Below are 72,089 nucleotides of genomic sequence, written 5' to 3' on the forward strand. Positions count from 1 at the left end.
CCCATGCGCGACTGGCATCACTATCAGCGCTGTATTTCAGTTAGATTGCCACTGTGGATGATTAACAGGTTACATAATCTATCGTGACTAGCACTGCCCTAAAAGATGTTTTAGCAATCCAAAGTTGCAACAGTAAGTACCTCTCAGCCAATGAAAACAGTTGCATAATTCATTCCGTGGCTCTGGAGGAGCTTTGGCAAGAAATAACCCTGATGATGTCTAATGATGTCATCAGGGTTATCTGGGCTTTATTAATTAGATTTTAGCCCGTGTAACAAACTGGAGTTTCCATGGAGTTTCAAACATGTGGGCAGCTACCAGGCAGAGAGGATGTAAGAAGAATTTGTGTTGCGAGTTGCATCATGGGAAATGTAGGATCAATAGTTTTGTTAGCTTGACGGGCACTATGGGATAAAAGTCATGGTAGCTTGGACTCTGCTACTTTGATTATTTCATTCTTTTTCAGATCTGTCTTTTAAAAGTCTTCAGAATTTATGAAAGTACAAACCTAAATCCCTGTATCGAGTATCCCTGAGTATTCTTTAATGTTTGCTGTACCAATATCCTTATCAAGACCAGCAGTTGCAGAAGCATCAAAATAAAATGTCCATTCAGCCAGTCACCTGTGATTACTTGAAATAGCAACTGTGTGATGTGCGCAAGTGTTAGCATGCCCGCTAGAGATGAGTTTGATGCCAGTCCTTTTGTGATGTCTTACCATCCAAAAAATGCAAAAATATGTGCGCTCTGTGATTTAATAATTTAGAAAAATGAAAAAAAGCTTCATTGTCCAGAATGCTGAGTAAATGTCTCTAACTCTAAGCTTTTTAATAAACTGTCTTACAACAGAATACTGTGTGTCACTAACAGCGTCTGTGACTGCTGAAGAGATTAAACCTCCCTGTATTTCTGACTTTGTAATCATAAAAACTGCCCACCGCTCTGGAAAACATGGCGGGCTTTGGGGACACAACACAAGGCCTGCCGACCCAGAGCACACATGAACAGCCACACACAGGCTCACGCTCCCTCCCGGGCTAATCTCCTAAACTGGGCCCCCTCCCCAAGGGCCAGAGCTTGCCTTTGATCAACATACATTGTCAAGGCACACTAGGTGACCTGTGTGTGTGTCAGGCTGAGACACAGAAGTTTGGTGGGGGTGGGAGGTCCTAACCTGAAGTGCCGGATATTGTTGCGCTACTTCCTGCCCTCTAAGCCCTGACCCGGGGAACCACGGCCAAAGAGCCTTTTGTTTAGCTGACCCTCAACCTCTCCTCTGCCCCTCCCCGTCTCCCTTTCCTCCCCTTTCGTTCTTCTTGACCTTTTTTCCCTCTCTCCTTGAACCTCAAACGTGCACTAATGCCAAACTCTTGGAATTGATCATCAAAGAGACCACCAGAGCACATGCTCACACAAACACACACACTCATGCATTCCTGTTATGTTGCCATAGCAGCAGAGATCCCTGATAGCACGCTTTGAACCTGAGTGCGAGTAGGTCATTCTCACCTTTATGGTCCACACAGAGAGATCGAATACGACACTGAGATGGTTCCTTCTAAAGGTTAATGTATGAGTAGAAGCTTAAAGGTATTAATCAAAGTTAACACACATTATACACAGTGACATATTAAATAGACGGTGAATAGACTAGCTGATGATGACTGTGAGAAAACCACATTGATGTGTTTTTATCCACAGTAGTGGCGTGGCTTCAGGGATGGCCATTTCCCTGTCTGTCTGTTGGCTGGTCCACCACTGTGGTCCACAACCGTCACCAGCAGGTCAAAGTTTTCAGTCATCCAGTGACATATCTCAACATCCACCAGATGGATTGGCACAAAATTGCCTTGGCTCCCCTGACAGCCAAACTTGATACTTTAAAACCGTAGAAGTCTGCAAACCAACGAGTGACACCACAGGGGATTTACATTTGCAAAACAGTTTAACACGCTAAACTGAGATGGAGAACATGATAAACAATATATCTGCTACACATCAGCATGTTAGCATTGTCACTGTGAGCATGTTCGTGTGTATTAGCCTTTAGCTCAAAGCTTTGCTGTGCTTTAGTGCAGCCCCGCGGAGCTGCAAGCACCTGCTTAACCTGATAGTTACAGCTCAGTCAGAGTAACTTAAAATTCATATATTTCAAACTGAGGCTGTGTTAATGCAGCTTACACACTTTAAGCTCTTTACTGTAATGCTTCATATGAAATCGGAAATTATTACACCAAGCTGGCAGGAAAGAACACAAAATCAATGCTACAAATACAAAGATGAGACTGAGTGTGATTTCACCCTCCACCACATCCCTGGTTTCAGCCCACGTCTCAACAGTACGAAGCCCTAACACACATGCTACTACACGTGACTCAGCTGTAAAAAATTGTATGAGGGCACATGGCTCACTGTGTAAGAAAGTTAATGTCTGCAATCTGATGCACTGGCATGTGTGCAGACAACACATGCAGCAATGCAAGACCGAGCTCACGCACTCACATACAAACACAACTAGTCTTCAGATTCAGCTATTCTGGTTATTTCACATTACATGCTGCTGGCAGAGAGAGGGAGAGGAATTTATACGTAACCTGACTGGTTAGATCACAAAGAACTTGGTGTCTGTGTGTTTTGTGTTTCAGAGCGAGTGAATAACGATAGCATGTATAAAAAAAGAAAACGAGAGTAGTGTGCAGAGTGATCCCAAGCTGTGTTGAAGGAAGATTCAATAGAGAAATTCCTGGTGCCATTTAATACTGCAGCATGGAAGGGAGCATCATAATGGGTTAGCACCACCTCCACAGATCCTTCCTCCAGCACCTCCACCCATTAATATCCCAACCGCTTTAGTTACCTGGATACATCATCTCACTGCCTCTTTTTTTTTTTTAAAGAATTTGCCCTTTTTTTTGACAAATGGCAGCGTCTCCCAGAAGCAGGTTTTTCTACTCAGTAAAATGCACAAAATGTCTTTCTCCCTGTGTTTCCTGTTTTCTTATATAACAATACACGAAGAGAATACATGAAACCATTTCAACTATTTTAGCTCACCTCAAAAACCTCTTGGTGTGCTCACATTTCAGAGAGAGATTTTTTTTTCCCAGTGTACAGGTCTATCTGGGTACATGCAGTCTGCAGGTAGCTCACCACTGATATTAGTAAAAAAACTGTGTTTAAATGTTATTAATTCAAGCTGTTTGACCGTTTGTCGACTGTGTAGCTGCCGATTCGGTTCATGCTGCATGCAACACAAACCAGGTGTTTGGATTTCATTGAACCAAAGAGCTAAAAATGTATGCTTTAGATCCGAAGCAGCCACTGTAAGACGGGTATATGCCGGCATGTTTTAATGTTTTGTTTAGCCGAGCTGTTTTTTATCTTACTGCTACTTCCACTTATGTGTATCCCTTCTATTCTTAATGGTACTCCATGCAATTTTCCATGTGCCGTGTTCTATCTTTGGCCGGATTAAAAGAGTGTTAAAATTGAATCATAAAAAAAAAAGTTTAAAAATCCATAACCGCCCCTTATTTAGCATTATTACGAGGATTTTCCCTGTACTCGTGTGGCAATTTGACACAGCCCACGAACCCCTTCATTTCCATGGTGTTTCATCTCACACTAAACAATTAGTCATAAAAAAAAAAGGTTTTGGCACAGATCAGAGGTGGTACAAGGCAAACAGAACCAGTTTCTATCTGAACGAATGGTACAAGCTGTGTTGCTGACTCATCAAATAAGGCACCTGCTATGGGCGTTGGAAGTCACACATATCTGGAAGTCTAGTCATATATAGCCAAACGCTGCTTTCATATCAGTGAAGCTTGATATGAGGAAGTATTCAGATCCTTTATTTAGTTACAGCGATGTATAAATACTCCTTTACAAGTCCTGTATTCTAAATTTTACTTGAGTAAAAGTAAAGAACCAGTAATGGCAATATATTCTTAAAGTACATGCAGAAGGGTGTAATATATGAGAAAATGTGTTATTTTCCACCTATAAAACCACTTTCTCTATAGTTGTGTAAAATACAGAAATTTGCCCATTGTGATTCACATGAAAGCGACAAAATTACTGGCCATAATGACAATAATTATACAGCAAGACTTTCATCACTGTTTATGGCACCCATGGGTTCCACTTCCAGTCCAACACCACTTACCTCAATAAAATGTTTTTTTATGTTTCCACGCCATAGAGCTGTTTTGTGTGTAAAACAGGCGTGTCAAGGCTGAAGGCCCGTCACCAGTGGTAACTGATCTGCCTCCAGTAATTGTGTTGTGTGCAGGCATGTGAACAGATGAGATTCAGAGGGTGGGGGCTGAAACACGGCACCTTAACTCTGCCACTTACAAACACCCACCTCATGCCCTTTCATGTGGTTTTGGTTTGTAGAATTAGTTTACTGTCCGTTTTATTCGGGACTGAGCACAGCCGCCGTGGCTTTAAAAACATGCCTGGATTTATGTTCCTGCTCCTGCAAGCATCCACCCTGCTGTTCTGACCTTTGACCTCCTTTTCATGGAGGCAAGTGGATAGAAAGTTAACCATAGGGACCAATGACACATCAGGACATGTACATTTTCACTGCGAGTCTGAGTATGATCCTGTATTTCAATCGCCAAAGACACGACGGCAGTTTCTTTAGGTTATTCCACTTCATGACAGCGGTCCTTCCCAGATGTATTAAAGGATCATTGCAGTGCTTGTTCTTTCATGTGTTAAGATAGCTCACTGACTTTTGTAAGACAACAAGCGAGCAGGAGTTGGCAGGCAGGTATCTCTTTTATAGGGCGTCCTCTGAGACAAGTCAAAACTTGAACAATAGTACGTCGTTATGCATGTCAGCCGAGGAGGAATGCTCGAGGTCCGCCGGTATGCAACCAGGCAATTACTCTCATATACGTCAGCTCTCCCATGTCTTCAACAGCAAGCCTGTAATTTCCCAATTACTAGCCCTCATTGGAACTCCTTTGACGGCATCAGTGTTTGTCTGGAAGCCGTTTGTACACATTTCTGTTAATCTCTGACCTCTCGAACGGTAGTCTGCGGCCTGCATACGGAAAAATAAATCATTTAAAAAAGTGCTCAGGGATCTGTTGGTGGTTTGTGGGTGCTGTGGGGTAAGATGGTTTGCATGTGGCACGGTATCAGGAGGTCTGGCCTTTTGACCTTTGTCATCAAAGTTCAGGGGGTTAATGGTGGGTGATGCTAAAAGATACACATGCTTAAACGCTGTTGATGGGCTCATTAATAGGCAGGTAATCTCATGAATAACATATTCAATTTAGTGTTTCCGCCATAGTGGCTCCCACAGGGATCCTGAGAGGGAAATGAGGGCTACTTTAATTTCCTGTTATTTCACTTTCTAGAACAATAGTGCAAGACTGAACGTTTCATCCTACTGTTGCCTCGCCTCCTCACGGAGACAAACCCTGCACTAAACACAGATGGGTTAAAAGCTTGATTTAGTATTTAGGTGTAGGGCCCTTTATAGAAATCAGTCTCTAATTCCTGTTGAAAGGGAATAATAGAGCACAGCTTGTGACTGTGACAGCAGACTTATCTTTAAAGCCACTAATCTGATGTCACATAGGTAGTGTTATTTGGAGAGCGATTGCCCAAAATGATAACTCTTGCCACACACAGCATGTTACGCAAAATCCAAGAATCCCTGAATTGCTGCCGTTATAATCTGACGTAAACAACTAGGTGCTAAGTTTGCATTATGTGCTTAGAGACCAGCCCTTTTGAGAAATCCTCTCAAGAAGCGAGAAAATGTTTGGCTGAGCAGGATGGTCTATAAACAACGAAACTTAGGGCGGAAGGCGGTGCAGCACAGCAGGTTCCTAAAACACTACTTCTGGTAAAACAGGGAGGAGAGAGAAGCTGAGTCAACGCACAGCCAGTAAACACTACACTCCTTTATGGAAATGTGACAGATCAGCTGCACGGGACAGAGTGAGGCTTCCTAATTACTGTCAGAAAGCAATAAACACCAGATAGGTATCAGAAAATGACTAATTCTCCTCACATCTGCTTTTGGAAGAATTTTCATTATGTCTCAATATGTTTCATGTTTAGTCTTGTGAAATGATCCGGTGTGCTTCAACATACAAATGCTTGAAAATGGAGTTTCGCCTCTTTACAAGAACTGATGCGACAGTTCTGATAATCATCTTCAAACAAGATTTAATTAATACGATATTTCAATTAACACATTTCTTGTATGCACAAATGATCTCATGTTTGAGATACATAGATACAATACTTGAGCATTTGCTCTAGTATTGTATTTATGTACATTTTTAAGGCACTTATTGAGTATTTCATGCTACTTTATTTTCTACCTCACTGCATTTCTCATGTAAATGTCGCACTTTTCGCTGCACCCCATTTATCTGACTGCTATAGTTACTAATTAGCTTGACCAGCTACAACAATAAAATTCTGATAACCACTTTCTTGTGAGACATACTTTGGGTTTCTAACTGCTACATAATTTCTTTATTCATATTCATAAAAGTCCTTTATTATGATCATTATAGATGAATCATAGGCCAATATTTTTGTGTTGCCAGGTTGTAAAACAATGGTAAAAAAGCAATCCTCATACTATGTCTACTAACCCAGTCTAGATTACCAACCAGGCAAAAGATGCAACTGCCCCAGGGCCCTAGACCCATAGGGCCCCCAAAAAACCCATTTCACTGCATGTTAATTTGTTTGGGATTGTGCACCAGTAAAGTATACGAAGAAGGATCATGTGATGCATTTTTCTGAACAGACATGTGTTTAAAGTGCCTGAGGATAATTCACAAAGGGAAATCCTGTGGGCAACTAGTATTGGTCCAGTTTGGGTTACGCTTGGGTACTAACTTGGTGATTGGGTACATACACACTTCGGGGGTGGGTCAGTAGGGGACTCAACTCTTATAAATCTTAGTTTTGGGGGGACCTTAACATGTCAATCTGACGATATCCAGTGTTTCAGTAATAATATGATGATGCATGTACTTCACTGACCTGTGTTTTAAAGCAGGTGTTTTACTTGTAGTGGATCATTTACATGTTTGCTTATTACTGTTTTTACTTAATGGATGAATGATGTATTCACATTTTTTGCATTCAGTTGGCTTTTTACTACTTCCGGGGCCCGGCACAACGGCCCCTAAGGGTCCCCACACCCCCGTGCAGCTTCATCCGCTCGCCACCAGACGACTCTCTCCCTCCTCCTCCTCTTCCTCTCTCTGAAGCGAAGCGCCGCCTCTGACCAGGTTACGGGGCGGGGCCTGGCTGTGCGGAGCCGGGAGGCAGGCAGAGAGGCTGTCGCCACAGCTGTGCTCCGCTCTTTGTCGGTCCCAGCTTCGCGGCGCTGCTCTATCCGGCAGAAGGATACAAAGAGAGGGACGGACGACGTGAGATAGAGGCAGAGCATGAGAGCGACGGGGGCAGCGGAGGGACACGAGAAACCTAACCGGACTGCGGCGTAGTCCGGACACGGATACTATCATCCCCGGACTGGACACGGAGCTCCGCCGATGTACGCACTGGATTTTACCCACCAAAGAGTGTCGAGACTGGGGGGAGAGGGGCGGACTTTATCGCGCAGGTAGGGTTTTGTTGTCTCGGTGTCAGAGAAATGCAGACAGGGTGTCCGTCTTCTCTTTAAAATCGGCTCCGGGGAAGCTGCGCTAGGACAAAATCACTGTCCCCGCTGGCTGCAGTGTTTCGCTCTTTGGGGCTTTAAAAACTCGCGCAGCCCGCAGCTCCGGGTCTGCGGGAGAAGTCTCTCTGAACCGGGGGGCTGCCGGAGCGCCGCGGTGAAATAAAGCTCCGGGGTGCCCCGTTTGTCTTTTGTCGCTGCTGCGCCGCAGTGCCTTGTGTGTGTGTGTGTGTGTGTGTGTGTGTGTGTGTGTGTGTGTGTGTGTGTCGGCCGTAGCCTACGTGCAAACTTGCTCGGGCAGCGATGTGTAAGCGGCACGTAGACGGCAGCGGCCGCGTATCGGACTCCTGTGATCAAAATATATCGTCCCGAGAGAGAGAGGTTTTGTTACAGCGATGATTTTATCGCTGCTGCGCGGAGTCGCAGCTGCAATTGCAGGCATGACGTTAGCGAAGAGACCGAAGACACCGGAATAAAAAGCAAACATACACACATCCCCGTTTTTACACCATTAATCTGAGGCTGGTGACTCTGCGCACAAGTTCCCTTCAGCAGGATTAGGTCATATTTTTCCGCTTCAGTTAGCGGCTGCAAGGAGCGGCGTGAAGCCGTGTCTCCCCCCCTGACGAGAATCGGTGTAACAGGCTACTCCTGCAATATGGGCTTATCTTCTAATGTGCCTGTGTCAGCAGATCATTATGGTGGCTGTTGCTGCGTTATTCCTGTTGTATCCGCGGGGTCATTACGGGATCAGGCCAGCCTGTAGCTGTCGTCGGAGAGGTTAAACAGGTTTCGTTTCAGCACCGAGAGCGAGGGGTTTCTTTCCAGGAAAGGAAAGATGACTTTTCACAGTTATTTTTATGGCGTAATTGCTCGTTCACGCAACCTATTAATATGCGCTTATATGCGCCAGGATGACTTCACCGTGGAAACTAAGATTATAGGATTATAGGTGTTGACTTTGATGACTACCTCTTTCTTTCTCTCTTTCTCTTTCTCTCAGGACTGTCGGGGTTTAGGAGGGGATCATGGATAAAACTTTGCACATTCTCCAGAAATCCGCAGACGGTGTGCCGACTGGGATCTCGCTGGATGTGAGCTTAAACATGGACGAAGGGGAAGATTTCACGGAGCAGCAGATCGTGGGGCTTCCGGACAAAATACCTCTGGTGAAACCTTATTTCAAAAAGAAGCAGAGGAAACTGGACGCCAAATGCCTCCACCGCGCCTTGGAGGATCCCATCCTGACCACTTTACTAAGCACAGACGCGCTGGTGTCCGGGGATGGGGTGTTTGTTCCCCGGAACCAGCCGGGCCGGACTCCGGGCACCCTGTGCGCAGCGGCCGTGGTGAAACAGAACTGTATGGGCCAGGTGTGTCTCAAAGACTCGGGAGCTGCTGACAATGCCGCTGCTGGGGCTGGAGTACCGGGGCTGATGGCCCGGGACGGTGATGTGGAAATAGCCGATACTACTGCGGAGCTGGAGGAGACCGAGCGGCGAGGGGAGCGACCCAAGATCACAGATCCTACCCCCGACAGCCGCTGCTTTCAGCCGAAACCTGGCCTCAGGGCGGCCGGGAGCACAGTGACAATAACGCCCCCCAGCAGGGATATACCTCCCATTGTTGCACCACAGGCTCCTCACCAGGAGGGGCGCATCAAAAGCAATGACCTCTTACCCTCTGGGTCTAAAAACCTCCCAGTCAAAGACTGCACCGGCGTCCAGGACCCCCATCCCCTCATCCTGCAGCCCGACAAAGGAGTGCTGTTTCAGGATAAAAGCGAAGAGGCCTCTCTGGACCTGGTTTTTGAGCTGCTCACCCAGCTCCAGTATCACACGCACCAGTCAGACTCAGTGGACATCTGTGTGGATTTCCTCCAAGGACAGTGTGTTTATGGCAACGACTGTGCCCACCACCACACCGTCCTGCCCTTCCACTGGCAGATCCGCAGGAGCAGCAGTCAGACGTGGCAGAGCATTGCAGACGACTCCCAGGAACAGCTGGAGAGACTGTACTGCAACCCGGACAATGAGCAAGTCAGGCTCAAGTTTCAGTGAGTATCTCTTTGACTGCAGCCTGCAGGTTGTTATCCTGTAATGTGTCCACTGTATGTCCTGTTAGATACGGGGTCCTGCTGGAAGGGGGAAGTGGCAACAGAGAGTTCCTGTGTTTCTGTTTTGTATCTATGAACTCTTTTCAGTTCAATCAATTCAGAATAGGAACTGAAACTGTAATTTGTGCACTTGTGGAGAACTCGTTGGTTTCCAGCACGTCTGCTTGTTCTGCACAACGACACTTAAATGATATTTATACCAGTGTCTTGAAATGAAAATTGCAGAACAATTTGAAAATCCTCTCCCTGGATTGATAGAGTTGCAAAGTACAGTACGTTGCACCCACACCAGTACATTGTGAGTCCTGTAAAAGGCCACCGTGTGGTAAATTGATAGGTGCATTGTTGCCATGTCACAAGTACCTATGAATTAACAAATATTTGACACTGTGACATGGCAACAATGGTGCAGTAAGCTGATAGGCTGCTCGTCGCTGGTAAGCGCGTCTGCTTCGGTGTGTTGGAAACAGTCGAGATCAGCCCTAGCTTCCTCTTTGGTTTCACTACCGGTGACAAACCGAAGGCTCTGACTCCACAGCTGTTCTGTGCGTGTGTGACTGATGGACTGCAGCCAAGTGAATGTGCGTGCATGAGTCTTACTGTCACAGTTCTTAATACAGTGAATGTGACTTATTAATGCACATGAATGCAAAAGTGTGTGTTAGTGCTTTTTATCTCCAGTGTGTGTGTGTTTGTTTTGGCCTTCACGTGCCTTCAAGTTAGCGTGTATCATATCAACTATTGGCCCTTGTGTAGACATGGCACTCCACCTCCCAGCCCTGATAATGGTTATCTATTTCCTGCATTTACCTGCTCCCAAACTCACCCTGTGATTGGCTGGAGCTCCAAACCAGACTTTACAGCACTCATGGCAGAAAGCTGTGAACTTCTATGACCCTCAGTTGCCGTGTGCGGTCACTGACACAGACGCACTTGGCAGCTTCTCTCCTTCCCTCGGTCATAGACATGCACACCACTGTGTACACACACACACACACACACACACACACACACTGCTTGGCACGCAGGCGCTCACACGAATCGGCTGCACATAGAAGCTCAGTGGCTTGCAGTGCTCACACGCACGCCTTTCAGCAGACAGAGATAAACCTCTCTTTCACTCTCTCACACACCCACGTAGATACACACACACACATGCAAGCACTTGGCAAGCCCCAGTGGGGTGACATAAAGGAGCATGCACCACTTCCTGTGAAACTGTACGGTATGCAGGCATAGTCACACACACACTCGCGCTCGCACACAATGAGCACGTCGAGTCCACTGACCTCATTCGGAACACAGCTTGCTTGTCGTTGATTCTGTTTATATTCCTGTTGACTATATTTACTTCAGCCTTGAACTCCAGTCTTATCCCTTGATAAACCCAGTATCCCGTGTTTTTGTGTTTGTGGAAATCTCTTAGAAATATTGCCATCAAACCCTTTTCTGATGTCTGGCATATTTTTCTGACTAACGGTCATTTTCATTAAAGATTTAGCTGCCAGTGTTTTCTCAATTGTTCGATCTGTAACATTCTTTTCAATCCCATTGTGGCGTCTTTAAAAGTCTTGTTTTGCACAACAGTCCAGACCGCAAATATATTCAGTTTACCATCATATAAGTTAGAAAAGAGCAGCGAATCCTCACACTCGTGAAGCTGGAAGTAGACAACGTTTGGCATCTGTGGATCAATCGTTTTATCAAAATATGTACAGGTTAAGTTTCTGTTAATCAATTAAGGGACTCACTCTTGTGACGTTTGCAGGTGCAGAAAGCAAACATTGTCGAGCAGTTAAACTGTCACGTTTGTCCCAAAATCAGCAAACACGCTGCCAGGCTTTGTTCAGTGAGCGTGTAGACACATCTTCAATCGATCGATCGATCGAGTCGAAGAGTTGTATGATCTCATAATGTGTTAATCAGCAACTGTGGACACCGTCTTATCCATGTAAACATGGTCAATGACAAGCTTTATGCCAACCTACCGCAGAACTATCAACCACATCCACAACCCCCTTCAGTCACATCACCAGATCGCTCATGATTAGCTGAACTCTTTCAGTGACCATATGTGTTTGTCTTTGTTTATGTCTGTGTGGATAGTACACACACACACACACACACACACACACACACACACACTCACACAGAGGCAGGCTTTGTATGTGTGCGTGTGTGTGTACAGGGATTTGTACGTGTCCGTGTGTTTGCCCTGTTGACTCATGTTTTCAACTGAAACTCTATGCAAAGTGCATATTGCTCCACAAACAGGATATGCACCTGGTGGTGTCAACCCAAATTCTTCAGAGGCCTTGTGAGTGTGTGAACGCTCTCATACAGTCAGACAAGACCATCTGGCTCACTTGACTGAAACTCCAGTAGAAACTTGAAACTCCACAATAATTGCACCAGTAATTTTGACACATATTTGCTGTCATTGTAATAATAATGATGATGTTATTTCCTTTTATATTGAGCAAGTGGTTTAGTTTGTATGGGCACTTAAGATTTTGCACAGCACAAATGCTTGTATTTGTTCATGGGTTGATTAGCACACAAGCTGTTTAAGACATTTCTTTTGGATTTCTGTGTGATGTTCTGTAAGTTCAGTCTGACTGACACATATTATCTGATAATTAAAAAAGTATTTGAGTTTTGTTACAAGCCAGATAATCACCGAGTTCACACTTGTTTTCACTTAATTTTACCATCCCAGACACCATCAGCCCATTTTAAAAGTCTGTGGCTGTGAAATACATTCCCACTGTAGACATTCTTCACCATAATCCTCCCTGTTGCTTCTTCTGGAGCTACGTTTTTGTCATCTCTCAACACAAGAATGTGCGTTTGAAGTTTTTCTTACCCTGATCCTGAAAACAGGTTTGGCTGTATGGGAATGGCAGCGTGAAAACGTAACATAAAACATTTCACATGACGTAAAATATTTTCATTCCTGAAACACATGACATCTCTGACAGGTTTGCAGTTTTTTTTTGTTTTTTTTGCATGTTTAGCCATTCGTGTACAGGCTAATCACAGGCTAATTCCTGGTTTAAATAGGTGGGGGTTTTTTTGTATTGTTGCAGTCTTCTGATCCATTGCTTTTTCGCACCACAGGCTAGAGCTGAAAGAGGAGGCTGACCTGCCTCTCCTGGACGTGAATGTTATTAAACTGTTATATCTTGACGCTGGGTATGCTCAGTGTTGGTTCTGGGCCTCTTAAGAGCCGAGCAGCCGATCGGGTGATGAGAGGCAAACATGAAAGTCAGTAAACGGTGGAGCGTTCACACTGTTCTGGCTATTCAGCGCTCAGTTCACTCATTTACTCGAAGCTTTGTGTTGCATTGGGTGTGTGTGAGAGAGCTCTTTTGATACTTTTCTTTAGAGACGCAATCCAGCCTGCCTTTTCATGCACGCAAGTACACACACACACACACATAGACTGGGCAAAGGCATCACCGTGGTTACCAGAGCCAAATGATAACATCGTTAGTGATGTAAAGAGCAGCAGATGACTTAAGAAGCTCTACTGTCGGTATGGCAACGCAGGCCTGTTTTGCCTTCTGCTCTGTGTGTGTGTGTGTTCGTGTGTGTGTGTGTGTGTGCGGAAGAGAGGGAGTGGACAGCATTTTTGTGTGCCCATATCTGATTATGTCCTGTGCAGCCTTTTGTAATACGTATGTATGTGTGAGTGTGTGTTCTGTGCTGAGCTGTTCCCATGTGTGTAGGATCCATAGCACAGGTTAATCCCATCCATATGATAAGCAGGAATGGAAGTCGGGCTAATCCGCCTTAGTCATGAACTCAGCAGTAAGGAGGAATGTCGCAGTCATCGCTTCTAAAAGTTAGACTGTGATAATCTTCAGCTGTACAGTTGCTCGCTAACAGATTTATGTTGTGTGTGTGTGTGTGTGTCAGAGAGAGAGAGAAAATACCCCCACATTTATTTTCCCCCTTGACTGATTTGAGTATTACATGATGTTTGTTATGTACAGTAAAACACAAATTCTGCTCCCATAATCAGGCCAATTTCCAGTAATATATGTGTAAGGGGCGACTTTCGGACTTGACAAACATCTTCCAGATTTTTGCGTAACCATGACTAGGCACACATTTTTCATGTGTGTGTGTGTGTGTGAGAGAGAGAGAGAGAGAGAGAGTCTCTTTGTCAGCCAGGTGATAAAAGCCTTGCTTGTCATTAACTGACATAAAGAGTCAACGGGCACACAGGGCAGAGCGACCTGACACCAAGGTGTGTGTGTGTGTGTGTGTGTGTGTCACGGGGGATTCCACGTTACCTTATTGTGTCATGAATGAAAAATCAAAGATGGTTGGGTCTACGAGAGCTTGTTTGCGTGTGATTGTGTGTGTGCGTGTGTATGAAAGGAGGTGGTGTCAAGATAATTGGTGAGTGTGTCAGCCACTGTGCGTGTGTGTGTGGCTATAACGTGTCAGACAGCTCACGCCATGAATCAGTGGGATGAGGTCTGGGTATCCTTATTACTCAGAGTCTGCCTTTATCTCTCCATCTTTTTTCCACCTCTTCCTCCTTTATCTCTGCAATCGCTCCTCTGTCTCCAGTCCTCTACGCTTCCTTTTCTTACCCGTCTTTTACCATACTCCTCTCTCTCTTTGTATCACTTTTTCATTCCTCAATTGTCCCTCGAGGGCCGAAAGAGGTGTGAGAGATGTGGAAATGTGTGTGTGTTTTGCGCTCAACCAGTATCACTCTCTTCTTTGTGTTTTTCTTATCTTTTTTCCTATTAGCTATTCTCTTTTTCAAGCGTCACTACGTGTTATTTTTAATCTCCAACTCATTTATCCCCTGCTTTTTTTCTTTGCACTCTTTGTATGCTGGGAAGAGTTTTAAAATTTCACAGCCAGGTTGAAAGGACTCAGTGAGAGGGCACCCTGAACTATGAGCTTGATGATCTGCTGTAGAGGAGGACAGAGACACATTCTAACAGGAACGATCCAGGACATGCAGCAGACAACAGAGCACATTTCTAACTGTTCTCTCCCTGCGCGTGTGTGCTTGACTTAATGTTATTCACCAGCCTTAAAAACTAAGAAACAGAAATCAAATGAGGCACATTTGTACAGATAACTGGAAAGTGAATCGCCTTAGGAAATAACGCAAACCCATGACATCGAGGCAGTGTGTGTGTGTTTGTGTGTGTGTCTGTGTGTAAGAAGCCTTTGTCAGCAGATTTGGTTGACTGACTGACTTATCAAGGCGTGACTGGATGAAGATGTGCGTGTGTGCACAAACCTGTCCAAAGTATGTGTGTGCTCATGTTATTTTTTTTCCTAGCCTGTGACGTTCACAATAGCATGACTGATGCTGGTATGCGGGTCCTTGTGTGTGCAGCCGTGAGAAAGTTCAAAGTTGTGTGTGTGTGTGTGTGATTGGTAAAGGCAGTGTAAGGGATTAAGAGCCATTTTGACTGTGCAGTGAGTTTTCTTAACCTTTATTCATCCAGGGAAAGGTTCCGCTGAACACGCTCACTCTTTTTTTCCTGCTCCCACATTCAACACTGATCCACACATTCACACCTGGGAGCTGCTCGGTACAAGAACAGAGACGCTTTGGTACATTTTTTGCCACACGTGCTTTGCTTAAGGGCCTTCTTCTTTCACCTTTAGCATACAAACACCCCTCCCTGATCAGCAGTTGGAAGTCTTTTTCCTGGCAAACTAAAATGCGGCGCTCCAAATCTGCTCTTCAGATTTGCGTTTTCAGTTGCCATTCGCGTGCGCACCTTTGCACAAGCTTGGGGCGGCCCGACATTTCAAGCGTGGTCTTGAAAGCGTCGACCTTGCCAGGGTGGGCGTGCCCCGCGCCTCTTTCCAGTTTTTGATTGGCCTACGCGTCGAAAGCACAGAATCTCAGTGCACTTAATTTAACCGCCGGAATTTTATTTTTAGAACAGCACAAACTAGTCTGGGAGCGAGGGAGGGGAAAGGACTGTGTGAAATCACTGACTGACCTCTCTGGAGACCTGTCTTCATCTGACTGTGTGTGAGAGAGAGGCCGATGTAATCGGTGAGGTGGGGAGCCAGCCTGTAAATGCAACAAAGATTGCTCAACTTCCTCATAATAAAACCTGATTATACGTGCGCGTGTGCGCCATAGTCACACTCGAGTTCACACGCAGATATCCAGAAGCTCTCGTCATCATAACATGCAGCTGCAGGCAGAAAGTGTTCTGTACTTAGAGACGGTAAAAGGAAGAAAGAAGGCCATGCAGGTGCATCCACAGTACCTTCTTTTTCAGACAGAAAGTACAGAGAACAGAGGTGCGTGGAGAAACATAAAGAAGCAGTGAAACCAGGAACAGAGCAGAGAGATGACAGAACAAAGTGAGAAGGAATTAACAAAACAAAGTGAGCAGAAGAGAACAGGCTGAACTAAAGGATGCACTGTTTTCACAGTTAATTTGTTTTCTGCTACCATCATCCTTTCTCCTCTGTTGCTCTGTTCTGTCTCTGCCTTTAATATTCAAATTGAACTCTCTGTTTGTCTTTAATGAAATGGGAACGCGCTTTTTTTAGTCACAGCGCTTGAATGTCTGAGTACAGTTCAGATTACAGTAACCCGTGGACATCTGCGTTATCTGTCCACCTTGTCTTTCTGGTCGTCTGGTGATCTGATAGCGAGTGACTCATTCTGAGTTGCTGTTTTGTTTCTGCATGTGCTCAGTGAATGAATTCCATTTTCACTTCCTCTTACAGAGATGCAGTCACCCCATGACTTAGCAGAAACACTGACTGTAACTGTAGTGTATCAAATTAGCATTTGTATCTATGTGCATACAATATGTTTTCAAGAAACAACTCAGCAGAACCTTCCTGACTGAAACTAATGATGTGTGTCTTTTTGTGTGTGTGTGCACACCCAGAGACCTGTAATTGCACTGATAGTAATGAAACTGAATACTTGATGTGAGGTTTTCACTTCTCTAGGCTGTTCAACTAATAACTCATCAAGTCCACGCACTCCTCTCAGAGTTTTAAATGGGAAGCTTCTAAAGGCTGTAATTCATGTGCTTAATTTAGAACAAACCTGAGGCAGAACACAACCCCTGCTTGCACACACACACACACACACACACACATTTCCAGACAGACACACACTCACCGATGTCTAACCTTTGACATTACATCCAATTAGTTTCCCGGCAAAAATCAGTGAGCCCATTAACACTGTCAGGCCGTGTGCATGTTTTTGTGTGTTCTGCGTGTGTGACTGTCCCGCAAAGTTTGTATGTCTCTCTGTGTGTATGTGTTGTATATATATATGTGTGTGTGTGTGTGTGTGTGTGTGTGTGTGTGTGTGTGTGTCTGTCTGCTGTCCATGGCATAGCGTGCCAGTGTATGATGTATGATGGTATGTCTGACCCAGAAAGGATTTGCCAGAGGCCCTATGGAGAACTAATGTAGACAGACTGATGCACACACACACACACACACACAATGGGGTTTTGACCCACACTTGTCGAGACAGAGAGGGTTAAAGGTTGTATGCACACGATAAGGTTATGCTTTTCCACCATTAATCATTTATTTGCTTAGCAGATGCTAACACTTAGCACTTTAGCATATTACAAAATCATTGTTCTGCAGCTGAACGTGACTGATGAGAGTGTAAAAAAGAATATGAGGCAAAGTTTTGATGCAATAGCTCGACACTTTTGGAGATTTGCTTGTTCACTTTCTCTCTGACAGTTACTGTCGTGTGTATGCTAAATATGAAGCTACAACCACCAGCTGTTTAGCTTAGCTGTGACTGGACACGTGGGCAAACAGCTAGCCTCGCCCTGTCCGGAGGTAACAGCATCCCCCTAAGCTCACTCACTAACACGTTATATTGTTAACACAGTCTAAGCTAAGATAGCCGGCTAAGCTAGCAGCTGCTAGCAGTAGCTTCATATTTCCTCATCAGATGTGAGAGTTGTTTCAATTTTCTCATCTAACTCTGCAAGAGAGCGCAAATATCCTATAACAATGCTGCCATGCCACACATTGATATAGCAGAAATAGCGTATTCCTTATGCCATTTAACTCTTGACAGAATCAGGTCTGCTTTAGCTTCTGAGGAGCTGTTGTTAAAATAAGGTTAACGTGAATCATTACAGTGACGTTCATGTTTTCAGCATATAATGTTTTGATCACGTACGCCTTGTTTGTTTCTATTCTCTGCATGTTTGCATGTGGCATGTAAGTTGTGTCGTCGCCGTCATCCTGTGTGACTCATTCTGAGTGAACAATTAGAGGTTTGTCGTCTTGCTCCTGGGCACTCGGGTTAAATTAAGGTTTCATCAGCAACCGCATGACCAGACGAGGCTGTAGCCATTTACCAAGGTCACCGTGCCACAGCCACATGCTAGCCAACCGTCTGAATGTGTAATATCTTTCTTCATGCTGACTGCAGCGGTCGCTTGCTCTTTTTACAATGATTTTTAACTTTGCGTTTCAGGGGCCGAGTGTTTTCCTTAGACTTTGGGGCGATGCGAGTGTGCGACCTGGAGTTCGACCGCGTCCGACGACTGACCACCCCCGCCAGCCCGCTGCCCATGCCCACAACGAACCCAAACCCCAACCCCAGCTGTCACACGGTGTGGAAGTACTACTGCAGAGACAACTTTGGCTGGAGGGAATACTCTGAGGTGAGCCGCCCAGTGTATTTATGTGTGTGTGTGTTTGTTTGCGTGCACACTCAGTGAACACGAGGCCAGACGCATTAAGTCTGCCCACACCGATCGATTGTCTAGCCACTGTGATGGGATCAATTTAGACACACATACATACACATATGCACACCTAAACACCCCTTGTGACGCCGCTGTCCCCAGCCAATTGCAATTTATTTCACCAAATCAGTAAAGATTGACGTTTTTCTACCCGTGTGAGTTTGCGTCTCGTGATGAGACTCGTTATCAGATTAGCGTTTTGTTATCTGAACATTGCGCCACACTTCACTGACATTTCCCAACTCTCCCTTCCTCCTTTGTTGAATGAAAATGCAGAATGGTCAACCGCATAAAACGATCGAATCTAAACCCTTCCACTTCTTCTTCTCCACAGCCGGTGGTGAAGCTCATAGAGGAGGCGAGTTTGAGGGGCCTCAAGGAGGTGCGGTTCATTACGCTCCAGAACCAGTACATCCTCAACATCAGGGAGGGTTTCCAGCAGAACGCCGTCTTCGGTTTCAGGCGTCAGATCAAGAAGCGACCCATGTTCATGTCCTCTGTGATGCTTACACCCCACCTACAGTAAGTAAAGGCATACCCTCTTAGAATAAGGAGGCAAATGAATATAGAGGCCAAGCCTAGTTGTTTTTGTTGTTTTAGCCATGCTGCCAGCTTGGCTCTAGGGATGTCGCTTGGTTCACCATTGGTCAATTATTAAATGGATTGCAATGAAATTTTATAGAGAAATTCATCGTAAGCATGGCGTGTGTCGGGAACAGTCAGTCCCCAGTTTAGAGGTCAATCACTTGATTGATAGTCTCTTTGTCTCTATTCTCTATCTGTCACTCCCCCCTCTAGTTAACATTGTGCTCTCTGGCAGAGCTCACAGATCGTTTAGCACTCACATCTCAACCTTGTTAGAGAACATTTTGTATTTTGGATATGAAGCCACATTGACTATTGGAAGTTCACGATTTTACATAAAGTGCCCAGCAACACACGCACAGGAATACACACACGCAGAGTTGGCTCTTCGGTATGTGATACACTGTCTCCCTTTGGCTGTCTGTGTTCTGTGAGCGTCCTCGTCCCTTTTTGGAGACTGGCAGGCACACAGAGGTCAGTACACAATGCTAATGTCACAGTCAGGGCTGAATACTCAAAAGCCCCAGAACACCACATCACCTTTAATCAGTTCCAGTGCTGTTGCACATTGGCAGCCTGAGCCGAACTTGAAACCCGTATTAAAACTTCAGATTTTCGGCAAATCAGGCAGGATTACCGGGACGCAGGAGCCGTCCTGGGCAGGATGAAGCAGGCCTGAACCAGACAGACGGAAAATGAGATAATGAGGCAAATGAGAACAGACGAGACATGAGAGATGAAAAAAATCAATCCAGCGAGCCCCCACCATTTAAGAAATATCCACCAAAGTGATTTAAATTGCACTTTTCTCATGACTAGTGAGAAAATCTGTGAACGAGATGAAATCTGTCCACTTCTTTCGAGAGGATATAAGCCGATTTCAGGAATTTTCATCCCTCAGCTGCCATTTTCTTTCAAGCAGTGAAGTGATCCGACCTGCTGCACTTGCCTCAGTGATATTCCTGAAACAAGCGATACCAGATTGGAAACAAGTGGAGTCATCTCACCCCATTTGCAGAACGTTTCACTTCCTCTGCCGAGCAGGCTTCTGTCGCGGTGTCCTGCCAGTGTCCCACACAGAGCGTACGCAAGCACGAGCTGTTCCCAGGCGGGGGCTTGACAGCAACAAGAGGACAAAATGGAGAGCGGGAGCCGGAGGAAAGAGAGAGAAAATTAGATGGAGGGAGCAGGAGACAGAGAAGGAGCGAGGGAGAAAGAGCCAGCAAGTCAGAGAGTGAGACAGCGAGCACAGCGAGGGGAAGTGAGAGAGGTCTAAATGGTTTCCAGACTGGGTGCGCAGCAGAGTGGAGCTGCTGAGTGAAGGAGTGTGAAATGTGACTGCGGGGAGCTGGAATTTGGATCTAGGGATTTGTTCCCAGGACTTTTTCATCTGTTTGTTGTGTGTGCCTCAATTAATCGCTTTGCGTGGACAAAAATATGATCGTACCCTTACAGTATGAGGAGAAAGGGCAGGCAAACTGCCAAAATCTAAGCTGTAACACTTGTTTTTTTAGTTAAAGTTTGTTTTTGTTGTTATTCTCCCCTCAGAGCAATGAATGCAAGTCAATGCAGTGTCCTCCCAAGTGACCAAAACAAGTGTGTGTGTGAGTGTGTGTCAGGAACAATCTGTGCTAGGCTTAGAGGTTGAGGTCATTAGCTTGATTGGCACTCCCCCCCCGCCTCGCTCCCTCTCCCTCTGTCATCCCGCTCTCCCAATGATGTTATTTTCAGCCATCCCCTCCCTCCCTTATTATCTGTCCCAATCTTTCTCTTTTTTCGCTCTTTCTCTCCTCAACTCCATCACTCTCTTGTTATCTGTCCCTTTTCATTTCGCACTTGTTTTCTGCAGCAGGCTGCCTGTGATCTCTTCAAAGCGCACGGGGAATAGAGACATCGATTGCGGGAAGAGATCGAGACCGGAGTGACAAGATAAGAGAGAGAGAGAGAGAGAGAGAGAGAGAGAGAGAGAGAGAAACGAGATGAGGGGAAAAAAAAACCCAAAAACGTCGCTCTGACTCAGAGTCACACTGATCACAGTCTCTTGACAACACACACACACATGCACATGCACACTCTCTCATGGCTGATAGGGCTAACAGCATTTACACTTAGAGAGCGATAACTTGACAGCCAAACCACTGTTATTGACTCAAATGCCAGACACAATAGTTTTTTTGTCACTTTCATGACAGCTTCGCAATTGGCATTTTCACTCTCCCTTCTCCCTTGCTGTCATTGCCGTCTCTCCTTTGCTCTGCCCCCCCCCCGTTGTCTTGTTTGGTGTCTGGGTTTAATTTTCGCGCGGCCCTGCTGTTTTGTTTGGTCGCCTACGGCTGGCGGCTGCTGTGGAGCCGCTCCACTCCGCAGCGCTCTGATGTCATTGTTGACAGTTGGTGGGATGTGATTTTGGAAGCGCAGGCGCTTCGGTTCATCGCGGCGGTTTTGTTTTGCGTTCGGATGCAGCTTTGAGTGGAAACACATGGGAGCGAAAGCTGTAGGAAGGAAGAGAGATAGGTAGCATGCTGCGATGTATGGCTTGTGGTCGGTGCTTTCGTTCGCTTTGTTATAAAGCTCCTACTATAACTGTGCTGTGCGGCAGATCTCAGCCCTTCAGCTGAGGCCCTGGTTTAAGCTCCGAGTTGGCTGATGCTCAGACATTCATGCATGTTTTACTGTATGTGAAGGATTTGGTTATAAACTACAAAAATCCTTTTTTCTAAGCTGCATGTGGTCACAGTTTCCATTTATTATTTATTGTATTGTAGGTAGTGTCTAATTTTCTGGGATTTCCTAATAATTTCCTGAAAGGTTGCCTGGAAAGAACTATGTAATGTTACAAATTAGAGGGAAAATAAAAACAAACTTGTAAGACAGTTATTTGTTAGTTGTGTTGAGTTTCACAGAGAGCTTGTTGATTGCCAGTGGAATGTCTGATGAAAATCAACGCTCCATCTCAACCTGAATAAACACTGATTCATTATTATGATATTATTTGACATGTATGCATGTTAGGCTGTTGAGCAGCATCCTCTGGACTCTAGTCATTTACACTAGCAAGTAAGTGTTAGTGTATGTGACACTTCCAATTAATTAAGACATCCAGACAATTATCTGTCTCCATTTTAATTAGCACTTCATTAAATAGTTCCTTCCAGGAACCATCCTTTGAATTTACAGTTGCGTCTCATTTCCTGTCTGGGAAATTATAGGAAACTATGGGACCAATAAAATAAAACGTTACCACATTTAGGTAAAAGAAACTACACAAATACAGCTGCCAGGAACAGGTTGCGAGTGTGCATATATACTGTACTTTTTATATACAGTATGTGTGCTCTGTGTATGTCTTTGACTGACTGGCAATGTTGCAAACTCAACCATTTAGTGCGGAAGTTACAAACTATAATTGTGCCATTTTTTCTTTCTCTCTAGGACTTTGGGCGGCCTCTCATCATCTCCCCTCCCCTGTTCCGCCACCTCTTCCTCCTCTTCCTCATCCATGGATCTCTCGGCGTCGCATCCCCTCTCGCCGACGACCACCAACCCACCCAGCCTTTTTCCTGAAACGTGGTTGCCCATGACAATGAGCCAGGACTTCCTGCAGGTGCCGGTCTCACGTGAAGACCGCAGCTACCGGACGGTGTACAGCCTTTTCCACAAGACGGTGTCGGAGACCAAGTTCAGGATCATCAAGATCCAGCGTGTGCAGAACCCCTTCCTGTGGGAGAAGTACAAGAGGTGAGCCAAGGAGATTTTACTTTTTCTTTTTCTTTTTTTACAGCACTTCCTCATTGCTGGAGATATCATCTGTCAGTCCAACCTCAAATACACGACCCACTTCCAGTAATCGTGACCAGCACCCATGACAGCCATGACGCTATGTTTAAAAAAACCAGAGGAAATATTCCTCTCATGGTCAGAAAGTTTGCAGTGGACAGGTCTCAATGTCTTCAACTCTATCGCATGTATTATTTCCGTAACTCGATGTGTGCTGCAGCTGCAGCATATGACTTTGACGCACTTGTGGTTGTTTTATTGAACATAACTCTGCTGAACCGCTCACATGATCACAAGCTACTGTGTCATGAGAACGGTACGATTTTAACTTTGATCGTAATTTGTTTTCTCAGTCGAGAGATTTGACCACACTTGGAGACCTAGAACCGAAATAAGTCTTTCATATCTATGCTTATATAACCCAAAGTTGTACCAAAATATTAGTGCAGTGTGGTTTCTGTTGTCTTAAATTATTTGGTTCCTCTTTTGTCCTAGTTTCTCATATTTTGCTGTTGTGGCACAAAATGTACCGTTAACCTTCTTACCGCATCTACATTTCTGTCGTTGAACTCGAGAATATTTCAGAAGACACAGCTGCGCCTTCATTTGCAGACAGAAACACGAACGAGAGCGTGTCTTAACAAAAACACAGAGCGGTGAGAAGAGGAAAGAAGAAAAAAAAAAGAAAAAGGGCAAATGGGAGCAGCTGTGTGGGTAGGCAGTAGTGTGTGAACTCATAGGCTAGAGAGATGTTTGGTGACGAGGATGTTCCTTTCACCGACACAATGGGCTAACCGCTGCGGTTAGAGCAAAGCAGGTCCTGTCAGCTGTCAGTTAAACTCTCCCACACTGACTGGTACCACACGGTTTCACAATGACTGACAGTGTGTGTGTGTGTGTGTGTGTGTGTGTGTGTGTGTGTGTTTGCGTGTGTGTTTGCGTGTGTCCCTGAAAGTGATGCCCCCTCTGAATGTCAGTTGATTTCCTTTTCCCACACTCGGGTCGTGACAGGGAAACCTTAACTGCTTGTTTGCGTGGCTGCATGTGGGGCAGGAAGTTGAGCAGCTTCATCTTCAACATTTGGATGTAATTGTTTGCAAGGAAATTGATACGTGCCTGCTGCGTGCGTGCACATGCTCAGATGCGTGCGGTGAACGGTGTGTGTCAGGTCACAAGCTCCCGGGTCGTGGGAGGTCATGCCCGGGTCACAGCCTCTCTGTCTCTGAAACGCTTTCACCTCTGCATGCTCGATTGATCCGCTCAGTCCATCAAACGAGCTGTGTGTGTGTGTGCGTGTGTGTGTGTGTGTGTGTGTGTGTGTGTGTGTGTGTGTGTGTGTGTGTGTGTGTGTGTGTGTGTGTGTCTCAAGAAAACGGATTAGGCCCGATGTTCTTAGCCGGCTTTAGAGCAAACAAGGCTGCGATCACAACTTTAGAGGTAGCTGGATTGCTCCCAGCTGTTTACTAATTTACCACCAGAGAGATGATCTGAATGACGAGGGTTTTTTGTTTGTTTTGTCTCTAGTTATTGTTTTATTATATTTTGTCCAGTTAGAATTAAGAAATAATAAACTCTTTACACAGTCGTCAACAAATCCCGTCTCACCCTCTGCCTTTCTCTGCTCCAACAGGAAGAAGGAGTACATGTCGCGACGTATGTCAGAGATGGACCGGCTGCTGAGCGAACGCCACCTCTTCCACGGCACCTCGGCCGACGTGGTGGAGGGCATCTGCAAGCACAACTTCGACCCCCGGGTCTGCGGCAAGCACGCCACCATGTTCGGCCAGGGCTCCTACTTTGCCCGCAAGGCCGTCTACTCCCACAACTTCTCCAAGCGCTCGCCCAAAGGAGTCCACTGCATGTTCCTGGCCAAAGTCCTCACTGGCAGGTGTGTGTGGGTGCTGCAGCTAACAAGTTGATAGTTGGAAATTTTTCATGTCTTTGGTAGTGAAAGGGATTTTTCTCGCCTGTCTCTTCTTTAACACTGCAAAAAAAGGGCTTTATTAGGCGTTGGTGATTAAATGTTTGATGTGTTAGCTGGATGCGACATAGTTCGGTAAATTCTTAACTGAGGCTCTTTGTACCCAGTTTTTACTGGGGTTCCACATTTAGTGTCCTTAAATGAGCTGATGGTGTGTTCCCTCCAGCACGAACATGAAACAACATCCCACTCTGACTCTGTCTCGCTCGTTTAAATGCAGTTTCCAGAACACGCGAGCACTCGTTTGGATCATGGAAATCGCGAGGTTCTTTTCCATAAACAATCAAGCAGTCATGCTGTGCATCATGCTCCTCCCATTCCTTAAAATCTCAAGTCAAATCTAGAGCCACGCATGTAAAACAGCTGATTTGGCTGAACCCATCATGCATTATTCTGCTGCACCAGATACTCCACTGGTGTGCCCAGTGGATGGTGTGGTGGTTTGGAAAGACACCACATATTATCCTCCCCCCAGACACCAAACCTGGGTTCAATCTGTTCCATAGCACAGAGGGAGACATTGCCTCCAGACCTGAGCAAGAATATGGACCAATTAAGAAGTTATCTGTGTCTGTGTGGTTACCTCGCCTGGCTGAAACCATATGTGACACACTGATTCTTCAGCGCCTCTGCCCACTGCCTTTGTCTGTAGCTGAAGATGTTCTTATTTTAATATGTTTTATTGATTACCCAGAGGAAAGTGAACAAAGACTGATGGATCACAGGTCTTTTGGGCTTAACATGAATATTTAAGAGAGGAAAAACAAACTGGTTACAATGCGCTGGCTCATTTCATATACATACAGCACATTCATTTCATGTGCTTACAGCATATGCTTATATTATTTAAGGTGCCCTAAACCCACCCAGGAGCAGCATGCTTGTAATCATTAAATTTAGAAGAGTCTATGTTTCGATGGTAAATTATTCCTCTGTAACTCCAGACTTGCCGAGCGGAATGGGAAGCTATTAGCAGCTTTTTCCTACTGTAAATAGTCCCAACCGCACAACTAACCATGTCTCTGTCCTCTTTGTTTACACAGGTTTACTGTGGGAAATCCCTCCATGCGGCGGCCTCCACCCATCAACCCTCGTGACCCCTCCAGTGACCTTTTTGACTCCTGTGTGGACAACTGGGTGGACCCCCAGATCTATGTCATCTTCAACGACGACCAGAGCTACCCTTACTTTATCATTCACTACGAGGAGGTACCCAGCACTGTCGCTGTCTAAGCCCTGGATCAGACCTGGATCCGTCTGTATTTGCACATACTTTGTTATAGTCTGTTGAGGTGTGAGATGGGTGGAGTTTTCCACTTAGGATGGAAAGGCACAGAAATTTCTATGATGACTGTTGCTTTAACCAGCTCTACTGGAATCACTTTGTTAGACTAAACTTCACCCATCTGCTGCTCTAAACAGGTTAAAACAGTCTAAGACATGTTTGCAAATGCTCAGTGGTTTAGTTCTGCAGTCGACTGGGTCCGACCGGACTGGACTGCAGCGAGGAACAACAGAACGCAAAGGACGACACCTGTTTCATCCAGTGTTCAGAGGTGGATGATAACCGACAACAGCTCAGCCACAACAGACTTGACTGGACTCAAACCATTCTTTTTATCCTGTGAAAACAGGAGCCTGGTGGTGATCACAGGACACAAGAGGATTTTATCGACCTTATTGATCTGGAGCAGACGCAGAAAAAACCAAACCCAGCCCTCTTCTCATTTTGACGTAGTCGTCGGCTGTACATGAACTCAGTTCCACATCAGGAGGAACGCTGTAGTGGACAGTTAGCGACCTGCCAGTACTGTGAATGACCAACTGGCCGTATTATTCTGAGGAAGCAGCAGCCAACCAACCAAACGCTTCTATAGAGAAACCATGGCGACACTGACCCCCGTCATTCTCTTACAAAAATCATAGTGAGTGTTTACCCCGCCTCCGGCCCATGCATTTTTTTTTTCCAAGTCTATGTGCTGCGTGTTTGAATCTTTTCATTTAGTGGACATGAATCTTGTGGCCTCTTCAAACAGACAATGGACATGAGTTTCAGTGGGACTTCTACAAACGGACATCCACATATTGTAAACCTCCAGGCAGAGGTTTCCCATGAAGCCGGTGTTGTTCCCGGTTGGCGTTTTTGCCTTCGCGCCCACCGCTCTAGTTCCTCGCAGGGGATTGAAGAGTGTACAGTTTCACGCTGAGACTCTGTGCTGCAGCTGCAGCGGCGGCGGCGGCGCTGTAGCGTTTTGACAACAAACCCCCTGAAACTCATCTCTCTTGGACCGCTCTCTCGCTTGGAGACAGTAGACTTGTTTTATCGAGACAAACTGTACAGACGTTCTCTTTGTTTATATTTGAACTGTGTGCCTTTGTTCATAAAAATTTTATTTATGTTAGTTTAATGTAACATTGATTAAATAAAGAATCTAAAAGGAAAAATGACCAATTGGTGAACTTGTGCTTTATTCAAATCATGTGGATTAGTAATGTTGTGGTGATGGAGTTTTGCTAACCTCCCATTTAGACGTTCCTGTAAACATTCGGCCAATCAATACTCACCAAAGGCTCCCAAAGTGGGAGCTTTAAGTGGGTCACAGCAGTGGAGACTTCAGTCATTAGAAACTGATTTAGAGAGTGCACAAAAGCAGCTATTGTAATCTCAGTTGTGTATCTAAACTCTACTAAAGTTTGGGAAATATTCTCATTTGCTTGCTTGCCTAGAGTTAGATGAGAGTTAGACGCTACACGTTTACAACACAGATTTGAGAGTGGTATCAATCTTCTCACCTAAATCTTGGAAAAGAAAGCAAAGAAAGCAAGTATTTACTGAAATGTCAGGCAATTGGCATTAGGAACTTCTGGCCAGTATGATCCGCAGTGAGAGGGGTAGTTGCATTGAGCCACATGCTGTTGGTCTGAATAAGCTGGTCTCAATAAGAGCTACGTGATATTTCACAGTCAGCGGTTTTGAGGCGGGTTTTCTTCTTCTGATTATTTGTTCTTGTCTTGGTCCAGGACCAGTGGTATTAAAATCAGAAAGGAATTCTCCCATGCTCACCCCTCACTCGCCTGCCACCCCCCATCCCCAGCAGTGTATTCTCTGAGTGCCATGTCTAATGCGGTCCAGAGGGAGGCTGGCGGAGGTAGCCGTCTGTCCCAGCCCAGAGACGGCTCATATGGGGCACAGCAGAGGAACTCCGGCCCTCCTCTTCTGCAGCTCATTCACTTCTCAGACAAACTTCTCCCTGCTGTCATATCTTTCCCCTCATCTCTTATCTTTCTCTGCCCAATCCTTTTATCTAACCTTCCTTTCTCTCAGTCTGGCATGTTCTTGTTGGAGGTTTTATTTGTTTCCAGAGCCATAGCCACTGCTGAGGACAGGGAGGTCATGTCCTCACTATTTATTTATTGTATTCTCTTTTTGTGAATTTGGAGGTTAATGGAATCGTTTGACATTTTGGGTGAGAGTTAGATTAGAAGAGCGATGCCACTCTCATGTCTGTACACTTAATATGAAGCTACAGCCACAGCCGGTTAGCTTAGCTTAGCACAATGACCGGAAGCAGGTGGAAACAGCTATCCTGGCTGTGGCCAAAGGTACCTACCAGCACATCTAAAGCTCACAACTTACATATTATATGTAATTTATTTAATTTGTCCAAAAAGTTGTGGTTTTTCAGGGGACTATTTTTTGGCCAGACTCAGTGACTTCCTAGGATGATGACTAGGAGACTAGGAGAATCCTGGAAAAAGTAGTTCCAGCTCATGACCTGAACTATTGTCGACCTATTCCTTTAACACATGGTGATCATTTCATACACTGATTCAAGTATTTGCAGAGTCTAAATGTTTAAGTTGGACTTCTTTCAGACCAACAAGACGATAAATAAATAAATAAAGTCTTTTCAGAATTTTACTTTAAAACAACATTAGATGCTGCCTTGTGTTTGGGAATAACATTAACAGAAGGCATAATTTAACAGTCAACTAAACAAAAACAAAATAAAATACGGATAAAACCAAATACATAAAAAAGATCTTCGTGCTGGTTTTCTGTTGTGTGTGAGTGACTCATGACCTCACAATCTACATTCCTGCCTTGTTTCTTTCCAAACCATACACTCGGTTTGAAGCAGTGGTTCCAACCCTTTTTGGCTTGTGGACCCTTAAAATACAGCAGTAAAACTGAAATTGATTTCAAAGGTAGATTGTTTTAAAAATAATTTCATAAGAAAACTGCTTGGAAGTCTGATTGAAACAAAATAGAGTGAGTGTATATGTATCTATGTATGTGTTATCTGTCTGATGTGGGGGGGTCCTGATCCATCACCATGCCGTTCTGCGCGCCCCTCCGTCTCCGCCCCCCTCGGCCTCGCTCTCTGCTCGGCCTCGGGTCACCGTGTCGTGTGAGACTGTTGTGCTGAGCTTGGCTATTTGGCAGAGGAGAAGAGAACGGGAGAGATAGGGAGAAGGGAAGGGAGGCACACAGAGAGGGAGGAGGAGGAGTTATTTTGCTCTCTTCGTGCCTCCTCGCTGGGCTGCGTGCCTGTCTGCTCTTCTCGTGTGCATGCAAGATCGCGCAGGTTGCCCTCTATTTGCCCCCATCGCTCTCTATCTCCTAGTCTCTCCTGGCTTCCCCTTCTTAATCTCCCTTACAGCCTTTCACTCTCTTACCACTTTTTTTTCCCAACTTGCCCCCTCTCATCAGTTCTTAACAGCTTAAAATCCTTTTGCTCTCTCATCTTAATGATTCTACCCCCTTCCCTCTCTCCCTTGGTCTCTGTCTCTCTGTGAGTCATGCAGCGGGCACTGGCTGGGTTTGTTTGCCTGACTGCCCTCCAGGAATTGCTGCTGGCACACAGAAAGCACTACTTTGTAGACCTGCTGGCTGGGGTTAGAAAAGGAGAGTCAGGAGGAGGAGAGCAGGGGAAGGTGGAGGGAGGATTGAGGGGAGAGAGGGATGAGACAAGGGAAGCACAGGAGGGGGAGACGAGGGGAAAAAAGGGACAGAGGCGAGATGAGGTCGCAGAAGGGACTGCATGTCTGCGTGAGGAAGATAAAGGCATGCGGAGAGTGAAGTATAGCCTTCATAAGAGCAGCGACACAACTTTGAATTATTCAAAGGAGTCAAGATTATTGTGTATGGAGTTTGATGCAGCCCCACAGCAGCTGCGTTCTGACGTTGTACGTCGCTGCTCGCTCGTCTAAATAGAGAAAGACTGAATGGAGACCAGGCTTCTCAAACAGATACAAATCATTTTGAATGCATTTATAATTCATTCGCGTCTCATTGTACAGTAAATTCAGACGTGCACCTACACATACAAACACACACATCAGCTTGAATCAAGCTTATTAAGCTTTCCAATCTAAATTATTCAGAGTGTAAAAAGGGGTTTTCTTTTTAGAGAAGCAGCACAGTTCAACACTCCCGCACTCATTTGTACCATGATTGAGTGTGTGCAAAATTGCCTCTGCTGATTTTTCAATCAAGGCTTGTGTGATGGACTTGCAGTGTTATTTGAACGTAATAGATGATGCTGTTACCAAGAAAAGCAGCAGAACATTAGCTCTGTTAATCTGCCGAGCGCTGCGGAACCAAGCACACCCATTATTTCTCCACATGAGATCCGCTAACCTGGAGACTCATTTAGAAGGAAACTAGAACTGAATTCAACTTCCAATCAGTCAGTTTAAAGTATTATTTTTCTTCAGCGTTCACAAACTTTTAAATGCCACTTCGTGTGAGTAAGAGTCTTGTATGTGGTTTTCCACAGAAAAATGGCGCAACCTGCACTTTTTCAACGTGATCTTCTCTTCTTTCTGGTTTTCTGCCGTTTCTTAACCACTCCGCTCTCTTCACCTCCTCTCTGCTGCTCTGCTCGGCTCAGCCAAAACTCCGTGCTTCCGGCTTAAGCTTTTTCATATTGCTCTAATATCTCTGTCACTCACACGCATGCCGGCACGCAAGCAGACATGCACGCAGGAGCTTGCATACATGTGTTTACTTTTTTACGCGCACACACTCACACAGACACATGTATCTGGAAATGTCTGAGCTTTGGTCCGTATTAACCCAATATCTCGTTCCTCTTCTCTCACACGCATGACCACTTAAACGCACTGATGTGCACGCACATGTATATGCGCACACACACACACACACACACACACACTTCCTGCATTAAGCCCAGGTCCATCTTGCTTCAGCGATGCCCAGCTGCAACCAATGAACATTCCAGTTGCTGTTTTTTTTCTCCTCCCTCCCTCTCTATCATTTCAAATTTCAGCTCTAAGCCTTTAAGAGAGCCAGCAGCCAAATATGGTCAGGCTTGTGTCATGAACTTTGCGCGACCTTCTAAAGCGGCATAGAGATCGTGACCTTTAAGACCCTGCCTGAGGCTGAGCTTTAGGCACCATTTGGCATGACCACAGAGAGAAGTCAGATGTGCATGTGCATGTATGCACGCTGTCGTGGGTATAAGTCAGAGAGAGAGAGAGTTCACGACCTGTGACTTACTGAATATTTCTGACCGTTTAGTGGCTCTTTTTACTGCTCTGCATCTTCGGTTTATGGCATCTTAATTATCTCCAGCACTCATTTTATGTTCTATTTTTTTTTCTCTTTGCCATTTTAGTTCTTTTTAATGCTGTAGGAAATGAAAGTGTACAGTATGGAGAGGTAATTTCCTCCAGCCAGCGAGTTTTATGTCTGAACAGGTGGTGCAACCTGACAACTAACTCAGCAAACAGCTAAATATTCATCTGTCCTCTCTGACAAGAGCTAGCAGGAGCTTACTGTCGTGAAGAGTGAGGATGGAACTTTGAAACTTCCCAAAGGTCACAGATGTAGCTACATCTCGTTTTTGCCACCTGAAACCACATAAAATAGCAGATAACTTTGGTGCCTGTGCCAAGACGAGGAAGTGGATACCATAATGATAGCAAAAATTCCTCAGAGCCACCAGTTTTGTTGACATTTCCTTCTTGTGCATTCTCCTCACCAAACACATGCAGGCATAAAAATCCACCTGTGACCATAGGAAAGACAACCTCTTCTGGCCGTCGCTGTGTTTGACCTGAGAAAAATTAAGGCCTGCTGTCTCTGCTTGTGTGTCCAACGCTCTCTCTCTCTATCCTTCTCTCTCTCTTTTGTCATCATATTTCTCTCTGGCTATGCTCCACCAGCCCTGCTGTCATCTCCTGTTTATCTAATTGGGGTTCAGAGGACTTGAGTCTGACAGGGAGTGGAACAGGAGACGGAGATGAGGACGAGGAGGAGGCAGAGAGAAACAAAGAGACTCCATGAACAGCCCTATTAGGAGTCTGAACAGGCGGGAAGATTCAAATCTAATTGAGCTGATCTGTTTGGAGTGCTGGTCTGCACCATTAGGGAGCTGCAGGGTGGAGGACAGTCTGCAGCGTTAAACCTGCTGAGGGACTGGCGTGCAGGTCTACAGTCCTGGCAAGTCCACCAGAGACTATAAGTCACACTAATCTGTAATTTCAAACCTCCCTGTTCAAGAAATGTAAATGATGCTCATTGAAATGTACAGTTAGTGATTTGTTAGTTCATTGTTGTCAGAAAGATGAAGACACAGCTAAAGAACTCGCTTCCTGCTTTCGGCATATTTCGCTGCTTTTTGCGCCGTGTGAGTGATTGAGTGTTTCGTTTCAAGACGACCACTTCTCTGAATGTGGAGGCTGGGTTGACAACACCAGCGTTTTAGCTTTAGCGTTAGCTGCGTGGAAGGTGAAAAAAAACATGCATTTGCGTGATAGGAGTTTTTAACTGATGTTGCTGGGGACTCTGGGATGACCCGACAGAAGCAACACCACTGGGAGCCATTTTGGGGCTACAGCACAAGGAACATAACAAAATAATTGCAGGGTTAGGGTTCGATGTTTATGTTGCAACATTAGCTCATGTCTTATTTTGTTCCATTACCAAGGAGTGAGTTCAAACAAACAGTTATTAACAGCATGTTAGATTTGGATGGGACAAGGCTCCTCTATATAAATTTGGAGCACTGTGTCCTCTTATTATAATTGAATTCTAGGTCATGCAGTGGATTAGACATACAATAGATACATGTAATTCTCAATTCTCACCACTTTTATTCAATAGAAAAAAGGCTAAATAATTTATCATTTTGATCTGTGACATATTTCATAAGAGGAACCTATGAATTATAATTTGTAACTTCAGTGCATGTTGTTGTGATGTGTTTAGGTGACTTTTAGGTATAATGGTTGGAGTTTGCCCTCCTTGAAAAGCAAAGGTATCTAAAGCTGTATAATGAGACAAATGTTGAAAACTCTGAAAAATGCTATTATTACTCTACAGGGATAGATACAGCTCACCTCTGTGTACGTTATGATATGTATGATATGATGAATCCTCAGAAGACATCCTGTTTGGCAAACCGCTATCCTTCAAAGTTAAAGCGTAGTAGTCTTTGGCACTCCCAAGAACCCAGCATTCCTTCATCTCTCTAGCAAAATGCTCTTATTCTAATGCGTGAGAATCAGGTAGCTTCTTTTCACACCAGTCGAACCATGCGTAATGTGGCCTTTCAAGGAAGAAAGACAGGATAGATGGCTTCTAATCAAGCATTTATTTGGGAGCCTTCAACATACTCGCACGAGGTTGCGTGTAAAGGTCTAAGGGTGTACGTCTTTGTGTGTGTATCTGTGTGTGTTCATGTGCATCTGTCTGTTTGAAGTTCAAAAGGTTAATTGTGCCATATGGAGCGTGCGTGCATGCAGGCGCATGTATGCCAGTATGCATGCAAACCAAGCTCGTCTGTGCTGAGTTCAAAAGGTCAGACGTGCCACAGTGCCGTGGATCCTGCCTTAATAATTGAGGCTTAACAAGCACATGTTAAAACATCATGATCCCCTCTCTCAGTCATGGCTCAGACATGAGAGCAGCAAAAACAGCTTGTTTGTCCAAACTCAATTATTCACCAGTTCACGTGCCCAATCTCTTGCCTTACTCACCCAGAGAGTTTCACTTTATTGTTTTTTATAGGGTTGGTTTTGTTTTTTTTGTTAATTTTTATATATTGCTTATTTAAATTCTTTAGTGCTTTACTTCTTCACACGTTTAAGATGTGCAGAAGGGAAAACACACCTGCCCACTCACCTATTAGTCACCAGCAAAAACACCATCAGGCCCCCTCAGGGGGGAGGTGTGATTTTTCTTTCCACCATGCTGAAAAATGAGCGTGTTCATATCAGTTTCGTAGCATGACTCTACACTTTTTATCTGCAAGATCAATCTAACAACTATTCCTGTGCTGTCAATGTGATACTGAGACATAAACCAACATGACAAGTCTGAGATTCAAAGAGATTACGCGATTAATAATGTCAGCAATAGCATTTCGAATCTCTGTCTGCTTCTTCTTTGAGGGCATGACCATATCAGGCATCAGTATCCGCTTTACAAGTTGAACAATACAGTGAGCAGGTATTATGAATGTTGTGTTTACTGGATCATGTCTAATTATGACATTACTTAGAACTGCATAGGCTGACTTTAGAAGAATTGTCATCATACCTTCTAAGATAGAATATGTTAAAGGTGACTAACAGTATATAGTGAAAGTTTTTTGTACTGTAGATAGATGAGGTTGGCATGCAGTCTGAAATAAATGTTGAATTTGTCATTACCTGTAAGTGAAAGCTGACACAGTAAACTGCAAGAAGATCAGACTACATTGAAAACTGGGTTAAATCGCTAATTATAGTTATAATGGGAAATATTTTTAAAGTGACCTGCACAACCCTGGTTGTCATTTAAATGAATATTATATTGCTGCTTCTTTGAATGTGTGTGTGTGTGTTTGTGTGTGTGTGTGTGTGTGTGTGTGTGTGTGTGTGTGTGTTTGGGGGGGGGCAGTGCAAACAGGCACACACAATGCAAATGTTCAGCACAGCTGCCAACACCTTGGCACTCTGAGGCCCGTGCACTGTGCCAGTGCTCATTCCCATGGCAACATTATCAAACAGCAGCCATGTGGCAGCTGTCTTACGTGTTCCAGCAAAATGGCCATTCAAATGTTGATTTGAATAAATATGCTCATCCTATCCATTCAAATTGTAATATGCGAGCTTTGGCTGGAGAATGCATCGTGCAGTGAGGAACAGCAAGCAACAGAAGAGAGCAGCCCGGGCTCTCTGGTCTCCTCAGTAGGCCTACAGTACATCTGGGGATTTAGAGTCAGGGAGGAGTGGAAGGAGTGAGGAGGCAGGAAGGGTGAGGGCCAGCAGGGGCTCATTCCCAGTGTATACAGGTGGAATTAATGGGAAGCAACAGGAAAAGACTGAATGTGTGCACACCTCCCTAAGGCCTGAGGGATTATAGCTCGTGCACACACACACACACACACACACACACACACACACACACACACAGGCTTTTGATAAATACTCGCTCAGTCTTGCAAATCTAATCATCACTCAGTCCCTCTCAAATGGGCAATCTTGTTCTCATAGACACTTGGTTTTGCATCTCTCACGCCCAGAACATTATAAATCCCTTCCACTCCTTCTTCACTCAGACATGTGTACACCTTTAACAATTAGACTATACGTGACTAAATTTCAGTAGCTGCCAAATGAAGACCGGCTATGAATCAGAGCACCCATCCTATTTTCACGCTCTGAACTGCAGTTTCTTAATATAATGGGCTGGGACTCAAAACGTGTCTGGCACCTCCCGACATGACAAATGAGCTTGTATGTCTTGTTCATCCGTCCAAGTCCGCAACTGAGGCTAAATGTGTTCGAGCAGATTCTTGTCCCCAGATGGATCCGGGCAAGAACTGCTTTGTCCACACTGGTCATTTCATTTAAACAAAATATTTTCACCACAGCTACACTCTGTGTGGGTGTTGTTGGTGCTGGTGTGTACAGCTTCCTGTTTCTTCACCTTAAACGAAAGCATTCTTTGGTTTGAAACATTAGAAATCCTTATAAATCAAGCACTACTATGTCAATCCACTATCCAAAGAAATGTATATGTGCATGTGTTAGTAATAATAATAATGATAATAAACAATCAGATTAAGAATAGTTTGATTCAACCATTTGCATTGTTCCTGATGTACAAATGAATTCTAGTTTTTCCACTGTTACTAGCCAGGCTGCTGTTTCTCTCTAGATATAGGGTTTATATGGCAACTACCACAGCATTAGCTAATCTGGTCCAGATGAAGCAAGGCTTGGCTTGAAGAAATGGAACACAAAGTTTCACAGAAAATGTTATGTATTGTTGAAAACAATGGCAGCCTATACTGTCAAAGTATCGAATCACATAAAAGCAGCAGTTTGTCTCACATATTTCTCAAAGCGCTGTCTGCAGTGGATGGATCGATCCAGACACCCAGAGCTCCACATTCATTGTCCAAAATCTCCATTGGTACAACTGCCAAGTTCTCAATCGGTATTTTATCCCTGTTGTTCTGTTTAATAGTGAAGATTACATTTAATCAATGAGATAGAATTATTGACATGAGGCTTGAGTCATTTTTCTGTAAACGCTACAATGTCATCCAAGTGGGGACAATTTTTAGGCAGCTACAGGTCACCATCCAACCAGTGTTTGCCCTCGCTGCTTTCTTTCCTGCTTACATATTTTCATTTGTCCTTCTTTCCCTCTCTGTTTATCTCGCTCACCATGTCCCTGTCTGCTGCTAAACCCTGAGGCCAAATGATGCAATAATAGGTTACAGGAAGAGAAGGGCATGAAGGAGGATGACAAGCAGCCGGGAGGAAGTGCACAAACTCAGCTTATCAAAACCATTTTGTTCCCCACCGTCCAGGTAAAATGGGAAACAGCTCTTGCTGTGCAGGAAGCAGTGTGCAGGAGGAAACAATAACGAAAGAACAGAAAGAAGGAAAAAAGCAAGCAGGGAAGAACGAAGAGAGAGAAAAAGTCACCATTTCCTGCTCTACAGGGAGTAAGCTGGGGGAAGAGTGGGCACCACTGTGGGAGGAGGGAGGGTGGGGGTGTGTGTTTGAGAGTGTGTGAGGCGTGCGTACGTGCAGCGTGGTGTGTGAGCCTCGGTGGAGGTGGGGACGAAAGAACAGGATGCACAGCCCTTGAGGAATGTGTACAGCCTGGTGGCACGTCTGCGAAACTCATCCCTCCCTCCTTTACCCCCCCCCCCCCCCCCCCCCCCCAAGCCTCCCCCCTCTGCTGTCCTTCGCTCCGTGAGACGGGACAGCAGTCACACAGGCAGCAGCGAGACGGAGATCTGTAAAAGGAGATAGAGAGGACAATTAAAGGGGGCAGGCATATGAAAAAGCGTGGTGACGGGCAGAGGCGGGGAGAAAGGGCCTTTGGGATCTGGGACATTAAAAAAAAAAGGTCAGAGAGATTGCCCTCGAAGGGAGAGTGATGGATAGAGAGACTGAGCCTGAGACAACTGCAGTGAACAGAGCAGAGTGCACGATCCCATTATCGCTTTGCGCCCTCAAAACCCCCCAAAGTTTAGTGCTGTACGTCACATCTTGCTGCTGTAGCATGAGTCACCCAGGGATCTCAGGGGAGCTCTGCGAATGACTACAGCTCGCAGCTCACGACTTCAAGTTTCTGTTGTTGACCTTTGTGTCACATGCTGCCTCTCTCCGCCTCCTGCATACGCCAAAGAATCCCTAAAAGTCTCTCGCCTGACCTCTAATTGTATCATCATGCTACACCTGTGCTTTTAGCTCCTATTTCACTTCAGCTCTTATATGTATCAAGCTGGATCTTTTTTTTTTTTTTGACAAGTAGCCTTGGGCATGTTCCCTTCCCATTCATTTCATGCATGTTCTTTCCTCATGTAAAAACTCTGCCTTTCGCTCTCACACACCCCCTCCTCTTCCTACCCCCCCCCCCAAAAAAAAAAAAAAAACAGCTGCTCTCCATTCGTTCTGATTATCCTGGAGACCAGAACAGAACAGACCATGTAACAGAACAGCACAGACTGCACTTTATTTACTGTGCTGCATGCTGCCTTAGCTCTGGCTGGCTAACTAGCCACAGCAGGCCTGCATTCCAGCCCTCTGCAGTCAGCCTGCAAACTCTGTACCCTACTTCGCAGTTTGTAGCTAAAGTGACTCACCTTTCATAATAATAACCACAAAAGCAAAATCAACTAAAGTAATAATAGTAACAATAACAATCATAATAGTAATGAACTTAATTCATGCAAAACTTCTCAAAGTTACGAGGAGTCTTACATGGTTGAGCCCAGTTTAAAACATTTCAGGACAGCAATGAGGCAAATACAATCAGACAATTAAAAATAAAAAATACCCAACAGTAATATAAGACAAAAACAACAATAATAAAACAGATAAGACATATTGGAAATAAAACCCTGTGCTACCATTGATCAGAAGCTTTTTTAATGCATCTATACAATGGTGTAACAAGCTGGATGGCTGCATTTTTTTAGCTGAATTATCCACTGATTACACATGCTGCTAAAGCATTAGTGTAACAGCATTTTCCCCTCCAGGTAACCATAGAGGTAACACTTGCTGTAGGCATGTGTGTACAGCAGGTAACTTGGTAACAGGATGTGTTGTTTTCTCCATGGGGCAAAACCCTCCACCACTGACCAGGAAGTCTGACATGAAATTGTTTTCCTGTCATTGTCTCTCACTGACTCATTTACAACTCTTTTGTTTCGTAAGTGGTTCATTCCACACATTTCATTTTCACATGCATGGAATTATCTTTGAAATTTGTCCTGAAATTTTATATTGATGCCCTGTGAATAACACATGAATCGCATGCTATAATGTTACTCTACTCATCATTAGTCAGCACCTCAAAGCCTGTTTCCAATTATTTGTGAGGCTGAACGCTCACAAATAATTGGACATGAGTAATGCAATGTATAGAGGAAAACAAGTAAAAACACTGGGTTTCCTGGTTAGCTATAACACTGCTGTTGTGTTTTTTTCATTTAAAAGTGTAGAGACTGAATTTGAAAATATTTCCCCTGGAAAAACAGAGGGTGTGGAAATGTCCACAATGTGACTCACCGTATGACTCGTGTGTGAGCCACGTCCTATATGAATGACTTGGCCATCAGATTTAGTGTAAAAGGGTCCCACATACTGCAGCCCCATGTTGGGAAACAGTGGCTGGTGTGAAAGGTATACAGTGCAGGGTAATAATACTGGTTTGTAGCAGTGAAGCTTATATATAAACACATACTGTATTTCTTTGGCTGCCAGTCTTCACTCAGACTTGTTCGACTTTCGATTGACTTTCACCTTCTCCAGATTCTCTTTGTTCGCATGCAGGCAGGAGGACAGGATGGCATGTGTACAGGTGGCGGTTGTTTATTTGATCTATATCATTTTTGTTAGAAACCTCATTCACTGTGAGGCAAGCTTTCCCTAAAAGCTAGAGAAAGGGGATAAAAATGTTGTTTTTTCTAAACCAACAAAGCTTTATATGTACCAGCAGTGAGGGTCTTCCTACAACTTCTCTGGTAGATGGATGTGGCAGATGATCATCCATGCTGTACTAGCGGATTTGTTTTTGTTTTGTAACACAATAACAAATAATAATGCCGTCTCTCTCAGTGTTCCAGTCGATTAGTCCCCCTCAGCTTATGTCTTTAAACACAGATCACACAGCGATAGCTCCACGGTAAAACCAAAACTTTGGTGTCAGGTAGTGATGGCAATGAGAACCTGCTCCAAAGGTGAGAAGTTACAGGTTTGATTATTAATGCAGATTGACAGAAAATGAATTGCCAATCATCCTGATCATGGATGAACTGTGTCCCAGCTTCTCGTATCTTTATATCTTCTGGTCTTCTGTGATAGGACACTGAATGTCTTTGGAGTTCAGTCGAGCGAAACCAGACGTGAAATCCGGGAAATTTTTCTAATTTTTCTTCATTTTATGACATTTTATTTACCTTGCAAGGCAGGTGGATACGTGAAATCACCTGAGCTGAGAATCCATCTTGACAGGCTTCAAGTTATGCACTTGTGGCCACACGACAGTCCTTCAGACCAGTCGGCGTCCTACGAGGAACTACTGGCAGCTACGGGCGTGATGTGACAGCAGAAACTGTTTGATTGAAAACAACGATGGCGGCTCATAAAGAGGTTAGTGCACATGCTGTTTCCACACAGTATCTTCTGGCTGATGGTACCAAGATGATTAACATCTTAATGGTTGTGTTTAGGTAACTCAGAGCACGCGTCATGGTTATGGTTCAGAGGATATCATGGGCTTGGTTAAATATTGAAAAAGCCAGTGATTACTTAATGTCTGAGGAAGGACGCATTGTGTAACCACGATAACTGTCTTTCCCAAACCTGAGTGTTATAGTTGTCTTAACCAACAGCACCTATATTATGGTATGCGCAAGTTACGTTTCATGCATTAGAAAAAAGTTACCATGAACGCAATGCAGACAGGAATTAGGTTTCCTCCAAAATATATTTACATCATAAATGTCAAAGTAGGAAATGTACCCTAATCATGAGTCTGTGAGGAAAAACATTTCCTGTCCAGCTTCTGGATGTTTTGGCTGAAAACAAGAGTCTGTTTCTGTAACTCGCAGGGAAAGAGAGAAGGCCGGCAAAGCATCTGCAGCCTGGATCTGTCATTTGTCTGTGTTGTGTTTAGTAAATGTTTGTTGTTATTTCTTTTCTCTTGTAACCTTGGCAACAAGCCTTGGGGGCGTCGTGGTCCCCAATTATCTGATATTGTTTTGGCAGTCCTGATGTCTCCCCTGATTGAACTGCACACATGTGCGCACACACTGTAGTTTGACAAGGTGTTAAAGGGGGGCTACAGGATATTGGTGGGCTCAGGGCTACAGCGTCTGGCACTCTGGTAAATATCCAACACACACCTTTAAACAAGAGGGATGGAGAGAGAGAGGAATAGCAGACCTCGAGGAACAGATCCTTGTAGTGACAGAGGGCAGGTTTACCTGTTCTGCTCTGTTTCTATTCTAAACTCTCAGAGCGTCTCTGCTGTGGAGGATGGTGGTTGTTTCAGGTCATTTTCACTGACTCAGTCTTAAGCTGTTTGTACTTTCTAGCCAACTTATGTTTACTGCCAAACACAGCTGCTCGCTAAGATGGAGATTGCGGGGTTCATCGTGGGAAGCACCATGAAGGGCAGGATGTATCTTTTCATCACTGCAGAGCCTGTTGGTCTCTAAAGGCAGATGTCACTGTAATGGCTGCTGATGATGATGATGCTTTTGTCGGTCACCTTAATGTGTATAACTTGTCAAATATATGTCAAGACATCACACCCAGTACAATACTTGTTTAAATATTAAAGGTAATATCAGGTTTTGATGATTGATTTACAATAGATTGACCATTTAGTCCTTGAAAATGTGATTCCTTTGTTCTGTTGTTTCACATTCTGGCATCCAGACATAAACACAAGGTTCTGCCTGTAGTGCAGTGACAGATAACACAGCCCAGCTCTGCTCCATTGTCTTTTCTTTTCTTTTCTTTTCTTTGACAATGGAAGTTGCTCTTCAACCAGATGTCCCAAGTCAAACCCTCAAGACAGCCAAGCCATAACAGCTTTGTGGTAACCGTTGAGTAGGGGACCATGACCTCTGACCTCTGACCCCTCAGGGCTGTGGATTTTACAGCAAGAGTTTGGCATATTGGGAAAATGTTTATTTGCTTTCTTTCCAAGAGTTAGATGAGAAGGTCAATACCACTCACATCTGCCCAGTGAATATAAAGCTAGTTCCAGCAGCCAGTTTGCTTAGCGTAGCATAAGCACTGGACACAGGGGGAAACAGTTAGCCTGGTTCTGTCCAAAGGTAACATAATTGGAGAACCAGCACCTTTAAAACTCACAAATTCACACCTTATATCTTATTTGTTTTAAGTGTAGCCAAAACAAGACACGAGAGCTGGCCTCAAACCTGGACCCTGATGTTGCACACAGTTTAGCAGTTCAACCACTTCCTGAGAACACATTGTTCACAGATAAGACACATTTCTCTCTTCCCTCCCTGTAGTAATATCAGCACGATAGGCCCACATTTGCTGCTTGGCAGGTGAAAGCAGGTGGGAGAGCAGTGGGTGTCGGTCACTCGAGGGGTGAGATGAAAAGCCCTGTACAATGTCATTCACCGTCCTCCCTCTGTTCCGATTTCTGCTCCTGCGTTGGTGTGAGGCCGCTCTCGGCTCCAAGGGCAAACAAAAAGAGAAACGGCAGCAGGTTGTCAAGGCAACACGGGAGCCCCACACACACACAGGCACACATACATACAGGTGATGTGTGCAGTTTGCTGCGTGTGCACATGCTCGGACGTGTGGTGATTATGTCACCACAGCTCTGTTTGCAGCGTGAGTGAGTGTCTGTAGGCTGGAGCTGAGGAACCTTTCACGACTTCAGCTGATGAGTGGGAATCTAAAGTTGGCAGCATGTCGCAAGCTTTATTTATACAACACTGTGTCTTTAGTCTCACGGCTAGTGTCCTACTTTAACACAGACTATGGAAATGATGTATTAGTGCAGCGTGTCCAATGTTACACCAGAAAATCACACCCACAAATAGAATTTATACTGAGATCATATTGATGTATCTTTGCATGTTTCCTATTACTTCTCTGAGATTATGCTGTGGGATTTTTTTAAAATATCTGATTGTGTGAACTTCTCTTCTGAACAGTGCTTTCTATTCTAAATAACAAGACATTCATCATTCTGTCGCTCCTCCTCTTAACCTCTAAAGAATGTGGTTTTGATAATCTTCATCTCGCTTTCTCTCTTTCTCATATGTCATTCATGTGTCATTCCCCCCCAAGAGCCCTGAGATAGTTTTAATGGCTAGGCGTGCCCGCGCTTCACATGCAAATGTGGGAAAAGTAACGACCAGGCAAAATCAAGAGAAAAATTCAAAACAAATGCCTAATTAGTAGCTGGGGATTCAAATGGAGCCAACAACACCACAGCCAATATAGCAAACAATTTTGAGAGGGGGAGTTGAGAGAGGGAGTGATATAAATGTCAGGTTTTAAAGATGTGTTAATGTGCACTTTCTGGTACAGAGAAAGCATTCATGGCTGCCTTAGGGGGTTTTGTGTGTGTGTGTGTGTGTATGTTTGTGTGTGAAAGCCAGTCCTCACATCTGTGTATGTGTGCGTATGTCAGCTTTCTTCGTATGTGTGCCTAGCTGTATGTGTTAATTAACTACGATATGCAGCGAGCATTACCAAAGGGAAAATGGATCTGGGACAGCTCAAATGCAAACACCTTGCTTAGCCATGCAAGAGATCAGACTGACACCGTTAAGTTCAGCTTTCACTGGCAGATTTAATGATCAAAGGATTGTAATCTGATTTTGGATCGCAGCCTGGGATGAAGTGAGGATTAATTTGCCAGATATGAACTACGAATAACAGATCAGTCAGGTATAGAAAGGCAAACACGGAGAAGGATGTACTGTAATTCAACCCTGAACCTATTTACTTACAAGGAAAGCAATTTGTCTTTTCCCCCACCATCTCTGTTTTTCCTTACTGCGTTAAGAAAGGAAATGCTACGCCTGAATGTTGGCAGCCCCACCAGAGTCAATAACAGACAAAACAATATGAGTAGCGAAATTAAATAGGATAACTTTGTGTATATGGCCATATCCCTATACGCCCTCTGAGATCCCAATCCTAATAAACTCTCCCCTGGTCTCTGCCAAATCTAATTTGCTCACTCTGCTTGTGTTTCTGCAGAGTGATCTTGATTAAGACACACACCCCTCCAAAGGGCCGGACCAACTCCTTATCTCATAGCAAGGAAGTAAGGAAGGAACCATCAACACTGACACAAAGGGTGGGCCACTCGCAATGTGACTCGGCTGTGTTTAGGTTTGTGCATTTTTCCATTAGCTGTGGGGTCTAGAATTTAACTTATTCTAATGGCCGTTGGGCTGTCCAGACTTGTGTATTTTGTTTTGCTTTGTTTTGTTTTATCTGGAAACTGAGCATTACAACATGGAAACATGGCAGGTGCTGAGAGAGGGATCTGCTCCGAATTGATGCTACGTGCACAGACCACACAACAAATGCAGTGAACCCTATTACCTGATCAGACTATATTGCATAAGCACCAAACAAACAAAACCAAACAAAAAAGTATGCATCTAAGTACTGCATGTGTATCACTATATAATCTGTAGACCAAAATGTCAAAATACAGTTAACTCAGATTTTTATGTGACTCGAAGTGCATAACCTTGTACATAATATTAAAGACATACTGTATGACTTCTGTGCAAACGTTCAATCTGCTTTTCCAAAAATTCAATTAACGTCCTGGACATTTCTTATTATTAAAGAAATAGCTCGACAGTCAGAAGATGTCTTATCTGTGCATAGCATAAAGCCTGGCCCTGTCCAAGGCTACATGTCTGTCAGAACTTTTAAAAGTTAATGAACAAGTTGAGAACATAGCCTCCCATAAAACCACAACTACGTGATTTTGTACAAATTCAGCAACAAAAATAACGTGTCATTTACTCAGTATGTTAAGCTAAGCTAGCTATCTCCTGGCTGTGTTTTCATATTTCGTGGACAGATACAAGAGTGGTATCTTCTTATCTTACGCTCAGCAAGAACACAAACAAGTGCTTTACCCAAAATGTCAAACTATTCTTTTAATATCTAAACTTCCTGGTTTATAGTAGTGTATGTATTGTTTGGCTTAATTAGGACAAAGTGGGATGTGATGGAGAGAAAGAATTAAGAGGTCAAATGGAGGAAGAAAGAGTATGATGTAAGTAGGGTTGAAAGCGAGAATATAAATGCAGTGAGAATGATAGAAGAGCAGCTGAGCGTTGAGGAGAAAGGGGCAGGTGTTTATGAGTGACAAGTGAGACAGGAAACAAAGGGGGAAGTGGGAAAGAGGATGTAAAAATATGGGTAGGACAAGTGGTGCCCCTGTGCTGCACGCCTCTTCCCTTCAGCAGGGGTGGTCCTCTGGCTAGATAACCCCAGCCAGACAGCCGTGGGTGATAGAGATCAGATTGAGATGACAGACTGGAGTGCGGCCCACACACACACACACACACACACACACACACACACACACACACACACACACGTGCATACACAGAGTAATGAGCAGGAAATTAAAAAGGCATTCTGTAGAAAGCAAAGAAAAAAATCTGCATTCTTTGTTGTTTGCCTGTCTTTCACAGGAAGAGAAAAAGAAGTGAGTGAAAACAGAAGGCTGGAAGTTCTTTGTTCTGTCAAACAAACACGTCAACTTCCCAGAACTGTCTGTTGAACGGGCAACATGAGTGCTTATATACTGCTCCACTCCACTCCCAAGTGTCATTATGCATATCCACAGTGTATCTTTTACAACTGACTCTCCTTCTAGTCATGTTATACAGGTAGCTCTTTTTACTTCTAGTTAACTAACTGAGAGTGAATAAAAGCAGGTATGTAAATGCTGTATCACAGAAAGTTTAGAGAAGTGGGTTTGACTCTCGACTGTCACAGTTCAAGAATGGTTTCGGTCTTACCTGACACATCAAGACCACTTTGTTTCCCTTAAGGAGTTCTGTTCAGGTAGGGTGAATATATCTTGTGGTGTGCCCCATGGGCCAGCCCTGGGCCCCCTTCTTTTCTGTGTATGCATGCCGCTATTAGGTCAAAGCAGCCGCGAAACATGGCATCTGTGTCCGCTGCTACGCAGATGACACGCTATTCTAAGTCTCTGCTTCATTCGATGACCTGAGCCATGTCGACAATCTTGTGAATTGCATTTCAGAAATGATTGATTGGATGGTTCAAACTTTTCTTCAGTTAAATGAGGACATCACAGATTTTGGTCCTCAGGGGGCAGGAGAGAACCTAATTTCACCTGCGCATTCCCTCAACACTAAGTAGCCTTTCATCACTGCAGAACATATTTTTGCACAGAAGATACGAGTTAAATTTTATTATTATTGTTGTTGTCATGAACAGACATCAAAAGCACAAAGCAAATTTGGACCATGAAATCATTTCCATTTTCCTTTTAACACATTTTACTCATCAAAACAAATTAATTGTTGCCCTGCAGGACTCACAAATGTATCTGCAATTTGGTAGAAACAAAGTGTGACATTGCCACTGTGCAGTCTGTGTCTTATTGGCTCCAGATGTTCATATTTGACAACTGTGGCCCTGATGACATGTCTCAGCTTTAGTTGGTTCATTTGATGTTGAATCTGCATTAAAGGAAAGCAACCGTCATTGCGACCACATTTACTTGAAATGCTATAGAAAGCACATTTAACACCAAAGCAGCCTTCCACCATGTGTGCAGTAGTATGTGAATCTGACAGGTGCCCTTTGTCTGATGATTCATCACTTTAATGTCTTGTCACTGCTTCATTGATGTTTTTCGTGTTGGAACATTGTGAGACCTCAGGGAATCATGAACTGCCGATCCTGCTGACAGACTAAAACCTGCAGCTCAGATTGGAATTTACAAGAAGGGGATAAGCATGTAGATACTTAGTATTTTTCCACTGATGAAAATCTTTCCATCAGCTGTTTTTCCCAAAAACAGCTTATTTTTGAGCCAGTGGTTAAGGTTAGGTGTAAGGGTTCATCAAGTAATAATTATGGTTAGGGTTAGGGTAAGTGTCCAGGAAATGAATGCAAGCCTATTTAGTGTACCCAAAAGTCACCAATGTCAGTGTGTGTTTGTGTGCGTGGGCGTGTTTGTGTGTGTGTGTGTGTGTGTGTGTGTGTGTGAGTGTGAAGTCATTGTCTCTGGGTCCAGACGGCTCCAACTCAGTTTCTCAGTGCGGCTTCACTAATCTGCTGTAATTATGTCTCACAGCCAGCTCACTCACAGTCACACATTTACTCTCTGTCTCCTTGATTCTTTATCTTTTTTGTCTCTCCTCTTTCCATCCTTTTTTTTCTCAGGAGACCAGAGTCGTGGACGCCTCGGGGTGGCTGGCGATGCATGTGTGTGTAAGTGTACGCATGTGTGTGACACAGTGTTACGCAGGCGAAGGGGCTACTACCCTGTCCAGACACAGCTCAGAGGACTCCCTTCGCAGCTTCAGGGTGAAGAAAGAGACGCAAATGCCTTCGTGACTTGCCATCGAATGAACAGGGTTTCCAATTCGGGAGTCATCTGCTGCACGCATCACACTCGTCTCCCCCGTCCTGCTACTGTGACGCATATCTTCCTTGTGTTTCATCAGTCGTCACGCCTCAGGGTGTATGGTGACGCAGACGCAGTGTGGGCATCCTACATCCAGACTACCTGACCGGGATCATGGCAGTTCAGTTTAAGGGGAAGCCCTGGCTATAAAAGTATTGACAGATTTTATGTGGATTGTTTCTTATTTTCCTACATTTGGCCATCTTTCCTGTAGGTGATAACAATGTCACTGAAAAGGAGGTCAAAATGGGCAAGATGCACGAACAGTCAGACAATCGTACTGGCTTCAAAAAAAATCCTTTAAACTGAGTTTTGAGGAGAAAACAAAGATGAATTGTTGCCCAAACTGTAATTGTCCAACACAGTTTACCTCCAAATAAGCTGCTTTAGATAATCTGGCTAAATTGTTCGCTTGTTTAAAACCTGTCTGATAACCTGTCTGTCTGAGTTTTGTGACGTGTTGGACTCATCTCAGAATAAGTTTGGACAGTACAATGTTAACATTACCAACAGGTAAAATGGCCAGACATATGAAAATGAGACCCATGCGGTAATAAACCAGAACTATCATTTAAAGTCCCATTTATAATGCCAGATGAATATGTTTGGATTATTTTCCTATGCAGTGTTTTTGTTCCCCCACTTCACTGTATAACACTCATGATCTCATTCCCCATTATCCAAGACTTTTTGCATCATAGTGCAAAATTATTATTACGCTTTCAAAAAAATGGTCACGGTTTCATTTGATTCTGAACAGCTGAACCTGCAATTTCAATCCTCATTGTTTTCATGAAGCACCACTCCCTCTGCCTAACCATAAGCGTGACTTGTGAACACATTAAATGTTTATCTTTGGTTTTGCCTCCAAAACAAACATTTTTTATTGTACAATAAATCTAAAACTAGAAAATGTAGTTACGTTGCCACAAAGACAAAAACTGTAATCATCATAAAGTACATAAGTACACATTTGTATGGCGCTCTTCCCACAGTTGCAAGAGACAGTAAACAACTAGGATACAAACACATGCTGATGACACCCTGAAAGGAAAGCACAGTCAGCACACGGGATAGTTAGAGATGTTGTGCATGATTCAGTATTAAAAAACACCCAAAATTAACTATGCTATTAACTTGGTCATGCCGACTTTATTTAGTCATATCATTATTTAACTGTGCTTGAACAAAGTGTTTTCTTATTAGAGTGTGCATTGCATTGCATCACTGTCAATCACCTGGCACACAGAAAGAAACCAAAGCCTCCTCCAGAAAATAATCCCTCAAAAAAATGTCCCCTTTTGAACTGGATTGTTTTATGCAAGTATTTTCAGGGTACTGAATAATACACTTTGAATTGTATCTTAAGAGAAAGCAGGGAGCATGCACGCACAGGGAAATATACAGTAGCTACTGTACGTGGCATAAACAAAGAAATGAAAAGTAACATCATTATATGACAGAATGGGAGCATGCAGATGAGGAAACAGTACATAAAATGAACCCTTGTTTAGGTAAACAATCTAAAAATAATTAACTTAATTTGATCTAACAATTGCCCATGCCTGACTGCACCTCCTGAAACAACAATCCTATTTAAATTCCCAGGCATCATAGCCATAATGAAGAGTTATAATCCATAATTGTGGTTGGCACTCATTTATACTGCAGCGATGTACGTTGAGGTGAACTCTATTTAACCCTGTGACAGTGTTCATTTATTTAGAGGGCAGGTTGGCCTTACAGGACGAACCTGTTTCTTTTCAAAGGAACTCTGCGGAGCATTTTAGGCTGTGTGTCAGTGTGTGTGAACCCCGCTGAGCTCATTAAACCGTTAATATCGCCGTCTTCCTCTTCACAAAACCTCAAACCTCACTAGATATTGCATGTTCAGTGGCTGACACACACAGTCCTGCACACACACAGAGAGAGAGAGACACACACTCACATACGCACATACAAAGCTTTTCTGACTAAATGCGTGCCTAGCTGCTTGCTTAAACACACACTCCCACACACGGACGCACACACACACACGCGCGGCTGCAGCACAGCACTCTTATTTAAACTGATGTGAGTGCTGTCACGACATCCGACTAGTCCTATTTGTTCCACAGAAGCCTTGGCGTGAGAGAGCAGGGTCACCCCACTGGCTCTCATGCAAATCCATTCAGTTCACACGCACACGCACGCACTCACAGACACACACGCACACACTTAATAGTCCTGCAGATAAGCAAAAAGACAGAGAGACAGACAGGCAGTCTAGCAGAGAGCCATGTTAAGAAGTAAGCGGGGGGGCACAGGAAAACCATTAGGCAGAGAGACAAACAAGGAGGAGGACAAAGACAGACAGAGACATGCAAATCAACCTGAAGACACAGATATTGACAATTATCAAGATGGACTCATTCATTTCTAAAATAAACAATGGTTGAGTCAGTCCCCAAGATGTTTAAGTTGTAATACTTCACTCACTGGTGGCCCCAAATGGTAGCAAGAGGTAGCTGAATTTTAAAAATGTGCAATCACATCATTTTTCTGGTAAACTGTCCTCTGCTTAGTGGCTTGCGCAGGTGGAAGTATAGCGGAGGATCAGCCATTCACGATAGTTTAGTCAAGACAGACGAGTAAGTGCCTTTACACTTCACACTTAACATTACCTCTTGCAGCTTTTGCAGGAAATCATCAGGTGCAAGCCCAAACCTGTTTTTCTTAGGTTTTTGGGATTTCAAGGAAAACAGTGGTGGATACAAGAGACTGACGCGTATGCTAATGTTAGCCAAGCTACCTGTGATATTAGATAAGCTAACATCATCATGTTAACTAGGAAGGCGGCATCGCTGAGTGGCTTGTGCTGCGAGAAATCACAAGACAAGCTGCCTTTCGGTTTTACCCTTAATTGGGCAGCTATTTCCAAAATATCAAATAATATTTCCAATGTTTCGAATTTGCTTATAAAGATAAATGTGTAAGGAAGGCGGAGAATTTCAAATTTCCCCAGCAGATCAATCCTTTCTGTGTAACACAAGTTGCGAAGTTTACGCCACTTGGCATGGAGGTCAAGGATCCATTAACACTGCCCCCTTCTGGGTGCACTGAACTACGTATGACACCACAGACAAGACTCTACCCTCCATAGAGACAAATTATTTATACCTTCATAACTAAACTTGATCAGCCATTGATGATATAAAATACGATTCCCATGAACTCAAACTGTGCTAGCTAGACGACCACTGAAGGGTCAAGGGACATGTGGCGTGGATCTGACAGTATAGTTTGTAAGGCGACACGTATTGAGGGATTCATCTGTTATTTGCTCTCATTCTCATCTTAGTGGTTGTTGTGCTATAATTAGGATCTTTAAGTATCCATATGTACAGTAACTCTGAGGATTTACACAGGATTATTTGGGCATTTACACAAGCCAGTGACAAATAGCCTGGCATGTGTGGGTATGAGCGAATCTGCAGTCTTCAAATGTTTCAAGAGTCAGACATGGAGTTTTCTTATTTTTAGTAACAATGGAAACAGGAAAAAACAGAGACGGATCAGGGGGCTACCACACAGTGACGCAGCATAACAGGTGGACTAGACTCACGGCTCGTACGGTAGAACATCGCACGCACAAGAGGACCATTTTGTATCACCCGAAGAAATCTGAAGGGAAGCAGCTCACATCCGTCGAGCACAGCGAGAGCAGTGGGTGGGATGAGCTATTTGGGTTAAACAACTTATGTCAGAAAAGTTACATCATAATACAAAAAAAAAAAGAGAAAGGCCTTTTAATTTCACAGTGCATGTGTTCTGACTGCCAGCCTGTCTCATCAGCTTTGTGATTCTTCTCTTTCATTGTCGGTCACAGATTTTGTGTGTGGAGTGCTGCTCCTGTGGTATTTCTGGGGATTTTGGTGAGTTCAACCTGCATGGTTGGCCATCGGATTTGTCCCGCACAGCCTAGCCCAAATATGTCAAGCGTGACAATATTAGTCATTTCATGCCAAAAAAAGAATAGTGGGTCATCTTCACCCCTCCTCCCCCTCTTAAATCCGACACGCAAATACAGACACACACACACATACACTTTCGCCTGTCGCCCCACCCCCTCCTCCTCCTTCTCGTCTCTCTCCCTTACACACACGCACGCAAGCACACACTCAGCATGCTTCATTATACACTTGCCCACACAGCATAGCGTGCCGGAAACAGACTCAATAGATGCCAAGCTCCCGGTCCCTGCAGGCTCAGTGCCCCTAAAACACTGGATGCACCTTCCCAAATTAGGTTAATTTGCTTTTGCCACAGAGGCTGCCCAAAATACAGTCTAGTGGTTCCACAAACAATTACCACAGGGAAATAATTAGATTATTTTTGTGTAAATTCCAGCTCTCATCAATTATTAACCTGTCTGGGTTCAATAATTAGACAAGCTAAAGGGAAATAGATATGAGCTATATTAAAATTATGATAATGAAGGCAATCAAAATGTTAAGGTAGCACTGATGTAGCCAAACACAGTGTATGCAAACAGACTGTTAGGCTTTAATTATTTTAAATATAAGAAATAGATCTCTGACAAACTTTAAACATGACAACTTTGTAGGCCTATCCTGCATTAAATCTAAGCTGCTAACTGCCTCTTCTCATGCCCTGGCCATGAGGGTATTTGAGGCTATGTTTTCAGAGAGGGTAAGAGACAGTGAGACAGAAAGAGGAGGAGGGGACACACAGAGAGGGCTTGTCTTCCCTCTGCCCTCTTTGGCACAGCAGGGTGTGAGGTTTGATTATTGTCTCGGCCTGAGTGCAACAGTTTTTCCCCCTTTTGTCACATTCACTAATTTTTTTTCTGCTGTGGAGGCAGATAATCAAGCACGGAAGGTAGGCTAGACTTGAGTGGGCGAGTGCAATTTGCATCTGAGCAACTGAGTCTGCACGATTCATTGACGGGTCCATAAATAGCATGACATGCATTGCAAATAAAATCATAGCAAAGATCAGTCCCTCACTCTCTATCAGGGTTGGCCTGTTTAGCCCAGATTAAGAAACAGGTTTGCTTTGGTCAGCCACAGAGAATAAAGGCAATGATATCACATAAACAGGCAAAAAACGTCTGTCTAAAGTCATCCATCTATTACCATGAAAAAATGGAAAAATGGAAAAAATTGTTCCTGTAAAAACCCCAGCGGGAATGTCTGGCCGTTATTTCAAATTACTTCTGAGGCAATGAATTAAATGCACACAACCCAAACAGAGCATGGAGTGTGACCTATGCATGCAAGCAGGCAGAGCTTAGTTAATGTGACTTCAAGGCGTTGTCTGTCTGCATTTTGCACATTCTGTATTATATTTATTGCCTATTTTTACGAACCCCCAAAATTATCTTTATTTTAAAGGTAAGATCACTAAACTTATTCTCACAAGATGGATTGTAGCCAGCTTTCTTTTTTTTTCTGCATGAGTGTGCGCTTCTGGGAAGGTTCCAACATTTTGGAAATGTTAGTCGTTTACCTGGAGTTACATCATGAATGTGTAAAGGCACGTGACAGGATCAATATCAGTTTCATCTCCATGTATCTTAATGACTCCCCTCACCTTATCCTTTAACTCGGTTGTGTCATATACCCCCAGGGATGCCACTGGCCTGTTCATGTCAGTCCTGCCATGAGAAACCCTCAGCTGTCAAAGCATAAAATTGAAGTGATGAGCATTACCTACCGAAGCTTCTATTCTCTGAGACAGGGATGCCCTATTCTTATTATGCATGGCCATATTCTACAACTACTAGGCCAACGAGTTTTCCCTCAGCAACCTTCCAATTATTGCTTGGTAAGTAAGGAACTTGTTGCAGATGAATTCCAATCTTAATAACCTAATACTTACCCTTAATAACCCTAACCCCCGAAATCAGGCATTAACAAATTCTGTATAATGACTACCACAGAGCCAGTATCCAATTAATATGCATGCTAATAAACAGCTAGTGAAAGGCAATATTGTGTAAGTGTAACTAAATATAAAGTTGTAACATTTTTCACTTTCCTGAATTGAAGAAATGTATATAAATATAAATAAATATAAAATATGACATGTTATTGTTTGTGGACAAAGGATTATTCTGTTTACAATTAATCAGAATCAATTCTCTTTTGTTTTTTTTTGGAATACTTTTATTTTGATAGGAAACCGACTTCCTTTTGCTAATGCTGGAAAACTTGATGGTCACGGGACCGTGTAGATTGCGTGGTTACGTGAGACGGCAGCGTCGTCTTAGCAACAGCTTAGCGTGGCGCACGCCAGGAAGAAGTTAGTTATAATTTCTTGTATTAATGATTTATTTTCGCCCTCATTCCGAAAAACACTGTTGACTATGGGTAGATACAGGTTCATTCTTTTTAAAAGTCGATACAGCACAAACCATAAAGCCTCATTCTTGTATGACTGCAGTGGTAAAAGCTACGTGAGAGACTGCTCTGATTTGTTTACATGGTTAGCTAACTTAGCGTTAGCTATGTCAGGTTTTGAGATTAGCGTCTTTTCATAAAGGCTGTTCGACTCAGTTGCATTTATTTGTTTTCATCCCACAATGCGCGTCCCTCATTAACTAAACAATCATCCACAGTAATGCAGAGTTTATAATGGATAATGTTTACGATGCCTGCATCTAACAAAGTGGCATTCTGGCCACAATGCACATTGCAAGTGCACTTATCCAGGGATTTATAATGTGTCTTGTCACTCTCAGTAATGAGTATATGCTAACTATTCATTATATTACAGATAATATAACATCGCTGAAATATACATATGCAAAGTTAAAATTGCTTTCCTATAATATCTATGTAGGCCCACAAGGCACTATTTGCAAAATTTATTATGTTATTATTTCAAATTCTGCATGTTTTCAACGATGCAAACATGTGCTTTGATTGTGTCAATGAACTATTTCTAACTATAATCAATTACCCATACTGCATTTTCAGGAAGGGGGCCTATTTGGTTAAATACTTCTATAACAAAACCCCACGCTGCTCAACTCTTTAAACAAACAATTATCTTGTGGATCAGTAAACTCAGATTATTTCAACCCCATCTGCTTCCCTCAGGATGAGATGGGTTAGGGACATTTCTTCGTCTTGGGTCCTCCCTTCCCTAGTAGCCCCTCCATGCTTGTCTTTGTGCTCGTGCTGAACTGTGGACCCTCATGGGTTTGTATGTTCGTGGTTGTTTCCTCTCACGACTCCAGCATGCGTCCATGCAGAATAGATGAGTTTATGAACAGCTTGCCTCTCTCACATTAGACTGATTAATAGTTCAATCAGGGCTAAAACGGACAAAATGTCACGGGGGAACAGTTGTCATGCAAAATCAGCCCTTTATATCTGCGTCCATCTGAAAGGATAGGCCTGCTTAATGCTGTCACAGGGCATTACTAATTTATTTGCGTTGTGTGAGCCAGCGATTGAGTATCTCTGCTGTGCTTTAAATGCAGAGCCTAGAGACAGTAGGGGGGCAATCAGGCTATTAGCGTGCGTGAGCATAAAGCCTGCTCTTTGATTGGGCTGGATTTGTGTGTCTGCACTGGTGTGTGAGTGTGAAATAAACAGAGGGAGTTCACATGCTTGTTTACATGCTAGTGCTTGAATGTTTTAGTGTGCGTATCAAGTGAAACCTGCCAGTCTTTGCATGAGCTCTTAGGCTGTATATAGATGGATGTGTGTATGTCTGTGTGCTTTGTGCTTTAGGCCAAACTCTTGTGTGTTTGTGCTGTACATCTTCCCATGTGTCCTCTCACTCTATTTCCCACCGATGGTCTGTCAGGGCATTTAATGTCTGGCATGCAGCCGTGCACAGGGGACCATCTGACTGAGTGACCTCTGGCCCTAAGTTAGCCAGAGGTATTTAATCTGAGGTCAAGTGTTGAGTTGGCGTGATGCTTTCCTCTCACTAATGGTGAGCGGATAGATAAATGCCCTCAAAGTGTGCACACACAGATAGACAGACAGAGGCTGGGTTAGGCTTTCATTACTGGTCTCCTCGCACGACCTACTGCACCCATGGCTACATTACTGAGTGTTCCTCAGTGGCCACTATTGCACTGCAGGGAGGAAAGCTGGACTTTCTCTGGTTTGTAGCAACTAAACAAACAGAGAGCACAGGGTACACAAATAGTTTTCTGTCTTATCTTATATAGCCTGCTTATTTGAAACTATGGCACAATGTTTAATAAACTCTCATCTACATAAATAATTGACACCAACATGCAAAAAAAGTTATTAGAATTTTGTTGTGGGGATTGTTCCCGCACGTGAAGGTTGAATCAGTCTTTGTTAAACCTAGTGTTGCCCTGTAGTGGAGGACAGGCTAATGTATGGATGTAAAGTCAAAATACCCTCAGCTGTGAAATGCCATAATCTAGAGTCTATAGGCTTAATGCCATAAGCTTGACTGATTAATCTATTGAATAGAGTGTACAGCAAATGGGTTTAATATGGTGGCCATCACGCTAAGGGATTTACCCTTACATTAACCTCAGAGGATAAGTGCTATTCATCAGTTTAAAAGTACCCCCCCCCCACACACACTTTTATCCTGAAAAGTTTTCCTGGATAATATCAGGTTGAACACAGTGTCTGAGGATGGTAGTATTGTTTTGATATCAAGGCTTTCTTTTTAGAGTGATTAGTTGGGATGTTTTTGTTTTTACACACACAATGTTCTTTTCTGGAAGGTGCTGCTGCCATTTTGTTCTAATTTTTCAGGGATGGATTTTATACAAGAATGTGTTAAATGTGTTAAAGAGAGAAGACACAGAGACACTGAACTAATATCCCAAGAGCTCAGTTCAAGAACTGGAAGATCAGAAATAATACTGAAAATAAAGAGACAATGTGTTCAGTATTTTGCACTTCTCCCTTAATATTCTACTGCAGATGTTTGCAGTAGAATCCAACCAATTAGTTGATTAATCGACTACTTGATCAGCAAACTTACAACTTTGATAATCCATTATTCATTTATAGAATGAAAATGCCAAACATTCACTGGTTCCAAAATGTAAGGATTTTCTCTGGTGGTTGGTTGTTGGTTGTTTTGTGCTGTTGGTCAAAACGAGCAATCAGAAACTCTGATGGCCATTTTTAAAAAAAAAAAACTTTTTTTTGACTGTGTACAGAGGAAATGATTATTCCGTTCACAAAAAAGTGAACTGACAGATTAATCAGTGTTAAAATAATTGTTTGTTGCAGCCCTAGTTTGCAGCACCACATAAAAATCCATAACACACATTGCATAGCATTTCCAGTGTAGCTAATTCTGCTGGTCATCGGCTTGTTTCCAGGAGACAAGCAGAGATCTATGGAGGTGGAGCAGGAGCAGAAGATGAAAAGGAAGATGGTCCTTCGCTGTTCTCCAATCTACCCACGGCCTGAAGTGATACAAAAAGGTAGGCAGTGATTCACAAATCATGGCACCCCTGGCAGGTACCTTTGTGATTTTTTTAACTGGAACTATCTGAAAACCAGGGGAACCAATATGGAATCATTTTCAGCAGACATGCATTTAGCTTGGGACCATACAGTGTACATGTTACCCTTCAAAACGTTAATGAAAAACCATATTGACACAACGTATGTTGTTAACAAACGTGATTTTTTTTTTAAACCGAGAAATACAAATGTGTTGACAACATATTTCTTACATCTTGATGAGTGTTTCAACACTGCACTCTCTCCATATGCTGCATTAATCCATATTATTTTAATAACAAATGGGACACTGTTTCCTCTTTTAATCTTCCATCTGTTTTACGATAAAGCACACAGGAAATAACATGGTAATGATGGCGTGTTGCTCTATATCCTTGTCAAAGTCAGGTGGCAGTTACATATTCCCATATGATTTGCCATATGCTATGAATATGAAGTCGCAGGGAACATCGCTTGCTTTTCCCTTTCAAACAGGAAGCACAATGGGTATCTATTAGCAGTATATTCTTTGTCTGTCAAAGGAAATTATTTGCTCCAAAGACCATGATTCCCAGAGGACTCTTATTTTCAAGTCGATGCTTAAGCATTTCTCACATAAGACCATGTATTTTGAACAGTTTTTTTTATATGCCCTTACATAAAAAAATGTACTGAGCACGCACAAAGCAAAGTAATTAGATTAAGAAAATGTTTTTGCCAATGGGTATGACTGGTAATTTTACTTCCCATCCTGATGTTTGCGAGAAAACATTCTACCTGGGTCCTTAGCAAAGTTAATTCATGTCTCTTGCCTGTGGAAAACCCAGCCGAATTGGCCTCATTTCCACATGCAATAGTAACCTTTGTATAAATCATTTCTCCCACATTAGAACTGTAGAATATTCTAAACGAGCAGCTGGCTGCTTTATCGGTAGCTCTTCAAAAGGCTGGGAAAACTAGACAATCATTTTCTGTCTTTTACCATCTACCCTGCTCTTGCTTGAGTTGGTAAGGGGTGGGCCAAATTGCCTGAAAGGTGTTTTTGCAAAAATTATGTTTCTGATGACATAAATAAAAATTGTGACTGACCACTGTGTGCCCCCGCGTTTCCCAAATTTTCATCTTTTTCCCCTTTATTGCACTGCGATGAATTGTAATCGATGAATTATTGTCACCGGAGCTAAAGCAGAGGTTGATATTATCAAGCCTCTTCCACACCAGCAAAGTCACACCATCTGTGGAACTAATATTTCCACAGAGCAGCCAGCCAGCTGCCAAGTTACTTTCAGTTTTACCAATGTGTGTTACTGCTGCGTAGTCATGACATAAATAAGTAAGTTGCAAAATAGTTAATGTCACAATATGACACAGCGGTATGATATGACACATCCCTGCTGTTGGCTTGTTTACAACCTGTCTGATTGTCCCGCTGCACGTTTCTGGTGCTGTCAGACTTGACAGACTGCTGTAGCGATGTTGTGTTCTCAGGACCCCATTTCTAACAAACTGAAAATACCCTTGAATATGTTTAGAACACTGTCAGTTACATTTGTCATTTGTGACCAGCTGGGCATAGCGTGGAATAGAGCGTAGTAGCTAGATTATGGATCTCTGAGGCTGCTCTCTATCCCTCTGTGCTCTGCCCTCTCTTCCTGTCTCTCTCAGTTCCTCTGTCTGGTGCTCTCTAGTAATTTCTGGAATTTCTCATTGAGGCCAGTAGATGGCTGTGAACAATACACCCCCTAGTATTATGTGAGGGTGGCCTTTCCATGCACATGTACAGACTAAATCCCCCCCAGCCTCCCCTGAAAGTCTCCTACACACACACACACACACACATACACACACACAGAGTTCATTCTCCCATCCTTCCGTTCGTCTGTCTATCTTTTTGCATGCTGAGCCATGGCCAACAGACTCAAATGGGAATCCATTTTATTTATTGATTTTTGTGGTGGGCATCCTCTCCCCGCTGCATGTGCGTGTGTGCATCTGTTTCAGTCCCTCTGTTTATGATTTGACACAAGGGGCATGTGAAAACCAGACACAGAGAAAAGGAAAAGAGAGAAAGAGAGACAAAAACAAGGAATGAGAGAGGGAGGGAGAGACTGACATTTTCATCACAGCCCATCCATCTGGTTCAGTCTCAGGATCTACCTCCCTCCCTCCTTCTTTTCCTGCCCCTGTCATCCACTCAGATTCCAATAGGTCCGTAAAATAGAGGATGTTCTGGGCTTAGCCCCCCACTGAGTACACTTCAGCACCATTTATTGGAGGAGGCTTAGGTGGCTGGGGGCGGGCAGAGAACAAAAAACAACAGAGGCAGTGTGCGTTGCAAGCGCAAAGCTGTGGGCAGCACCATGTGCACTCGTCGGCGTGGGAGGCAAAGAGGAGGTGGTGTACTAACAAGCCCATTTAAGTGCTGTTAATCCTGGTGTGCTGGGAGAGGGCTGGCACCAAGGTTTAATGGTGGGCTGCTGAGAAGGAGGGCGCTGCGGTTACACACACACCATGCCTCCCACCCACACACTCGGGCACAGAAACACACATACTTCCACTGAAGTTTAATGCCGACAGTATATTTATTGTGTGTGTACACACACGGTGATGTTGAAATACAGCTACAGGGAAATACACATGAAAATACACACCACTACCACATACATTATGAGATGGCAAACAACAACACGGTGTGCCTGGGTTTCCTTTGTTTGGTGATTGAAAACGTATAATTTTCTGTTAGGTACGAATCAGTGTTGGACTTGCAGCATCTGGACTGGCAGTCTCATCCATGGCATCTGCCTGTCTCCTGTCCTGTGCACACTGGGACATTAGTAAAGATAAGAAGTAATACATGAAAACTGGGGTGTCTCACATAGATTTGTCTGAACAGTGACATCCATTGTCCCACATTTTCTCTTTGAACAAAATAAAATAGCCACCAACTCACTTTATAATTGTGTTTTGAGTTTATTTTTTTTAAGTCAAAATTCTCTGTTTCCAGCTTCTTAAATGTGAATATTTTCTGTGTTTGTGACTCCTCTATGACAATGAACAGAATATCTTTCCGTTGTGGACAAAACAAGACATCTGAGGTCATCTTTGGCTCTGAGAAAAAAAATTTCTGTCTTTTTGTGGACCAAAAAACTAATCAACTGAGAAGATAATTAGCAGATTATTTGACTATGAAAGTAATCGTTAATTACTGTTTATTTTATTTAATTCGGTATGTCTGTTATTGTAAATAGTCTGAGCTGCTGCTTTTCAGTTTCACCCTGTGGCATGTGAATACAATCCCACTTCCCTTTAGTCCCTTTCCCAAGGGCACATTAAACACTTATTATTCAGAGACCAGACAGAGTTACTCCTCCCATTCTCTGATAGTTTGGGAATTGAAAGTCAACTCAAACCTGCTCCCCGAAGCAGGTGGTCAGACTAAAAATAGCACCGCATTAAAAAACACAAGGGTCTGCGTTGGCATGTTGCTACAGGTACCAGTGAGAAGATGAAATATGATCCTGGAAGTCCAGTTTCATTAAAAAGGCCATTAATTTGGTTAATCAGATGCCAGAACACCACCCAGGAGTTTCTAATACTGTAAGACAGGATTTTAGTACTTTGCATGAGTCTCTCTTATCATGACAACAATTATTATGTTCTTTTTTAAACATCACGAGATGAAAAGTAGAACATCCTGTTCATGTTGCAAAGCTTGATTGGCCAACACAGTGCGCTGGTGGATGACGTTATGAACACAGCATGAGCATTTGTCCGTTGCCACCACCAAACCTCAGGAACAAAGCTGTTTCTGTCCTTTCTTACTTCTTCCTACTTTTCCTCCAAGTTGTCAAAGTGATACTTTAACTCAGAAGATGTGTTCCCCGTTTCCTAGCACAGTGCTCGAGTTCAAATGTGGCTGGCCGATTAGTTGTTTTCAGTGCAGCACAGAACAGAGTACACCGCAGTCTTTTCACGCAGCAGCCAAGCACCTCTTGTTCTCCATGAGGTGCTGATACTACCTATTCACATCTCAAGTGTCACAGTCTGAGAGGAGCTCAAACACACGGTGTAACAGGACAAGACGTTCACCTCCGAGAGAGAGGAAGCACAGGGAGAAAGAGGCAGAGAGGAAGCAAGAAAGCAAGTAGAGAGACAAGAGCGACAACGCTCCCTGTTAACTTCTCAAATGTTGTGGTCTGTGAAGAGCTCCGAAACACAGTGTAACAGGACAGGACGTTCACTTTGGAGATAATTAGAGAGCTAGTGGAGAGCAGGGGAGGGCGGGAGAAACAGGAGCATTCCCCTGTGAGAGCAAAAGAGATAAGTGAAAGATTTTCTTTTTTATTTTCTTTGGAGATGGAGAATGAATAGAATAAGACCAGAAAGACCAAAAATGAAGACACACACACACACACACACACATACACACACACACACATACATCGAGATACACAAACACATCCAGCTCTCCCCTTCATGCTATTTAACTTTTTCTGTTTCCTAAACATTGGCACTTAAAAAGGGATGTGTTTACCTACCCCCTTCCATCCACACGCACACACACACACACGCGCGCACACACACACGCACACACACACACACACACACACACACACACTGTTTGTCATTGCATGCATTCACTGCCTATCTGACCCTGGTTTCATTCATGATTTAGGAGGTACTGAATTTTGTCAGCCAATATATTCATGTTATAGTGTTTTTCAGCCTGAGGCTGCCATCCCTACTACAGTGTCCTTCCTTCTGTCTCAGTGTCTCTCTTTCTATATGTGGTATAGTACTGTAGATGTACAGCTGACAGTGCAGCGACACTGGGTGATCGGGTTTGGCTCCCTGGCTGACTGCTGTCTGTAAAAATGTGAGGTGTAGGTAAAACTGTATGGAGTAAGAATTATGTGTGTGTGTGTGTGTGTGTGTGTGTCAATGTGCACACTCTTGTAGTCCTCTCGTTGTGACTTTTAGGCCTTGAGAGGAAGGACATATTTGTAATGTAATGGGAGAACACTTTAGCTGGCCTTCAATGTATAGACTTGATGTTGGAGTTAAGGTTACACAATGAAACTATCACGTTAGCAGAGCAACAGCAGCAGTTCCAGACCTTCATCTGGGTCTACACAGGATGTGTTCAGGCACTGTACAGAGTCCACCCGCATCTTGGCAGCACTCAGAGTCCAACACTTAATCACTGTAGTTACGTGCTAAAACGGCAGAGCATAGACTTGAAAAGTAAAAATAGCTTTGGGTTGCAGTTATGTGCAAGTGAAACGATAGCTGGTAGTTTCGCAGCCTTGGTAGGCAGACAGCTGTGTAGGTGCTTGAAACAGACTAATGAAAGACGCAGGTTAAGCTTAGGGTGGGTTGGAGGATGTCGGCACATTTTGTAACAACAGGATATAGGTTCATTTTAAAAATTTGGTATGAGTGTGTAACAGTCACAACTCCACATGTAGGATAACTAGTGTACAGATACAGCAGTCCGTCATGCTTTGACCACGCTGTCCTCTATATGTTGATAGGACAGGTACAAAAGGGTCTAGGCCCGTCTCAACTTTGTGACATGTTGGATGTTTGACTTTTACCCACTGTAAAAATCTTCTGCACCTCTTTATCTAACCACTTCACATCTGTGTGACTGCATCATTTTCTTCTTTGAGCTCACAAACTAAATGGAATGGTTCCAGGAGCGTATTTATTTTAGCTTTAGTTACCAAAATGCTGTTGTTCATAAGATGTTACATCAGTCAGACCTTTTTGCTTGCTGAGCCTCTCTGCGTTACCATTCTTTCTGCAAGGGCGTATTAAAATCTGTGTGTTTTGAGCCGATGTACAGAATGTCCAAACCACACATCATGTGGTGAGCTTAGCTGAAAAACTGCTTAAGGTTTGGGGTGGGCATGTATTTGTGATGGTTAAGATTAAATTATATAGGGCCAGGCAGTGCATTATGCCAATGGGATCCTCATTAGAGTACAAGTACAAATGTTTTAGAGTACTTGAGGGCTGGTTTCAGTGGAAGGGTGAAATATTCTGCTCATTTCTTGGACCATACCCATGACTATGACCTGCGTGTACACATTTGCCTTACATCCGCCTGTTTTATCGTCCTGTAAGGAGCTTTTAGCTGCATTTGTATGAAATGGTGCTTTACAAGTATGCTTGACCTAAAGCTGTTCTGCATTGAGTTCAATAGAAAATGTTTAATCCCTTTCTTCCCAAAAGAGGAATTTGCAAAGAAATTCTTGTAAGAGCAAAGCAATATTGCAGTGGCGACACGGCAGCAGAGTGTGGAAAGCTGAGATGTCTTCATATAGTCTGCAGTCTACTAGATACAGTAGTACAGTCTGTTCTTTTGGACTCGGCACAGGAGACTCAGTTGTTGAATTTACAACACTGAAACACTCTCATCAAGTCTGGTTGGTTTTGTGGAGAGCTCTTTCTTTTCTTCTGCTAAAATCTTACACTATCATGATCCTAATCACATCTCCTCTCTCTGTTTCAACGCAAAGGTGTAAATTGTAGTCCTCACTAGCTTCTGTCGTGTCTTTCCGTGCCTCTGACTGTTGACTGTCCAACCGAGGGCTCTCTGCCGCTCTCCTTCTCCCTCCCTCCATCCATCCATTTTTAATGTGAGCATGGCAGGGTCTTCTAGAGGAAAATAGGAGAGAGACAAGCCACATGTCCCAGTGAGCTACACCATGCTACACATCTCTTCTTTTCTCTTCTTTCTCTGTCTGTCTCACTTACTTTCTCTCAGTTCTCCTTTCCCTGAATAATGGATCGTTTTAAACCAGACACGCTCCTCCCTTTTTTTATTGTCTTGATCCTTCCCCACAGTAAGACCTCAGGAAGTTGCTAGATAATGGTAGTAAATGTCTGTTCACTGTAATCAGTGTGTGTCATAATTGGGACCTTCCGCCTGCTCCACTGTCCTCACCATCTTCCTCACCTTTCCTGCCTTTTCCAGTATGCTGTCTTAAATCTGGGGGAAGAGAGGGAGATTAAGAGGGAGGGAGAGGGGGAGGTTTCATCAGGTGAATGCTGATCTGAAGTAATGGCTGAGAGACAGCAGGGGGATTATTGTGCAATATTGTCACGGGTGTTGTCTGGAGCCTGGAAATACAAAGTGACAATATTGCATGATAATCCACAGGTCATTACAAGGTCACTGTTGCTTTTCTGAAGCAGTTGCAATGCCAGCCGTTGCGGCACTTGTTCTTGAAAGATACACTTAATTTAGTTGTTCAGACAGTCAATTCCTAAATACAAAAACACAATAAAACAGTTATTGTCCATGTTTGTTGCATGCCTGACGTCCATATAGTTGTGTGGTGAAACTGCCCTCAGCCTGTCAATGTCATGTCAGATTACAGCTGAGTTTGATAGCAGAAATCTACAGCATGCAGTGATACAAGCAAGGGTTTTTTATAGACTATTTGCACTCATTCTTCAACAGTCATACAGACAAAAAAATCACATTTGTTCATTGATGGTTGCCTCAATGGGCCATTATCTGTGATATTCACAAAGAGGGTGCCAATACTTTTTGAAGACTGAGACATCTGAGACATCTTCTTCTATGTTGCATTCACCAGCATTCCTACTATCGTTTACTACTATAATTTCTTACTATCATGGCTAATGCTTTCACCACTTAAGCATATTCAAAGCTGAATACAGCTAATCCTGCCGTGTTTTGTGGTGGTGTTGCAAGACAAGGAAACCTCAATAACTGAGGCAGAATTTACGGCACAATGAGGGAAAGTGGGTACAACGGAAAACTGAAACACTTACAGGCTGATCGTACCTAACAGTGGAAAAGGATAGGATTTTCTTGTTACATTAAATTAACTTTAACAATCAGCTTTAACATTCTGCGTGGCCTTTGGGTTTTGCTAAAGCTTTAGTTATTTGCACGTCAAACTGAATTAGCTGTTCTCTGTTTTACTCATGCATACATTTGGCTTCTTTGCATCATGTGCTTAGATGCAGCACAGAGTTAAACACTGCAGGCGACGGCACTTGTTTTCTCTCGCTCAAGGAGGTTAAATGAGGTTGCATTTTGCTTCGCTCCACTGACTGTCATCTAGTCAGACAGAATGTCATTCCACCTGGCTTAAACTGCAAATGAAGAACGCAAAAGTATAGGATAAATGTTCAGAAAGGCGTGGGGTCCACTGGCGAACTGGACAATAGAAGACACCCAGACAAAGCAGACAGACACACAGACACATTTCAGCCAGCGTTGCCTCCTCTGGCCTCTCTTGGCTTATCGTGCCGTGCCATGTCGTGCTGAGCCGTGTGTTGTGATGCGTGGTCTAGTGGGGCTAACGGAAGCACATGTGTTGTCTGCTAACTCTGATTAATGTAACAGACTATACTCCCCCCTTCTCTCTTTGGCAGCATTTTTTCACTGGCTGCCCTGCTGTCCTGCCCTCACCTCTCATGTCTGCACTCAGTCTGTGTTTCAAACCTGAGCCCTGAGTAAGAGAGAGAGTCATTAAAATATGATACAGTTTGTCTTTTGTTTTGTTGGTATAGTATGTAGTGTACTGGAGTCTACAAAGCAAACAGGTCAAAATGGTAAAAATAAAGTCGCAGTGCTCAGGACATTTCTGTGACTGGAGAGTCAGGCTAGCTTCCATATTATCATTCAGCTGTTGAAGAGCTACCTAACATTATATGCGCCCAGAGCACCTTCTAACTAGTTTCAGATTAATGACTTACTAAATGAGGTTGCACCAATATAACTGAAGAAATGTCTTATCTAGTAGACTTTAATAATGTGTAAATCAATTGACAGGCAAGTGTAGACGTGGAGAAAATGTGTGTTTCAGAGTGAGTACTGTTCATGCAGTTTACAATGAGTGGTAAATATCTGATTATGCCATTTAGTCTAAAGTTATTGGTGCGATGCTGTGTAATTTAAGATACGTTGTTATTGTGAAATGTAATCTTCCCAGTTTGCATTGTTATTTAACAGCTTTCAGATCAGTTGTGAAGTGAGATGTTTTTTACTGTTCCATCTAAGCAGGTCTTATAGTCAGCTGATGTTGGTTCAGTTAACTCTGCAGCTGTGACATATGGCACTTAGTAGATGTAAATATATATTTAGTAACAACAAGTCTCTATGTAAGAGCTAGTTTGTGTGGTGAAACCCATTTAAGTTAGTGATGCATAAATCACCAAACACAACTTATGTAACTAGGCTAAATTTGAACGACGGATGGTCCCACCTCCAGTTCACCACTGGTGAACTGTGAAGAAAATTCCAGCATGTGTTTTATTCAGTCTAAGGCACCTTTTAAGGCTCCATGACATCTCAACAATGAAGTTTGAAATTTAAGATAGATCTTTAAGGCAGAGATGAACTATACTACAGTGCAATTACTTGACTCCAGCACTGCTTCTCAAGTTCCTTGTGAACACCCACGCATAAAGGGTGCATACATCTGAGATTGTGGTTTTTCTGGGTTGCTCTTGTTGGTTAAATGAGGCCTCACCCTCCAGTGCCCCCGACATTGAGAGTGGAAAAGCTACCTAGCTACTGTGGAAATGGTCACCAGTCAGTTCTGGAGACGCCCATAGCAAACTTTACAAAAATATGTTCAGACAAGTAGACTGAATGGTTGATTCCCACCCCACCAGCCCCCCCACCCCACCCCCCACACACATAAAACAAAATGGACACAGGCAGTCTTCAGCCTGCTGCCTGCTCTTCAGGCTAGTTGTTTGTTGTTGTGTGTGCCGTGCCGTGCCATGCCGTGCTGTGCCTCACCCTGTGTTTGGATGTGATGTGATGCATGGCCAAGTGCCGGTCGAGGCAGCCATAGGTGATTCTTTCCCTGCCACTGCCCTTTCCCTGCTTCCACGCAAAGGAGCAAGCGAGGTACGCGACCAGGCAGACGGGGAAGGGAAGACGAGGAAAGAGAAGATATGCAAACGGGACGACAGCCAGCCAGCCGACAAACATGCAACCCAGGATTATACCCCACCGTAAGCCCTCACTTTATCATGCTCCCTAATTTTTTTTTTTTTTACTGCCCCCATGGTACAGTCACCCCTCCTTCGTGCACGTCGTCTGCTCCGCTGACTTTGTCCTGACTTTCGTGTTACTGTTTCTAATCATTTTACCTCTGCCGTCTGCATGCACACATCTGTGCATATGTGTGTGCGTGTGTGTGAGTGATTGACTGTGGATTCCTCTGTGGTACTCCACCATACAGATACACACAAACCAGACGCAGGCCATCTCACACACTTTGATTCATCCACTCCACAGTACAGTGAGCCCCTGATCTGTCTGCCCCCCCCCCCTTCTCTCCTCTCTGCTACTCGCACGCCTCTGCCCCCTCTTTTGCAATTCCCTGTATCCCTTGTGACCGCTACTACCCCTCCCTTTTCCCTCTTCTACACACACCCAGATACACACACATACACACCCAGATAAACAGACATAGAAACATATTCATTCCCACAGACACGCACACTGCGCCGTTGTCAAGGAACTTGCACAAGTATTCATGCACATGCCCACATCTACACTCGTGCACTTGCTCATAAACACACACACACTTGTCATGTGATGTGTGGTGCGCCATGGGGTCCAGATGAGTGGAATCTCAGTGTTGGCTCTCGCTACACTGAGCACCACAGGGGGTCTTTATCGTCGCAAAAATCAACAAAGCCACAGTCACGAAGCGCCGTCTAGATCACACACACTAACATGAGCACACACGTACATGCACTGTAATGTGCGCATGCGCCCAGGCATATTCACACACACACACACTGGCAACACACAAAAAAAGCAAAGTGGAAAAAAAAAAACAAAAGCCCTCACTCACGCACACAAAGTGACAAAAGCTCACAAAAACATTCTCATTTTGACACGCAAAGACGGGAGCACAGCTGGACCACGTTTTCAGTGGGACAGCAACACACACACCCCACAAGCTCTTATGCAAAGTCACAGTCCAGAAAAGAAAATAATTTAGGAAAATTAGGAGAAAAAAACATGGATAAGACCCTTAACTACTTAATCCCTTCTTAAATGCTTGCGTGATCTATCGTGTCTGCAATTTCAGAGAGCAGCGGGATGAAGTGCCAGCTAAGCAGATAGAAAGGAGAAAGCATTTGTTCGATTGACAGAGAGGGAGAGAGACTTTGAGTTTACAAGGGTCCAGGTATGAGACGAGGCAGCACTCCTGCCTTTGTTTTTTCCTCTCTAAATCCACCACCCATCATCATATCACTTGATTAAACCTAATCCTAATGCCTCTAATCCTCCTGGCACCCAAAAAATGCCTAAGTGCCTTGTACCCCTCCATAACATCCCTAAACAGATTTCACTGTGCACCAAATTGTGCCTCTATACAGTATTTCTGTGACTGTTTGTGAGTGTGGGTTGCAGTTTTTGTGGCCTTACTACTTTCCAAAATTACACAAGAGCATTCTAGTTTTTCAAGTACTGAGGATTACAGAAAATAAATTGTTTAGTCAGTCTGTTTGTGAAGACCTGTTTTGGCCTGTTGTCTAGAATACTCTGTGTCTGCTTGCTTTGTATAGTCTGCATGTTGTCTCTCCTTCATTAAAAACTTTGACTGTCCACTTACCTGATGCAATTAAGAAACAATTACGACAGTTGATATTTATATCATATTTTAGTTTTGTCAGATTTTGGCTAGGCTGATATATTGACCAATCTGTTGGCCATTCAGTACCAAGAAATTGCAGTACAGAAGCCAAAGGCATGTTTGAGGTACTTTAGAAATCCACAAAGAAACAATGGAAAAGTAAGCTTGACAAACAGCCTTCTCTAAAATATTTCTGCACTTCATGTCATACCACAAACATGTATGACACTGGGTTAATTTGTAATTAATTTGCATCATTGATTCAGCACTGCGTGTTTCCGTGCGTGGCCACTGATATATATACAAGTACATACTACAGTGTGTGTGCACAGTGCATACTTGCATTTGTTAAATTGCTGCATTTTTAGTCTTGGAATGCATGTTTGAGTGTGTGTGTTTGTGTGGACACGGACAGAACACTGTGCATTCATGTGTGTATATGTCTATATGTGTGTGTGTGTGTGTGTGTGAGAGAGAGAGAGAGAGAGAGAGAGAGAGAGAGAGAGAGAGAGAGAGAGAGAGAGATGAAAGGTCCGTGTTCGTGACAGTGACCCTATTCTGGTGTTTTGATGAGCTAGATGGGTCACGGCAGCTGTAGCTGAGGAGGCAGAGGTGGACGAGGGAGAGGAGCAGGAAAACGAGGCGAAGAGGGAGGGAAAGGAGAGTTGTTCAGGAAGGAGGAGGAAGGATAGAGGAGATGGAAGCTTAGGGACAATTGAAGGGTTGGAGAGGTGGAATGAAAGTAGTAGAGGAGAAGCTGTCAAAATGGGAAAAATTTGATGTTTTTATGTGTCTTGTCTGCGTAGCGGTTCATCTGCACGAGACACAGACAGTTGCACACACACGCAGACAGACAGGGAGTTAAAAAGGCATCACATAAATTAATTATGTTTCTTATCCTGGCAAGACACCAACCACCCACAGAATGCCCCCACCCTGTCGCCCCCACCTGCACCGCTCCACCCCTCCTAAATGTTTCACATCAGGCGGGAGGTAATAGCCCCATGTTTAATTGATGGAGCACAGAGGCATTGTGGTGATAACATGAACTGTGGAGGGGCTCCAAGTCACAAAACACAGACACACACTCACACACAGTGCAGTCTTGGTACCTGTAAGGTGTTGACATGTGCTGGAGGTTCACGAACAGGAAGAGGTGGAGGATTTAGTGCTGGCGATCTGTGGTTATTGACTAAAGATTGAGACACACACACACACAGCTCCTACGTCACTGATGTACCCTGAGGCATTATGCATGTTCTGCATAGTTACATACAGTGTGTTGATTTTACATTAAGCTTGTTTGTAATGTATATATTTATTAACTTTATATGTAATAGAATAATCATTACCAGATGAATGAAACCAACGTGGGTGAGTGTAAGAGCTGTATTTGTCTTGAAGCATTTTAAACTGCTTTTTGGCTGCAGCCCAGCATGTTAATGGAGTCAATCAAGAGAGAGCATGAAAGAGAGATAAGAGAGACACAAGGGGAGCCATAGAAGTGTTGTGTACACTAGAGGACAAAGAGGTTGTGTGTGTAGACGTGAAGCATCTATTGGCTGCTGGCATGAAACATTTAAATGACAACAAGACCTTTCTCCTCCTCTCCCTCATTCTTTCTCTCTTTTTCTATCATTGCCTTGTTTCATTCAAACTGTCCTTGTCTCTCTCTTTTCCTCTCAGGTATTTTTTGCAAGCATTTGTGCCTGTTTGTGTGTGTGTGCACTTGTGTGTGTGTGTGTGTGTGTTTGAGCGTGTGGAGGGGTTAGTTTTGTGGTTTGAGTGCTAAGTGAACGTGTCAGTGCCCAGGGCAAGGGGTCTCCCTGCGGGGCCAAACTCAGTCACGGGAGCACACAACCCACTGGTGGCACAGACATTCTACCCTCAGGGTGTGTGTGTGTGTGTGTGTCAGTGTCAATGTGCGTGTGTTATGAGAGAGTGATTGTGTGAGTTTCCTGTCGGTCTGAAGATGCTTATGTGAGTAAATTTGCCTTTGTATGTGTCTGTCTTCGTCTGTGTCTTTTGTTTGTATCCGTGTACATGTTTGTGCTTGTATCTATGTCTGTTTGTTAGTCTGCTCGTCTTTGGGTGTTTTTGTCTGTGCCTTTCATCTGCCCCCATGTGTGCTAAATGTGCTTTTGACTGTGTTTGTGCTGGATTGTATGAGTGTGAGAAAGCTATTTGTGTGTGTGTGTGTTTGTTTGTGTGTGTGTATGTGTGTGAAGTCATTGTTAAGGCACGATTCAGCCCTCAGGTCACTTTAACATTGTGTATTGCCCCCTTGTTGTCGGTCTTCATGACTACATCACTCGCATAAAGAACCCCCCCCACCACCACACCCACCCTCCCACACAAACGCACACAGACACACACACAAATTTACATGCATAAGCATTTTTGGACAAAATACAACCCCCACTCACAAACACAGTCTCTCTCTCTCTCTCTCTCTCACACACACACACACACTTAGTAGTTGTTGCTGTATCTATGCCTGCAGGAACCATGAGGACATCTGCACAGTAAACACTAAAACCCCCTGAGCCCCAGTCCCAAATATTGCTCACACTTGCACGCACTTACTCTCTCTGGCGCTCTCTCTCTCTTTCTCTTTCTCTTTCACACACACACGCACACACACACACACACACTGCAAACAGATAATAGCCCATATTCTCCAGAGTGCATTCTGTAGCAACACAATGTAATACATTGTTGTGTTGTGGAGCTTTTTCTCCACCCACACTAACACACTTCCTCCTCTCCTTTTCTGTCCTCTCTGTCCCTTTTTTTCATCTGTGCAACACAGGGGATTCCAACACCTCACAGAAAGACCATTAAGAGCAGACCTTGGCTTTATTAAGCAAACATCCAAATACATAGGGAACCCTGCAAAGACATGAAGATAAAACAGTACAAAATACAATCAGGAGTCAAGTCTCATCCTGTTTCTTACTCCTGTTTTCAGGGTGTTGAACTGAAGGAGGAGCAAGGAAAAAACAACACACAGCACAACACTATTGGATAGATACATCAAGCTCAGGTGTTTCAAATTTGGATTTTGATTCGACGATCATGGTACAGGTGGAGAGCATTGTTGTATCTGAGGGTTGTATATTCTGTACTTTGGTGATCATCATGGTCTAAGCGTGACTGTAGACCATTAGTCTTGTTAAGCGCAGCCTACTCCCTTACACCTCAGCATTTGCTGTGAGTGTAGTGCCCTTCTTCTGAAGTGTTATTCCGTCTATCATGCCTGCTAGAGGACAGACTCCTGCTGTCCTGAAGACATGAGGCAGACATAATCTGCACCTTGACCTGACATGGATAGACAAGATGCTAACATAGAGCAAGGAGGCACTGTGATAGGTGGGAACAGAGAGAAAAAGTTAGATGGAGACACTGTGAGAGAGAGAGAGAGAGAGACACGTTATCTTCTTAAATGTGTCAGCTGCCAATCATTTGTCACGTCAAAAACACTGTCAAGTGTTACTGTGTGTTTTGCCTGTCTGTCTCGTCTGCCACCCTGTCATTCTTTTTGACTCCTCTCTTACCATAAAGACGAACGAATCAAGAGAGGCAGAGGGAGAGAGACATGGACGACAATCATGCAATGAAACCCACTTAGGAAGAGACTTTCCAGCAGTGGCTGCCATTCTTCTGATCTCCGTCCTTTGCCGTGGCTGTCTCTTCGGTTTAGGCTCTTTGTGCTTGTACATAACCACAAAGGACGAAACCTTGGAGCCTTGAACACTGTTTTAAAGTCAGCTGAGTACAGATTTCAGTCCTTCGCTGTAATTATTCTCTTAATGTAAATTATGTAGTTTTCAAAGTATTTACATTTTCATTTACGTGTCCTACATCTGGAGAAGCTTATTTGTTGGAGCTAGCT

General features: G+C 43.7%; 1 protein-coding gene across 1 annotated transcript; it reads left to right on the plus strand.

Annotated features, from left to right (window-relative positions):
* The first annotated feature begins 7,328 nt into the window (after positions 1-7,328).
* LOC121609530 (TCDD-inducible poly(ADP-ribose) polymerase) lies at positions 7,329-27,335 on the plus strand. Its single transcript, XM_041941187.1, has 7 exons — positions 7,329-7,618; positions 8,676-9,728; positions 18,271-18,460; positions 18,879-19,066; positions 22,562-22,867; positions 24,537-24,794; positions 25,931-27,335. The coding sequence occupies exons 2-7, from the start codon at positions 8,701-8,703 to the stop codon at positions 26,118-26,120; spliced, it is 2,160 nt and encodes a 719-aa protein (XP_041797121.1). The 5' UTR covers positions 7,329-7,618; positions 8,676-8,700; the 3' UTR covers positions 26,121-27,335.
* The last annotated feature ends 44,754 nt before the right edge of the window (positions 27,336-72,089 follow it).

The sequence above is a fragment of the Chelmon rostratus genome, chromosome 7 (genome assembly GCF_017976325.1).
Source record: "Chelmon rostratus isolate fCheRos1 chromosome 7, fCheRos1.pri, whole genome shotgun sequence".
In the NCBI taxonomy this organism is placed as follows: domain Eukaryota; kingdom Metazoa; phylum Chordata; class Actinopteri; order Chaetodontiformes; family Chaetodontidae; genus Chelmon; species Chelmon rostratus.

Bases quoted from the DNA above. Each gene is read 5' to 3' on its own strand.
- LOC121609530 (XM_041941187.1), top strand. From the start codon at position 8,701: ATGGATAAAACTTTGCACATTCTCCAGAAATCCGCAGACGGTGTGCCG. The intron at 9,729-18,270 runs GTGAGTATCTCT...TTTGCGTTTCAG, and splicing joins CAAGTCAGGCTCAAGTTTCA to GGGCCGAGTGTTTTCCTTAG. The intron at 24,795-25,930 runs GTGTGTGTGGGT...TTGTTTACACAG, and splicing joins GCCAAAGTCCTCACTGGCAG to GTTTACTGTGGGAAATCCCT.